A 72,089-nucleotide genomic window follows, 5' to 3' on the forward strand; every position below is an offset into this window, starting at 1 on the left:
ATTTCAAGGCGCAAAACAAAAAGAATCCCACCACCAACCTTGAGGAAACACAATATGTACTATTCTCCAAAAAAATGTATTAGGTCCGACTGTGCATCATGACCATTGGCTTCTTGCTAAAGTTAGGTTGAATGAAGAAGTTATGAGGCACTATAGTTTAGCTGGTCACAGTGGTTATATTGAACTTGTTGAGAAAATCATCAATTACATAGACCACATAAAGGTTGCATTTGATCCTTATAATGCGTTTCGAACATACATATATCAAGCCATCCAATGTGCATAGCAACAAGGATTGCTAGTATCATGTTAATGTTATCATTTTTTTTTTTTGGCATGAACTAATTTTATCTTCTCAATTTGTAGCTGTGATTGTGAAATTTATGTCTACTTATATGTATGAGCTATACTACTTGGATGTGATACATTGCATGTTACTCCTATTGAGGACTCAGCGTAGGTTGTACGTGCTAGGCTTGTGGCAGAATTTGTAGCATGAGTAATAATTAAAAAAACATGGACAAAATCAGCGGAAAGGGGCACTAGACAAGGATAATCCTGAATATGTTCCGAGAAGTGATAAAGGGAGAAAGGGAAATAAAATGTAGATTGAAATAACTTATATTCAACTATGTTTGTGACTCTTGTGTATTTATGTCTACATGTTGTTGATCAACATTTGGATCATTTGTATTTATGTCTACATGCGGATCATCAAGATTTGGATCTTTTGTATTTATTGTTAGCCTTCTTGTTTTGATGATGTTTAACAAACAATTTACCACTAATGTTGTTTGTCTAGTATTTGTGTTTTCTTATTTATTATAGACAAACAACGTAATTAGAGGATGGATGGATTGCGCTATAACGATCATATCCAAAGGAGGTTGGCGGAATGTCGGTGAAGCCTTGCAATTCAAAGTTAAAGATCAAGTTCAAGCTTCATCTGGGAGATTACCAAGAAGAGCTTATTGTAGATCAAGATCTAGCTTCGGTAATCTAGTTTAGGTTTTATATGTGTGCTAAGTACGTTAAGCTCAATATCTATACACACATTTATTGGTTTCTTCGTATATATATATATATTCATATATATATATATAAGTTTTGGTTTCTATGCATATATATAGTTATATATATAACATGCATGGTATTGGGTTTTCATGTTTATAATATGGAATCACATATTTCATATTTATTATTGTGATTTGGTTTAACTACTTAGATATGAAACAAATATATTTTCATATACATACTCCTATGTTTCATTCTCTAATGTATTTGTGAAATATCATATTCTTAGTTTTTGGACTTAATAATAATCATATACATATTTTATTAAGTCTACAAAATTTATTGTGCAGAGTTTCAAAACATGGTTTAGCCTAAATGTCAAAATTCATATGTTTATATTTTCGTGTTTTGGACTTATTTGTAAAATAATGATATTTTTCATTTGGGAAGTCCTTTTGATAACCAGTCATTATAGCATGTTTATTATCATGTCTACAATCATTCCCCAAAGTTTTACATTTTTTGGAATTTATTTGATATTTAAACAGGGTTTTAAAATCAGAAAATCAGTTTTCAAAATCAGATTTTTATATATCGGTTCTCTATCTCTCCACAGCGCGACCGCCGGTCGCACGGACCTATATTATTTAGTCACGTGCGGCAGTAGAGAGTTTGTCGGTCGACCGATGCGGTCGACCGAGAGCTCGATTTTTCTGTCGGTCGACCGCACCGGTCGACCGATGAAGTCTCTGTTTGTTTTTTCTCGTTTTCGATCTGGATCGCGGTCGACCAGAAATTTCGTCGGTCGACCGAATAATTTCGTCGGTCGACCGAAAATTTCGTCGGTCGACCACCGCTTAGTCAGGTCTGTTTCCAACGGCTATTTTTGTTACCGTTGTTGGGGTTGTTTCTGTCATTTGGTTTGGGGTTTTTGGCTGAGGTTCTTGGAGGCTATAAATACCCCATTGATCTCAGTTCTCATTAACCCAAGAGAATGTTTTGACAAGTTTTAAACGAGTTTAAGTTTGTTTAGTTTGTTTTTGAGGTTTGCTGTTACAAAGAGGAGTTTGCATCATCTGTTGAGGAATTCATCTTTAATATCCTTTCATCCTCTCTTTGTGTTTATAGAGAAGTTTCCTTAACTCTATTTCCTAGCATTTCTACTATTGTATTTCATATCAATTTTATTGCTAGTTCTTATTGAGTTAAGTTTTTATTGAATCTCTTTGTTACACATACCCACTTGAGCTTATTGTATTTGCATACATAGTATATTAGGGTTGTGAGAGATTGTAACATTGAGTTGTGCTTAATTGAGTTCTCATCTATTATAGAGAACAAATTTATATTTGTTACATTGTGAGATTGTAAGGTTTTCGGTGAGCTAGAAAACCGAGTGTGTTGTGAAGTTTTCGATGAACTAAAAAACCGAGTGTGAGGAGTGAACGTTGTTCGGTGAGCGTTGAAAACCGACACAGTGTGGTTGTAAACGTTATTCGGGTGAACGTAGAAAACCCGGTTGTGATAGTGAATTTCTCCCCGGAAGTGGGGAGCGGAGACGTAGGACGGAAGGTCCGAACTCCGTGATTATATCTTGTGTTTATATTTCTTGTCGCCATTATCATTAGCTCATTATTTATATGATCCACTATCTAGTTCATATTGTTTACCCCTTGTGTTAGTTTTATATCCTTGCATATACATATATCATATTGTATATCTCTTTGATAGGATATATCATCTTGTGTTAGTTTAAATATCCTTGCATATATATATTCATCATATAGGATATATCTCATTGTTCATATTGCTTATCCTAGCTTATATATCTTGTTGTATTTCATACTTGTTAGGATAACTTGTTAATTAGTTTTAATTGGTATTTAATCGGATTAGATTAGCATAAGACCCTAATAACCCCCCCTAGGGTCTAACATTTATGTCTACAAGTTGATGATTCTACTATGCCCATATCAATTATATTTTGTTTGGGGTTACATTCACATGATTTACTTGCTTTAATATTAACAGGCCATACTATACAGTTAATACATATGTCATAAATTTATTATCCTAGCTTAAACATTAATAGGTAAAAGTGTATACTTCACACATACCCTATAGCTTTAACATCTAAGATGTAAATATTAACAGGTAAAAGCGTATACTTCACATATACCCTATAACTTTAATAGTCAATCTGTAAAAATTAATAGGCAATGTCAGACAGTAAAAACATATGGAATAACCTTAATAGTCAATTCTTAGCAATAACAAGCAATGCTGAAAGTTAATACATAGTCTGCAAAATACAAGCAAAACACTTAACATCAAACAAAACACATCTAAAAGTTTGGTAATAATAAGATTGGTCCATCAATCAGCATAGGTTCCTTGCATGTTGTGTGGTTAAGACCTTTCATATGGCATCGAGAGCATTTAATTGGATGTGTATAAATAGTTCTATTGTCGATTCATCTAGTTTTATTTCTCCATTATATTTTCATTCTAACCAGTGGTAATATCTGGATCTGATCTCGTAGTGCATTATGATTCTTATAACCAGGGATGGGGTAAATGATTGGCTCATAACTTTTTTAAATGCTTCAACGACATAAATCAATAGCAGAATTGATAAATGTCTCTCTTCATAAACATAATAGATGCACAAACATGTTTATAGGGGATATGAGTTACGTCCCACACACGGCACGTGCATCTGTTGTTCTCCAAATCCACTTGGCAAGTTTTATGGGATTGTACTTCAAATAATCTTTTATGGTATTGAAGTACATCTAAGCTTATTTTTTATATTTTCTTTAAGGACCATCGGTTTAGAATAAAGAAATCCATTCTATTTTTCAACCATTTCTCATCGATCATTCATGCGAACCATAATTTGCTTCCATATGTGCTCCACCAATTGTAGTATTTGTAGCAATCGAACTTCTCATATCCAATTATTGAATGATGCAGTGACATTATATATAATGTGATCATATCTGAAACATACTATAAGATGGAAGGTAAATACTCTTCAAAAAGATCGCAACTTTATAGCATACAAAATAATATTAACAAGCAACGACATATCCATAATATGAAATGACTTAATCTTAACACGAAATGACTTAACCTTAATAGGAAATATATTATTCTTAATAAGAAATGACTTAACCATAATAGGAAATGACTTAACCCTAACCGAAAATAAAATTACCTTAATAGGAAGATCATGAAAGCAAATACTTCACCTAATTTCAGGAAAAAAATACATTTCCCCAGTTCTTTGAAGTATAGTTGATAACAATATTATATGCTCTTTCATTTATCAGTTTAATATTATCCATTGATGCGTCATAATTATGTACCAAAATTGCAAGTTCATAATTGATCAAGTTATAGTATAAAAAGTTATCGATCCCAGGAGGAAGGTCATTTTAAGAGATTATTAGAATTGGTTCTTATGTTTTGTGCGTGACAAAAATAGGATTAAAGAATAAGTGTGATTATGAAAAGAGATATGATGAGTGATGGTTTTGAATATATGCAAGTGATAATAAATTGAATTTTAGAGGAGAGAAGAAAGAATCAAAGAATAAAATAAAAGCAAGAATAAAAAGAAAAAAATCAAGAAAATAAAAGAAGGAGGATTCAATTAAAGATATGAGAAATCTAGAATTGAATCCACTAGCTAATCTCAATTATAAAATACAAACTATTCTCTTTTTATCATATTTTTACTTAGATTAATTAAGCATGAACTATCAAACCATTTAAGAAAAGCATAACCTATCAAATTATCATCTAAGTCAAAATTACTATTCATGATAAGAACAACAACAAGATAGTAATCCTAGAATTCATAAGCATAACCTACCAAACCATTTAAGATAAGTATAGATTATCAAATTCTTCTTCTACCAATTAGTTTTCTAGTTGATTATCCTAAACATGAACATTTTAAGTGTAAGAGAATAATCCATACAATATAAAGGAAATTAAACTAGTTTCATACAATTCTAAGATTCCTACAAGAATTAATTTCATATCTTAAGAAATAAAAGCAAGAAGAAAAAAACTAATTATAAAATAAAAAGAAAAGAAAATTCTAAACTATGAACAAGAAATAAATCTAACTACAAATAATTAAATTCTAAATTACAAAATAAATTGCAAAAATTAAATGCAAAAAAATAAATCTACTCTACAAATTAAAGTGCAAAAAGAAATAGAAAGATAAGAAAATAAATCTACACTACAAACATGAATGTAAATCTAACTAATAAGTAATAATAAAGAAATTACTAAAAAGAAATAAAAGAGAGAAATAAAAGAAAAGCAAACCTTCAAACTTTTTTCATCTCCATCATCATCATCCAACAAAGAGAAGAAGATTTGAAGTGGAGAAAAAATTATTTTTATTAATTGTAACAAAAGTTACAAATTTGGAAGGCCTTCTCAATTAAGAATAGCCCTTCTCTCCAAATAGAGTTATAAAATTTTTCACACCTCTAACCCCTCACTCTCTATCCCTATTTATAGTAAATATCAGTGAATGAGAGCCTATAAATTTCAGCCATAGATCTGTAAAAGAATGACGGAGGTATCGATACCAGTATCGATAGGGGTATCGATGCTAGCATCGATACGGGCATCGATGCTGGCATCGATGCCCTCATCGATGCTGGCATTGATGTCAAGTTGTCCCTGGTTGTTGTCCGTAGATTTCTCTTGGGTTTGCTCTTGGGCTTGGGCCTTGGACAATTTCTTGGCAATTTTGGGCTTTAACACTTTATTAATTATTGAATGATTTTATTTGGCTTCATAGGCTTCATGGCTTGATTCTTTTTCTTTTGACTTCAACTCTAAAATCATTTTCCTCTTTGAACTTTTGCTGATGTTTTTCATTAATTCGTGGGCTTTATTGAGAGAAGAGATATTGAGCTTTTATTCTTGATTAACCTGTAATTAAAGATAAAAGCAATTATTAGTGGCATATTTATTCATATAAAATAGATAATGAGGGTATAAAATTATAATAAAATATGATTATCAAATACCCCCACACCTAAACTTTTGCTAGTCCTCTAGCAAAGAATAAAAAGAACATCCTAACTCACTTTCGCAGGAATCGCGGTTGTATTTAGCGCATACAACAAGCCTTTAAACCCCTAGGTTACCCTAGTGGACGAGTTGTAGTCTCGTGAGGGTTTGCAGTGAATATACCCACAAAATTCGGTCAACTTGCCAAATTAAAGAAGTCAGTAAATAACTAAATTCACTTGATAACTTTTAGATAATCTAATTGGAGCCAGTTATCACTCAAGAAAACATTTTTATATATAACTCTAAGGTATATTTTTAAGAAAATCTTCTCATTGTAGCAATACAAAACCAAGCCAAACTTAGAAATTTAATTTAAAAGTTTTGAAAAGAACATGCTAACTCTTTGTTTTAAATAATTTTCAAGTTGTTTATAAGGTTAGTTTTTTAATATATATATATGTGTGTAAGTATATATAGTCTAAAAAAATGTGTAAATCAAGATAACTTGAAAAAAAATATTTTCAACTCTAAGTTAAGCATGCAAAAATTTTATTATTTTTAATTAAAAATCTAAGGTAAGACTTAAGTAAAGTATACTAGTTGATAAATCATTTCTTAAGAATTTTATTTGGAGTTATCATAAAAGGTGAACTTGAATATATCACTAACTAGGAATTAGAAAATTTAAAGTCTATCAATTAGATCAATTATTACTTAACTCTATTAATTTGGCAAGTGACAATATTTTTATATTTTTTTATAACAAAAACTATGTCCAAAATGCAACAAAATGATAAAATAAAGAGGAAAATATGTACTTCTCACCCCCACACCTAAATTTTACATTGTCCTCAATGCAAATTTGCTGATGCACAAAGTAAAGCAGATAAGAATGGAAGAACTTACATTTATTCGGTCGACCTAGAACAATGATGATAATGATCTGTAATTACTATTAGTATGAGGATAAAGAAATCAAATAAGAGAGAAAAATTGAATTTTTTTAATTATTTTTTTAATTGTTTTTTTTACAGATAATGAGGTTCATGAAGAACTAATAACTCTTCCTCTCCAAGTGTAGAAAATTCTAAAAATTGTTTTAAACATTAATCATTTATTTTAAAAATATTATCATTTTTAGGATTTTCTATCTCGACAGCCCCATGCGAAAAAACTTGTTTGCCAAAAATGGACCTGTCCATCTTGTTCTTAATTTTTAGGAAAAAAATACAATTTTAAACTTTACAATAAAACTTTCTGTCCTGGAGAGAAATTTTTTCGTAAAATTGATTTGTCATAAAAATCTTGGTTTTCTCTTTGTAAATTTTTTAGTTTATGTATGCATCATTTTGAATTTCTTCCAACTCATTTATTTGGAGTAATATGTTCTTGCCCGCTGAGTCTGAGTCAAAAATCAACCGTTTTATCGCCCATATTGCTCGATGTTCTAACTCCACTGGTAGGTGATAAGCTTTTCCAAACACTAGTCTGTATGGTGACATCCCCAATTTTGCCTTGAAAATTGTTCTATATGCCCACAGAGCATCACATAATTTTACAGATCAATCTTTTCTGTTATGATTAACTAATTTTTTCTAAGATTTGTTTGATATGCATGTTTGTGACATCTACTTATCCACTGGTTTGGGGGTGATAAGGAGTTGACAATTTGTGTGTGATTGAATATTTCCTCATTAAAGCCTTAAAAGAACGATTACAGAAATGTGTACCGTTATCACTGATGATCGCTCGGGGTACTTCAAACCGTGCAAAAATGTTCTCTTTTAAAAACTTGACAACGACCTTGTTGTCATTAGTTTTGCAAGCTACCGCCTCAACCCATTTTGACATGTATTCAACGGCAACTAGAATGTAAACATTTCCAAAGGAATTTGGAAATGGTCCCATGAAATCGATACCCCACATATCAAAAAGTTCAACAGATAAGATGGGTTATAAAGGTATCATATTTCTTCTAGTGACTTTTCCTAAAAGCTGACAGCGGGTACAAGTTTTGCAAAACTCGTATGAATCCTTAAAAAGAGTGGGCCAGTATAGCCCAGATTGGAGAATCGTATGAATCCTTAAAAAGAGTGGGCCAGTATAGCCCAGATTGGAGAATTTTTTTAGCTATTTTTCTTGAGCCAAAGTGGACCCCACATGCTTGCTCATGACAAAAGAAAAGAACACTCCTAGTTTCTTTAGTGGGAACACACCTCCTAAAGATCTGATCAGGATAGTATTTGAACAGATATGGATCATCCCAGTAAAAGTATTTTATTTGGGAGAAAAAACGGGATCCATCCTGTTTGGACTAATGAGAAGGGATCTGGTTCATGACTATGTAGTTCACAATGTCGGCGAACCATGGTAATGAGAAGGGATCTGGTTCATGACTATGTAGTTCACAATGTCGGCGAACCATGGAACAGATTGGATTCTTAGGAGTTGTTCATCTGGAAAATGTTCATTGATCGGGACGGTTGATGTTGGTGCATTTGGGAGTCAAGAGAGGTGATCTGCTACAGGGTTCTCTGTTCCCCTTCTGTCAAGAATTTGAATGTCAAACTCTTGAAGTAGGAGAATCCATCTAGTGAGCCTTGCTTTAGCATCCTTTTTGGTCAAAAGATACTTTAGTGCGGCATGATATGTGAAAACTTTGGTTAAGGAACCGATGAGGTAGGACCTAAATTTTTCTAAGGCAAAGACTACAACTAAAAACTCTTTTTCTGTGACAGAGTAATTTTTTTGGGCATCATTCAGAGTCCTACTGGCATAGTAGATCACATGCGGTTTTCCATCAAACCGTTGTCCTAAAACAGCACCAATCGCAGAATCAGATGCATCACACATCAGTTCGAAAGGTAAGGTCCAATCTGGTGCATGAATGATAGGAGCTGTGGTTAGCTCCTTTTTCAGATATTCAAAAGCTTTGAGGCAATCGGGAGAGAAGACAAATGATGTATCCTTAGCTAAGAGATTGGTCAATGGTCTAGCCATTTTGCTAAAATCCTTGATGAAACATCGGTAAAAACTAGCATGACCAAGAAATAATCTGACATCTTTGACTGTTTTGGGAGGAGGAAGATTGGAAATGAGATCTACCTTAGCTTTGTCCACTTCGATTCCCCTATTGGAAACTACATATCCTAAGATAATGTCTTGTTTGACCATAAAATGATATTTCTCCCAATTGAGAGTCAGGTTTTTCTCCCTATATCGTTCTAGGACCAGTTTAAGATGATGCAAACATTGGGATTTATGTCACCAAAAATAGAAAAATCGTCCATAAAAATTTTGAGAAATCGCTCTACCATGTCAGAAAAAATACGGATCATGCAACGTTGGAATGTGGCCGGTGAGTTTCACAAGCCAAAAGGCATGTGTCGATATGCAAATGTTCCATACGGACAAGTGAAGGTGGTTTTCTCCTGATCTTCTGGAGCGATAGGGATTTGATTGTAACCTGAATATCCATCCAGGAAACAATAGAACTCATGTCCTGCTAAGCGCTCTAACATTTATCCATCCAGGAAACAATAGAACTCATGTCCTGCTAAGCGCTCTAACATTTGGTCAATGAATGGAAGACGGAAGTGATCTTTCCGAGTGGCTAAGTTAAGTTTTCGGTAGTCAATACAAACTCGCCATCCAGTTTGGATCCGAGTGTGAATCAACTCATTAGCCTCATTTTGGATCACGGTGATCCCAGATTTCTTTAGAACAACTTGGACCGAACTCACCATGAACTATCAGAAATAGGATAAATGATCTCATGATCGAGACATTTCAGAATGTCTTTCCTAACAGCTTCTTTCATCACTGGGTTTAACCTACATTAAGGATCTCTAGTAGGTTTGGCGTCATCTATCAAATGGATTCGGTGTTGAATAATGGTTGGACTAATCCCTTTGATATCAGCCATGGTCCATCTAATGGCTTCCCTATTCTCTCTTAAAACATCTAAGAGAGCTTCCTTTGGACTGGTAGTTAAGTCAGAAGAAATAATGACTAGTAAAGACTCGTTCTCCCCTAAGTAGGCATACTCTAGATTTTCAGGTAGAGGTTTGAGCTCTAACTTAGGGGTTCCTCTACAGATGGGCGAAGCTGGATTCGTGATTCTATCTCCAAAAGTTCTCGTTGCCAGCCAACAGTAAAAACATGATTGACCAGCGGATCTAACTCTAGTTCATCATCAAAAGACTCCACAAATATTAAGTCAGATGCACTTGAATCTAACTCACACTCTCCCTCTTGTTGCTCACTAGATATTCCCTGAATGAAATTTACTTCCATGGGTTGATCAGATGGATCACTAGGTTGTCTCCCTAAGTTGAAAATATTAAGGTCAACAGTCATGTTCCATGGGTTGATCAGATGGATCACTAGGTTGTCTCCCTAAGTTGAAAATATTAAGGTCAACAGTCATGTTTCCAAAAGATAGTTTTATTTGACCAGTTCTACAATTGATCAAAGCATTTGAGGTGGCTAAGAACGGTCTTCCTAGAATGACGGGGATTTGACTTTTGAGATTGGAAACGGGTTGCGTTTCCATGATAATAAAATCAATAGGAAAAATAAACTCTCCAACCTTGATCAGAACATCCTCTAACTCTCCTTTGGGAATTTTCACGGATCTATCAGCTACTTGTAGAGTGCATCTTGTCAGTTTTAGTTCTCCTACACCTAGCTGTTGATAGACTAAATAAGAAAGGAGGTTGACACTGGCTCCCAAGTCTAGAAGCGCCTTATCAATATGAGTGTTACCTATGACGCATAAAATTGTGGGACAACCAGGGTCCTTATATTTTAATGGCATGGGTTTCAAAAAAAAATTCACTGAGGTTGGCAGCTAAGAACACTTTCTTGGGGACATTGGTGGTTCTTTTCTTAGTGCATAAGTCCTTCAAGAACTTTACATAAGAGGGGATTTGTTCGATTGCATCTAGGAGAGGGATGTTGATCTTGACCTGTTTAAACGTTTCTAGGATTTTCTCGACCTGCGGGGAGTTTTTCCTAGGTTAGAGTCTATCTGGAAAGGGGGCAACGGGCCTAAACCTATCTAGATCAGGCTCAATCTCATGTTCAGTATTTTGGTCATCGAATGGAATTGCTTCATCGGAAGGAGTGTGTCAGATATGAGAAGGGGTTTGATCCGGTGGCATTCTAACCTGATTGTCTATTTGTTTCCCTGATCTTAGTGTGTGAACTACATTCACATGAGCTGGATGGGTTGAACTGGATCCATTGTCTTTAGGGTTTGTAACAGGTTGACTTGGGAATTTTCCTTTTTCTCTCTCACTCACTGCAGTGGCTAGTTGCCCAAGTTGGGTTTCTAACCGGGCTATGTCTTGAGTGTTCGAGTTGAGCACTTGGCTGGTGGTTTGCATGAAGGAATTTAGAGTGGTGGATGACTGGGTCAACATGCTGGTAGTTTGTGTAGAAGCTTTGATCATAGCTTCTAAACCCTTTTCTAAGACACTCAGACGTTTGTCATGATCAGAATTTAAAGGATTTGTAGGCTGGTAAGGATGAGGATGTTGGGTTAGAAAAACTGGGTTAGCTTGTTGAAAATTGTTTGGTGCGTTGAATGGAAGTGTATTTCCCCTAGGGAATTGTTAGTTCGACGTGGGAATGAAGTTTTGATTTCCGGGAGGATTTCTTTGATTCCATGCAAAGTTAGGATGATTTCTCCAACCTGGATTGTAGATTGAAAAAAATAGATCATTTCTAGGACGCTGAAATACAACGTTCATCTGTTCTAATGCATGGTTGTTTCCTAGGAGAGGGCATTCCTCTGAAACGTGGGTAGAAGACTGACAGTTATGACATCCTGGGGCAAAAACATGATTGATTTGAGCTGGAGATCGTTCCATAACTTCTAAGGCTTCTAACCTCCGCAGAATTGTTGTCATCTTTGCTTCAGAAGTAATGTTTGACTCCAGGGAAAGACCACTAGACTTAGATTAGGGAACTGATGAAACCCTGTCATCATAGTGTTCCTACTGCATTGTTTTCTCGGATAAACTCTCTAGAAATTCCCAAGCTTCGTCAGCGTTTTTCCTCATAAAATCTCTCTGGCACATCAATTCTAAAGATGTTTTTGAAGAATAGTCTAATCCTTCATATATGACTTGGCATAATCGCCATTTCTCTAGACCATGATGAGGATATTAGATTAGAAGATCTTTGAATTGATCAAAATATTTCCAAAATGGCTCACTGAGATAATTTTAAAGTTTTGAATATTGTTCCTAAGCTTTACCGTTTTATGAATAGAGAAATTTTTTTTGAGAAAAACGGTGACAAATTCCTCCCAAGTTGAGATGGAATTTATCGGTAAGCTGTACAGCTATTTATTAGCTTTGTCCTTAAGAGCAAATGGAATAAATCTGAGGTTAATCGCATCTTGGGTTAATTCTCTCATTTTAATCATAATACACAATTTCTCAAATTCCGAGATAAAAATATATGCATCTTCTGTTTAATTTCCTAGGAATTTAGGAAGCATGTTTATGTAATACAGTCTAAGCTCGAAATTTGCTCCATTTTCTTCGGAGAGCCTTATGCAAGATGGAATTGCATTTCTGGTAGGTAACACATATCCTAGAGAACGGGTTGATTTGCCATTTCTTGGATTGGTTCAACACGGATTAAACGATAAGAATTATCTCTAACCCAAGTTTGCATACACCAAAATAACTTTTTTTAAGGAAAGAAATAAAATTAGTTTTTTTATGAGAAAAAAAATCCTAACTAAAACAAATCAAATCAATCACTTTTCAATCACTCTAATTCTAGGGTTTAGCCTAACTCAACTAGACCAGCTTCTAACCAAAAACTCCTAAAGTGAAAAGGTTAAAGTTTTACTCAGGTAGTTAGCAAGGTAAGGATAGTATTAAAGGGTGATCAGAGATCAATTATGTATGTTGTTCCTTGCGGAGCACTTTACGCAACCCCTAAACCTTGTCTTAGACACCAACTAATCTGAGAAAACTTGAACCAGTTCACTTAAAGATTTCTTGTTCCTTATTGAGCTCGAGTCCTTAGGGGCCAACGTCTAATGAGTTTTAAAAGGCTTGGGTTTGTGAAATGAGGAATTAGTGATTTGTGGGCTAAGAAAATGGTGATAAAATCTCTTACCTTATCTTGATTAGGGGTTTTGCCCTTAAGAATGTTTTAAGTATGTGCCAAATCAAGTGCTACAATCGCTTTGGTGAATTCCTACTAACTATATGAAATGCAACCCTAGAAATTAAAAGCGACTAAAAAGGATGGAAAAAAAATCTTTTTTTTATTTATGGTCAACAACAATCAAATGTGATAAGAGAGCTCTTGTTTGAATTTATTATCTTGTTAGCTAATGTCCAAGTGAAAGGTGAATTTTATTATGGTCAACAAAAATAAAATCTTTTTTTTAATCCTAATTGTCTCTAATTATGAAGCTAACTAAAAAGGGTGGAATTAAAAACTAGAAAGAAGAGTTACCTAAAAGCAATTCTCCAAGTTTTTTATCTTCAATCCAAGATTTTCAAGCTCCAAGCGGTTCCTTCACAAGAAAAACACACAAGTTAAAAAACTAAAATAATAAAATCCTATTTAGCACCGTTCCATGGCAACGGCGCCAAAAACTTGATGCGTCATAATTATGTACCAAAATTGTAAGTGCACAATTGATCAAGTTATAGTATAAAAAGTTATCGATCCCACGAGAAAGGTGATTTTAAGAGATTATTAGAATTGATTCTTATGTTTTGTGTGTGACAAAAATAAGATTAAAGAATAAGTGTGATTATGAAAAGAGATATGATGAGTGATGGTTTTGAATATATGCAAGTGACAATAAATAGAATTTTAGAGGAGAGAAGAAAGAATCAAAGAATAAAATAAAAGCAAGAATAAAAAGAGAAAAATCAAGAAAACAAAAGAAGGAGGATTCAATTAAAGATATGAGAAATCTAGAATTGAATCCACTAGCTAATATCAATTATAAAATACAAACTATTCTCTTTTTATCATATTTTAACTTAGATATATTAAGCATAGACTATCAAACCATTTAAGGAAAGTATAACCTATCAAATTACCATCTAAGTCAAAATTACTATTCATGATAAGAACAATAACAAGATAATAATCCTAGAATTCATTCATAAGCATAACCTATCAAACCATTTAAGATAAGCATAGATTATCAAATTCTTCTTCTACCAATTAGTTTTCTAGTTGATTATTCTAAACATGAACATTTTAAGTGTAAGAGAATAATCCATACAATATAAAGAAAATTAAACTAGTTTCATACAATTCTAAGATTCCTACAAGAACATCTTAAGAAATAAAAGCAAGAAGAAAAAGAACTAATTACAAAAATAAAAAGAAAAGAAAAATCTGAACTATGAACAAGAAATAAATATAACTACAAAGAATTAAAATCTAAACTACAAAATAAATTATAAAAATTAAATGCAAAAAATAAATCTATTCTACAAATTAAAGTGCAAAAAGAAATAAAAAGATAAGAAAATAAATCTACACTACAAGTATGAATGTAAATCTAACTAATAAGCAATAATAAAGAAATTACTAAAAAGAAATAAAAGAGAGAAATAAAAGAAAAGCAAATCTTCAAACTTTTCTTCATCTCCATCATCATCATCCAACAAAGAGAAGAAGATTTGAAGTGGAGAAAAAATTATTTTTATTAATTGTAACAAAAGTTACAAATTTAGAAGGCCTTCTCAATTAAGAGTAGCCCTCCTCTCCAAATGGAGTTACAAAATTTTTTACAACTCTAACCTCTTACTCTCTACCCCTATTTATAGTAAACATCAGTGAATGAGAGCCATTGGATTAAAATCTTATCCAAAATAAGCAAATTTTAGTCATAGATCTGTAACAGAATGACGGAGGTATCGATACCAGCATCGATAGGGGTATCGATGCTGGTATCGATACCCAGTCCTCTCCTGTTGCTGTCCGTAGATTCCTCTTGGGTTTGCTCTTAGGCTTGGGCCTTGGACAATTTCTTGGCAATTTTGGGCTTTAACACTTCATTAATTATTGAATGATTTTATTTGGCTTCATGGGCTTCATGGCTTGATTCTTTTTCTTTTTACTTCAACTCTAAAATCATTTTCCTCTTTGAACTTTTGCTGATGTTTTTCATTAATTCGTGGGCTTTATTGAGAGAAGAGATATTGGGCTTTATTCTTGATTAACCTGCAATTAAAGATAAAAGCAATTATTAGTGGCATATTTATTCATATAAAATAGATAATAAGGGTATAAAATTATAATAAAATGTGATTATCATCCATATAATCATCCTATTCTGCTTTAGTATATGTGTAACAAGCTGATTGCAATAACTTCTATAAAACTTGTGTGTCTTTCGACTTCAGTTCCAAATCCTTCAACTTTAATACAAAATTCTCGACGAGATGTAGAGCTCATCTGGAGTGGAGAACATCTAGAAAAATTCTCTAATAGCTACCCCCCAACTCCCTTATTCACATCAGAAAGTATAACTAGCTGATGTGGAGAATTGCATGGTTCTCGGCCTTTCATGGAGTACAGACCACAAGCCTTGTAAGAACCGCTTCCAGTTAATATTATTTTCCTGATCGCATATGCAATAGGCTAGTAGAAATATCTCCTAATTTTCTTCATATGCTGTAGCACTGAATAGTATACATTTGAATCGATCTTTTAAAACAGTCTCATCCAAAAATATAAGGAGGTTACATCCACTCAAGAAACCATTTATACAAGTGGTATAGCAAATAAAGAGACTTGTAAATATTTCCTCACTTCGTTCAATGCAACTATAGATGCCTCGATTTGTCTCCCTAACCTTGTCCTCCTATCTATAATATTTATAATATAAATGTTAAAATTAACAAGCAATGAAAATACTTAACTTATACTATTTAAATGTAACAATAATGATCATATGCCTCATAGACATCACCATATAGCTGCTCTTGTGCTCACTCTTTACCCCCACCATATCTTATTGTACTCGATCATTAGTTTGTACTTTTTGAGAAACTCTTTGTCCACATCAATAGGGAAGATGTCCGGCTAAATATTTAACATGGGTTGTAATTGGGTCGCAATGAATTTTCGAGAGGCCTTTGAATGGCTAGCATTGTTATCATGCTGACCACAAGTGTGATTCTTCACGAACTTCTTTATAGCAAGTCTAGTTTTATTTCTAGGAGGAGAAGAAAACGACATCCAGAGGCAACTTTTGGTTTCCTTAAATTGGCAAAAAATCAATGACACTTTGGTTCATTCTTTTCAATCTCTGTACTCAAACTTTTTGGCTATTGAATAATATTGCAAAGCTAATCTTAACTCTTTCACACTGTCAAATAGTTGTCCTTCACTTAAAGCAGTGTTCCACCATACAGGAATCCTATCTGTATTGCTGATTATGTCACCAATCATCATAACGTGATCCCCAAATGGGTTATCATTAGGAATCATATCTGAACTACATGTAGACGTGGGAGCACTATCTTTACATTGCGAGTTCAACATAAGGCAATGTTGCTCATATTTAGAAAATATTCAGAATAAATAATAAATAATAAATAAAAACATATAACTTATTCAAAGAAATAGTTTATAATTCATATGCTTAACACATGTTTCTGAAACATAACAACTATCTCATATGCTTAACATCTAACTCATAAAGTTAACACATGATTTTAATATTTAACATGTATTGCTCATAGTTAACAGCTACAAGTGTCATTGACACGTATCTGGTAAACTTTTCATGATTCCACCACTTGTTTAAAAGAAATCACAAATTATTTTTAAAAAAAATAAAGGATGACTTATAGGTCTTGCTGATTTTTTGGGTGTTATGGGAAGTCAAAACCTCTGCATTTTGAATAGCTTGCTAACCATTAAATTTTATTATATTTTTATATCATCATTATCTATTTTATCTTGAACAAATATTTACTAACAAAGTGTTGTTATCTTAATTTGCAGGTTAATGAAGAATTAATGGATAAGAGCCTAAAAGAACCAAACTCTCTAAGTTTTCGACCAATTATTGAAGCCCAAAATCAAGCCAAGAGTAGGCCCACAAAAATCCAAGTAATTAAAAAAAATCTAGTCAATAAGTCAATAAAGAAATTAAATATATTAGAAACTAATCAGTTAACCAACCAATTGACCAACCGATTAGTTCGTAACAAATATAGTAAATGGCTGAGATTTATTTTTGGTGCTCAAGACTAATCCAATAGTCCTTGTTTATTACAGTGGGATATAAATAAGAGTAGAGGGTGAGGGGCTTGAATGTTAAAAATTTTTTAAACTCCTTTTGAAAAAAGAGGACCTTTAATAATAGCGAAGAGAATCACAAGCTCTAGCTGGTCCGCTCTAGCTCTAGCTCGTTGCTTGTTTGAGTGTCGACGAGAGGAGGAGCGTGTTGAGAAGAACAGGTATTGGCGATGGACTTGGTTGCATGATACCATCAACTCCTCTCAAGATTATGTTGATGATGTTGCATGATACCATCAACTCCTCTCAAGATTATGTTGATGATGAAGATGATTACGAGGTTCCTTATGCTCAAAAAAGATTACGAGGTTCTTGAGATTTATGATTGAGGGGAGGGAGAGGGAGGGAGCTTGTGTTTTACTGATTTTGCTATTCTTGGTTTTTATGTTCTGTAATTATTGCAGTCGCTATTGCTTTAACTGGGTAAGGACATATGTTTATGGATTAGTTGACTCAGTGGCTGTCTTGCAATTTTTCATGTAGAAAATCTATGTTAAACCAAGGGTGAAGCATCTAGCCTCTTTTCACTTGGTTGTCTGATTGTGCCCAAAAACATCAAGATCATAAACACACAGAGAGATCATAGTTCATATAACATATAAGCCCTAGAACAACCACAAACAAAAGTAACGCATTTTTTTATTAATAATCAGAGAAAAGCATCAAAGTCAACAGCAAGGTAAGGTCTTTCCAACTTTAACGTTAACGAACTAGATAACGAGCACTCTATAGTTGTAGAGCAACAAAATGCCTAGAAGCTAACGTCAATCAAGTAACATGCTATTCGACAATCATGCGCAAAATTAAGCTTTAGCATGATTCCAGGCTCTAGAGACAAACCGGAACCTAGCATGGCAATCATTCAGCTTGCCTTTATCAACCATCCTAGAGTTAGATTGAAATTTCAAGACACCGCGATATATCAAAAAGAGAAGAGAAAAGAAAAACATATCATGCAAGAATTTCAAACTTCTGATATAAGTTGAGTGGCTGCAACTTGGGATTAGAATCAGATTTCAAAACCCACAACAACAAAAAGAGGAGAAAAAAGAAAACCCATCACATACACGAGTTTTTAACACTTCAAAGTTGCCAGATAATCTACTGCCAATTGAGACTAGAGTTATCAAAACCTGCAGACGACGAAGAGGGGATATAGCTTGGCACAGGATCTTCACACAACTCAAATATGAAAAAGAGGGCAGACAGTAGATTCATTGTTGAACTTTGCAGACTAATCATCCTTCAGCCACATCATTTGAGAAGAGATCTCGCCAAGTGTTCTCGTGCTGTGGCTAATGCTTGAGATATAGTCTGTGAAAAGAGGGAGGAAACCCCCGATTGGAGAGTACAAAATTGAGGAAACAAAACGCATATAAAAATTCTACTACCTCGTATAAGTTTTCAAGGAAAAAAAAGATACCTGCTCAGAAAATGAGGTTGCCCCATCCAAACCCCCCGAACTTGCAACCTTCCCAGCAATGACACTTGCTTCTGTTTCCAGAACGATCCTGCAACCCCAGCAGAAAAGATCTGAGACATCTGAAGTCAGACCCAAACAAGCTTTTTGCTCAAATCACCAGTCTAAGACTCTAAATAGCTGAATCAAAATAGTTATAATTGTTTCCACTTTGATTTAGAGCAACTTCAGTTGTCGGTTAGTTATTTATGCAAGAAACAAAATCAACATCCGCAAAAGGCACATAAAATAATACTTGCGATATGACTCTGAATTACATAAGATCGATAAAATCACATAAGAGAACTTCCACTAGAAATAACATGCAGCACACTGTAAAAAGAATGAGAACATAAGCACAGTGCACCAAGACTTAGCTTCATACTTCCAGGTCCTGCTTTTCACCAATAAGAAACATTCAAGTCTGTGTGTAAGTAGGGTGGAGGAGCTATTGACAGAAGCAATGGAAGATTAAGCAGATAGTAGGAATTTGATCTGGTCACTTTTCGTATTCGAGGAGGTAATCAAATTGAGAGATTGGTCAGTTGGCAGTCAAGAAAATAAGGTGGGCAAGTATGTCAAAGAAAGTCATACAGGATCCAGGGTTAGCTATCAGTCCTGGTTTTCTACTGCAGATAATATATCGACAGAAAATGACCTTGCTATGTTATGTCCCCTTCTATGATAAAACAGCTAATTGTTAGGGAGGTATATGATAGACTAAGGGTTTTTCTAAAGGCATTTGGCATTTTTGCTTCAACTTGGGTAAGTCCTACACAAGACAAGAGGTTTTCCTTCTATTTTCAGTTTTACTTTTTGCTGAAAACCCATAAGCCTGAACGCCAACCTGAGACTTCCCGCTGCCCAACCCCGTTCTTTTGATACACAATCATGGACAAAATCTTCATCAGGGGTCTGCCTATAAGACTAGATATTCCAAGTTACCATACAACTGACAGTTTCCAAAATCCAACTGAACAAGTGAATGATAGGTTATGAACAAGTGAATGATAGATTATGAACATACCCTCCATCAACAATCTCATCAATGCATAAGAGGATCAAATCCAGGTTTTCAAGTGCAGTCCTCTTGTCGACATTATTCCTGAAGCAGGAAACAAGTGTGAGAATGTAGACAACCAGCTGATAACCGTAGAAACCAGAATAAGGAAAAGTAAAAAATAATTGTCAGACCTGAGAAGAAGTCCAACAGCATCAAAGAATCCCTGAAGTACTGTAGCTAACATTAGCTCATTTTCATTATCCCCCCCAGTAACAAAAAAGTGAAGGTCCTGAACGAACTTGTAGACGACCACACAATTGTCAAACGTAATTATCTCCGCTGCAAATGACAAGAATGAATCTTTATGAACGGAAGGAATTATGTTTTTAACCACATAAGAAATGGAACAAGTGATAATGATTACAACGTAATATTAGAAAGGAGCAAAGAGAAAAGAAATGTCAACAGCCACACGCAAGATAAGCCGGCTGCTGTGATAATGAAATTAGAAATGCCCTGGACATTCCCAATCAAATCAAATATGAAAAAGAAACGTATCAGCCTTTTAACAATGTCATTAAATAAAAAGAAGAAAACTGAATCAACTACAAAGGTTTAAAGCGCTGGCCTTAGTAGCACATACATAGCAAAACTAAACAACCATCCTAAGTACAGCACCAGAGTGATCACAATTTATCACTGTAGAGCATGACTACATGGGTTGAACCCTTTCGCTATACAAAGGACTTGATTCCATCAGACTCCAAGTTTTAAAAAACAAATTTTAAAGAAGCTGGTGCATTATTTTCAAAATTCTTTTCATGCATAACCTGTTGCGTTAATGATATATTTATTGTTATCATCATCCCACCACCCTGTAGGCACCATCGTAACTAAAAGCTGCACCCACTACTTTCCACCAGAAGTATTAAAGCTAGTGATGAGAACAGCTTTAAATGACTTGGAAAAAAAAAAGACTAGCATTGTTTGCGGTAGCAATTAACTTGAAGGCAACCCAGGGAGAGATTCCGGTGTTGAAACAAATAGTAGTTACATTTTTGTTTCTCTCTAAGATCCAAAATTACCCTGGAAACAAGATCTTGTCGCTAACCGCGTCTACTAATTGGTCATGAAAGTGGAGCCAGATCAATCTCTTAGCTACTCTGCCAAGTCTTCATACCTCATTACAAGTATATGCTCTACATTAGTTTCACTACCAATTCCACTCACCTTGTTGTTATCACTTATTCACATACACCAAGCTGTATATGGTGCTTGCCTCTCAGAGATGTTTGGGAATGTTCTAACTAGCTATCTACCAGAGTTCAATGCAAGTATCTATAAAAAATATATCATCTTTTTCGCTTCATTTGAACATTTATGCTAGTAGAATTTTGGAGACCGATACCCGGCTGCACGAGCTCAAGTTTTATGACAAATTAGGCGGTTTACTATAACTAAATGATTCTTTGACCTATGTCCAGCCCCTCCCTTGTCATAATTTCCTTAGAAAGGAATTGGCAACAATTTGAGGGTTGACAACCAGTTGACCATAGCAAGGAATTGGCAACAGTTTTAAGGGCTGACAAACAGTTGAAAATGATATCAAATCAGTGATGAGCCTTCTCACTTCTGCTCCAAAGCCAATCCTATTTTAGCATATGCTAGCACAAGACACAAGGTTCGGACATACGTTACCTTCACTTCGAGCATTTGCCTTCTGAGTCTTGGTAAACACAGATTTCTCAAATGCTAGCTTCGCAGCATTAGTTGGCCAATCATCTGTACAGTACTTAGCAGCAACACGTTTTCCTTCAGAATCGAGGAGGAGAATGTTTTTGATTGAAGGGCAAAACTCCTGCATGCACAAGCATAAAGGATTAAAAATTATAAAACACCAAACACAATTAAATTCTAGCAGACAAATTTGGATTAGATGCGGTGAAAACCTATGGTAAACATCAATTCATGAAACTATTTTATGGTTTCACTTTTTCCTAATTTTTCAAAGATACAGTGTCATCTACTTATCTGCATTGTCATCTTGAATAACAGGCTTCGCTCACAGAATATTTTCTTTAATTTACACAATTACATGCCATTACTAGATCCAGCAGTGTCAAATTACAGAGCAGAAGCTTGAGCATGGCCATGCGGACCAAAGTGCTGATTTTTTCTAGTCACCTGATATACCACATCTTAGAAGAAAATTGCCGTAGTACATGATAAATGCAAAGAAATATCAGGTAGGTAGGTTAGATGCACCTCTCGCCCAAGCCAAATACAATAAATAAACGAACATGTCTCCTTAATATATAACAAAAATTGTGCATAAAAAACACATCCATGTATGACCAAAGAAGAAAAAGGGAAGAGGGAATTACGAGAAAAATATATAAGTAGAGAGGAGGATAACAAGAAGACCTTACTGTTCAGGAAGGCAAGCTTCATCTCCCAACACTGACAATCTTTTTCCATCTGATGAGAAAAGATTAATGATAATTTGAGTTATTGTTTCAATTCCCTATCTTCTAACCTTCTCCTGCTTTGCTTCATTGTTCATATCTAGAGAACAGTTAAAAGTCCTTAAAAAATATTCTAGTCCTTTACTCTTCCACTGTTCCATTACAAGCAACTTGTGGACAGAAAGCAACCTCTTAAATTATTTGTTTGAGCCCAAAGTAACCACCTTTTTATTGTTTTCTATATCATATTCAAGGAACAAACAAACGCCTTAAAAATCTAAGGTTACATTAATTCAAATATTTCAAATCATCCTGAACCATCCTTTCCTATAAATCCAGCCTTCTTTCAGGCTAATACATGATAAAACATGATTACTCATATTCATAACTGATCATGAATAAAAATGACAAAACTATGAGCTTTTTGGATAAACGAACTAAACACATGATCTAATACCCTCTAATAGGGAATAAATTTTCAAAAAATTAAATTCTGCTTCACTTAGATACACATAAAATCTAAGCTGCATCAACAAGTAATTATAATAAAATAAGCGGTCGGACTTACAGAAAGCGAAGAACCAAAATCAACGGTTGTGGAAATCTAAGCAAGGAGCCTGAGTGGTAATGAAGTCGCTAATTACTGAAATGTCCACAATTGGAAGGCACAAGTACAGTGTTGCAAAACATTTAGCATTGCCTTAAGCATGAGGATGGTCGATCCAATTCAACTTAAAAAAACAGAATTCAGTAAGACAGCTCTCTCCCTCACTGTGTCTGTCTTCCTCTACCTATGTACATACACACACAAGGCTTGCTATTTTTGGAAGGAATCGGAAGTAGATCATTGAAGGAGTGGAAGGAGATCATTCAATTCAAATATATACTATCTCCATAAAAACTTGTACTCAACTCTTTTCCATCACATTTCCCTTCTCTGGTATGAAGACATGACTTTGCAGTGGAACGTTTACCTTTCCTTTCTCTGGTATGAAGACATGACTTTGCAGTGGAACGTTTACCTTTCCTCAGTGCAATAGAAGGTCATTATCAGGAATAACAATGGGAGAAGTTGTGGTATAGCAACCTACATCAGAGGACGGAGGATTGAAGGGACCATCTTGGCTAGGCTGATTTTTCTTCTTCCGCCTGGAGTAAAACTTTAAATTCTTGTCTGAGGGATTGACTGTAGAAGAAATAGAAGGAGATGTTGGAACAAGATCCTCAACCGGAATAGCAAGTGGCAAGGAATATGGGCATCATCTGGCGTAGAACTAGAAGAAGGAACACTCTTAAAGAAGGTGACATCAGCCAAAACATAATATTCTCGGTTGACTGGATCAAAACAATGATAACCTTTTTGAGTGCGAGAGTAACCAACAAACGTACATCTGATGGAGGAGAGAGCTTGTCCAGATTGGGACAAGTATCATGGACAAAACACACAACCCAAGACCTTCGGAGGGAACAATTTCTTTTGAGGAAATAGAAAACAATGGGGAACCTGACTATGAACAGAAGAATGCATTCTATTGATGAGATGGCAAGCAGTAAGTACAACATCAGCCCACAAAGTCTTAGGAACGTTCATCTGCATCATGATTGTCCAGGTAACATGCAACAGATGACAATGTTTATGCTCAACAACACCGTTCTGTAGGGAGGTTCGAGGATAAGAGGTTTGATGAAGAATGCTCTGGGATCCACAAAGAAGGGAGACATCACGGTGCACATACTCAAGAGCATTATCAGTACGAAAGACACGTAATAGCTCAGAAAATTGAGTTTCCATTTCATTGAAAAAAAACCTTTATTACATTAGCTACTTGAGTTCTGTCTTTGATAAGATAGACCAACTCATACAAAAGAAGTCATCTATAAAGGCCCACAAAATAACTAAAACCCAAGACAGACTCGACACGACATGAACCCCAGACATCTGAATGAACTAACTCCATGGTAGCAGCACTATGATTCTCTTGAGATGGAGAATAAGAAGACCTTGTGTGTTTCCCAAGTTGACATGATTCACAATTAAAAGGACTAAAAGACGACGACATAGAAAGAATACTCTTAAGCTTTGCAATAGACGGGTGCCCCAAACGACAATGCCATAAATAGGAAAAATCCATAAACATGGAGGTATAAGCCGAGCCATTAGACTATTGGGCACTGCGGAGATGGTACAAGCCACACCTTTTAGGTCTTGAACCAATCCATCTCCCAGTTCGCAAATCCTGCATAAGAACATAGGAAGAAAAAGTTACGGCACATTGAAGATCTTTTGTAATTTGACTAACAGAAAGAAGATTGATAGGGAAATTTGGAACATAAAGAACATCGTGAAGAGTTAGTGTATTTCGAAGAGGCGCCACACCCTAACCAACCACACGAGATTGAGTTTCATTAGCAACACTAACAGAAGGAATGGAAGTAGAAGACGATAAAGAAGAAAAGACTCGTTTTGTACCAGACATATGCTTTGACGCTCCTGAATCAACAACCTAGTCCTCAGCAAGAGATGTATAGTCGGCATGCATACTTGATGGAGCAGCATGGTAGCAACGAGAGCTGCGGCTTTAGCAGATTGAACCAATTTGTCATACTCAGCCTGAAAGATAGTCACAGAGTCTATCACTTCAAGTTGTTCTTGTGATGGATCAGTAGATACAGCAGCTTGTTGAGCCCACTCTGATTTGCCAAATTTATCCCAACACTTTTCAAAGATATGGTAGGTGCGGCCACATCACACTCACTTCTGATTCTCACGACCAACACCACGTCCTCCCCCCGAGTCACAACTGCAGCCACATCCACGGCCACATCCACGTCCATAAATGACCAAGGTAGACTAGTCGGTGTGTGGAGAAGAAGCGTCGGTGGAGATCCATATAACACGAGAAAAGGCCGTCAACAATGATGGTATAGTGTCACCTCTAAGGATCTATCCACATATCTAAGAGACGATGTCGGGCTTGAGTGCAGACAGGAATTTTGCCACCGCAAGTTCTTCACAACACTCCCTCATCTTGGCGATGTCAGCAACAAACGGTTAGTAGACCTCCAACTCATCTAGTAGTGCCCGAAGAGAGGTATAAAGGTCTTGAACTGATTGGTCTCCTTGCTGTAAAGTGAATAATTGTTCATTGTCATGTTCCGGGCCCATGGGCCCGTTGGCGCATGCAAGCCGTTGGACCCACCGAAAACAACTCGATATTGACTAAAGTCCACTGTCAAAATACTAGCACTAGTCATTTTTGGGTCTTGGGCTTTTCTCTATTTAAATCACTAATATTTCTTCATACTAGTCCATGTGGGACTAAAGTGGGGATGTCACAATCACTCCATCTTACAAAGATGACGTCCCCGTCGTTACGATATGATAATTGGCACATCTCAGTGTCACTGTCAGGTGATGTGAACTCTAGAGGTAGCTCCTACGGGCTCTAGAGGTGGCTCACACCGCATCCACACAGTGTAACACATAGCCCCGTATAGCACTTAGCTTCACACTTTTGGCTGGTAACTGTTCCGATATCATTTTGTCACGCAACGGGCCTACGGGCCTATTGGCGCGTGCAAGTCGTGGGACCCACCGAGAGCAATTCAATGTTGACTAAAGTTCACTGCCAAAATACTAGCACTAGTTGTTCTTGGGCTTTGGATTTTTTTATTTAAACCACTAATATTTCTTCACACTAGTTCATGTGAGACTAAAGTAAGGGTGTCACAATTCATAGAGTTCACATACACGTGAGATGTTTTTCTCATTGTCATAGGTACTCTTCAGTGTATCCCAAATCTTCTTTGTCGGCTTGAGCATCATCACATTATAAGAAATATTTTCCTTCATACTGCTCATAAGCCAGGAAATCACCCCACAGTCATTAGCAAACCAGCATTCGTAGGTGACATCTTACGCATCAGGTGGATCTTGAGTAATGTGCTTGATCTTCCGATGAGCACCGAGAAACACTTTAAATGCTTAGGCCCACAAAAGATAGTTCTTTCCATTCAACTTGATGGATGTACCGCTGAGATTCCTCAACCACGCATCATAGAAGGTATTGGAGGAAGAGACCATGAAGGGTAGGCAGCAGACAGGGACACACTAATAGGCACGGACAGTCACGAGGGGGTCATGCACACCATAGAAGACCCCAGAGTAGCAAGAAGAAGGATTTTAGGGGGCTAATTGGCCTAAACCAAGGCCTCAAACCAGGTAGCCAAGGTGCTCAGGACATTGGTTCTGGTCTGGTTGGCCGACAATGAAAATGGGGGTGGTCGGAGGGTGGTGGGAAGGCGGTAGAAAGGGCCAGAGAGAGGAGGAGAGGTGGCAGAGATGGCCTGGTTGGAAGGAATGTGGATGGCGGCTGCTCTAGGTTTTTTTTAACTTGATACCATGTTAGGAGAAAGAAGCTTAACCATTGATTAGAGAGGGATTACATATATATAGAGCTTGTAACATCCACACTAAACGGATATCCAATAACCCACATATCCACATATTACATAACTCATGACATCTAACAAAGACCATAGTATTGTATTTGATTAAGAAGATGTCATTATCTTTGGTACAAACAGTGGAGATTGGAGCTTGAGGAAATTCTTAGGATACCAAAGAACCAAAAGACATGAGAAAATCATTGCAGTTATTAGGAAGCTTGTTTTATTCATTCCGGTGCATAGATGAAATCCACTCATTCATGAGAACTAGAGTGGAAACCCATTTTTGCTAGTGGATCAGGTGCATGACACCAAGTCAACTAAGAGATAGGGGTGTCAAGGGGATACCTAAACCAAACCCAAAAAGCAGGTTTGTTTCACAACTTTTTCGACCCAAATGAGTTTGAATGAACAATTTTACATTTCTAGGCCCAAGTATTGACCAGACTGACTAGGGCTGAGCATGGTTCGATCCAAACCGAAAAAACCCGACCGAACCAACCCGAACCGACCCGAAAAAATCGGTTTTATGAGTAGGACAGTTTGGGTCGGTTTGAAAACTTTTCAACCCGAACCGACCCGAACCGACCGAATATAGTACAATACTATCCATTCTGATCTCAAACCCTACCCGACCCGTCCCCAAAGAATCAAAGACTCAAACCCTAAACCCATTTTCTGAATCATTATGGGTTAAAAATAATATTATTATATCAGTGTCTAATATTTTATAATCTCCTACTTTGTTGATATTTTTTTTTCTTTAACATAGTTTGTTGTTTGATAAGAAGTTTGATGAAGTTAGAACCGAACCGAACCACACCGAACCGACTTGCAACAGTTCGGTTCGGTTTTGAATTATAGACGGTTCGGTTCGGTTGTTCAAATTTTGGTAAAAACCGAACCGAACCGACCGTTGCACACCCCTAAGACTGACTTATGTGACTCAATCCACACCTAACTTCCACAAGGGATTTTACACAAGCCTGATTATTGTATGTACACGAGCATTAACACACACACAAAAGAGAAAGAATTTTTTATTCAAACCATTCTTTTCCAAAATAAAGGGCTACTGGGATTATGTTCCTTGGGCTCTTATTCTTGTTATCTGTTTGTGAATTATAATAGGGTTTAACGGTGGATAGATTCCCTTACTATCACCAAATTGAAGTTAGTACTCCAGCAGTTCTATTGCTGCAGATAGACCCCCTCAATGAAAATCTACTGTTTCAGATAGACCAACGAAAAGGGTCAAAAAAAATTCACTGAGAGGTCTATCTGCAACAATAGAACAACAAGGGTAATAAGTTCAATTTGGCGATAGTATAGGGGTATATCCGCAATTAACCAACTACAGTATCATGAAGTTCTAATATGCTCCAGCTTAACGATCAATTATACTTGCTTATTAAGTTACGTAAGTTGCGTGCTTGTGTTTGCCTCCTAGTATGAAGTATGTACATGAAATCAGTATTATATTACTGTTTTAGACTTGTAATATTCTGTAGACCCATATTCATTCCCCCAGTCTAATTTTAATAGAAGATCGAAAGATCCGACTGTTGCCGTCAGACTCATTCCTGATTAACTGGCCACCATATTCAGATCCATCAAATCTGTCCAATACAACCTGAACAAGTTAGAAGAATTTTTGATAAAGAAGTTTCCTTACCTATAGGGTTTCAAGCAACATAGGAGATTTATACACGAGCAATGAAAATTGGACTCAAACCTGCGCAACCCGACCCCTACTAGAAGGGAGATCGTGTTGACTATGCAAAAGGATATGTAGATATTACAGCTGACAGTGTCAGTAAAAGGTCAGCTTTGATAGAGTAGACTGGTATGACTGCTTTGGAAAGCCAGGGTGGACCTACACTGATCAAACCATCCATGAAAGTAAGGATATCATCAATATTTGGTACTACCAAGAGAAATCCATACAAAAGGATTTGAACTGGTCATGCCATCAATTTACCAGTCAAAAATTTTAGTTCGCTCAGCTCAATCACACAATCGATACCTCTCCATATATGAGGAGGATGGTTGCACTTCGAGCATTGTCGTAGAAGTAGCATCCAGGAAGTAGCTATTTGACTAGATACCCACTAAGGTGCTTCAAAAAACTACAGAAATCCTACATTCACTAAGCAAGGAAATAAAGGAAGTAACACAAACAAACCTACTGGTATCATATTTCTGCAGATGTATTCAATCAATATAACAATGCTCAAATCGACGAAAATTTAAAGCAGTTAACGTCATGCAACAAAAAAAAAGGATACTAATTCTTGTCCAAATTACACTAATCCGAAGCCCAAATTGATGAATAGGACAACAAATCGACACATTCAAACCAAATTCTAGAACTAATTTAACACGTTGGCCACTCAATAAATTAAGAAGAGTTTCCAGAACAATCAAACAACAAAGCACATCAAACTAATTTCGAGTCCAAGACCACAGATCTCGCTCTACAACGCATGTATCCAAAGAATTCGAAACCCTAGAAACAAAAGGGAAAATACCAAGAGCCAAGGCTTTGAAGAGTCCGTACCATTTTTTTTTTTGGGGGGAGCGACGATCGGCGATGCAAAGGGGGAAGTTCAGAATTAAAACGTGTAGGTATAAATTCAACAGTAGCAGAAAAACTCCTAAAACCCCCGTGCCATCGACGCCGCAGTGTTTTGCAGGGAAGTCCCCCATCATAATAGATTTACGAAAAAATAACGACAATATCACAAAACACAAAACCCCCCCTGAACTTCAGCGTACCTCACCTAATAACCCTGCGTCCGTAATTTGCAAATAACTAATATAGTCTTGAGAATTAAAAACTCAAAGCTTTGGGGAATGAATATGGTGCCTACGTTTGGGAGTTTTTCACTCAAATGTTTTAGTTATTTGTAAATTATTGGCAGAGGATTATACGAGGTAAATTAAAGTTCGGGGGTTTTGTGAGACACCTAATAGTTCAATGGGGTAATGTGAGATAAACAAAGTTCAATGGGTCATGTTCAACACCACCCAACGTTCAGAAGGGTTTTGTGAAACTAAACCTTTTTTAATTTCACAAAAAATATGAAACCTCGTAATCCCCTTTTTTCCCCCACGAGATATCCCCACACCTTGTTATGGATGGGACTAATCTCTACTCGCACTTCATGGCTAGTAGTGGCCCGAGAGTTTTCTTACTTGCTAGGAAATTCAGAAACGAGACTAGCCAGCTATGGATCGTCTACCAACAAGATCGCAGCGAGGCCTTCCTCTGCTGTGCTAACCCTGCCGGTTAAAACCTCCTAATATTTCAAACTTCGTGTGTGTTCAAAAGAAACATCATAAATTAATTAAAGCATCACTCCTAATTTAGAAAATCGATTTTAGTTTATGGAAAATTCCTTGCAAAGCCTAAGCCCAAAATCTCTCTTTTTCGTAAGGATCTCTATCAAATTTAAGTGTTTCTCATATGAAATTATATTTTTTTTGTATTGCTAAAGTGAATTTCTACAAAACAAGTAAGTTTTTGGAAGGTTTCCTAAAAAAAAGGTTCCTTATATATAAACATTCAAGAGTTTTCTTTTCTTTTTCTTTTCTTTTTCTTTTTTTTTTTTTTTGCAAAAAGAATCATATATAATAATAAGCCACATGTACTTTGGAAAATTTGCACCCATTCTAATATTTCTAACTTTATTTATTGCAGAAGAAATTTCCAATAGAGATCAAAGCCAATGCCATCTTGTCTTGGCCAGGGGAAGTGGTCATCAAGCTCTCCTTCATTTCTTGTACTACTTCACCGAAGAAATTCACCTTTTTGTAGGAAATCAGATACCCAATGACAATGTAACTTGTTAACCGTACATTAAAAATATAAAATACAACTATAATATTTCCTTTCGCATCACTGTTTTATGCTTTTTACTTCTCGTATGTATAAAGTAGGAGAAATAAATTATGTGTTATTTGGCAACTTAAGGAGGGGGAAGCACTCAAACCCTCTCATGACCTTTTTTAGATTGATTTCGGTGGGTGGAAGATACTACAACAACCGAGTTTAGGAATATCTTTAGGCTGTGTTTGGGAACATGGATTTGGGCCCTGGATTTTAAATTCAAGGTATTTCAAATCCAAATCCCTAGTTTGGGCTACAAAATTGAGCTAGAATTTCAAATCAAATTATTTTAAAAAGAGAATTTGAAAGCCCAAAAACCCGTATTTAAAATCCTACCCTACCCCTTGTCATTTACCAAATCCCGATCCCAAACTCCTCTCTCGTTTCTCAGCTCCGACGATCCCCGACTCCTCTCTCTCGTTTCTCAGCTCCGACCGATCCCGACTCCTCCTCTCTCTCGTTTCTCAGCTCCGACCGATCTCGAATCTCTCTCTCTCTCAACGCAGCAACGCAGGTATCTCTACTCCCCTTCTCCTCTCTCATTGAAACCCTAGATCTGATCTAGGGTTTCGGTCTCCCCCTTACTCCTCTCTCTCCCCCTTCCATCGAAACCCTAGTTCTGACTTGGATTTTCTCTTTTGTAGCTTGTTTCCTCTCTTTCAGTTGGTCTCCTAGATCTAGAGTTAGTTTTGGGTTTCGTCTGATTTTTTTTTTTTTTTTGGGATTTACAGGCTACTGTCAGCGACTTGCAGGAGGAGATTCATACTAGAAGTAAGCGATTCATGTTTATGTGATTTTTTACTGTTCTTGGGAGGTTTATGTGATTTTGACAAATATTGGAGTTTTATTGCAAAATGCTGAAAGTTCATACCGGTTTAGTGAAATTTACCCATTATTATTCTTAGTTTATCATTTGTTAAAGCCCAAACCGAGCAGAATGAGGAGGTTATATGTCTGCAGCATGGGTATTTGTTCTTAATCAGTCTATGAGGCACCATCTTTTAGTTACCAACAACCAAATGAGCTTGTTAAAGTGGGAAATAGAAGTCTGCAGCATGGGTATTGATTTTGATAGCATCTATGTTGGCTTAGGATCCTAACTTAGTGACAAAGAGATGTGATCCTGGGTATCAAACCTTGATATCTGGATATAAAACTATGTTATTAAACTGGTATCTGGATTAATCCTAGCCCGTTTAAGTTGAATCGCCAAACAGACCCCTAGAATACACATGAAATCCGAGAATTAATATGAAGTTGCCAATACTGCAGGATATTCACCAACATCGATCACATCCTTTGAGAATACATTTGAGAATTAATATGAAGTTGCCAATACTGCAGGTATGCAATGAAATTGATGGAAAATGAATTCATATACTGATTCAAAGAAATAAAGTTCATATACTGATTCAAAGAATGTAAGTTCCTATGCCTTTTGCTTTTACCCTATGCAATGAAATTGATGGAAAATGAATTCATATAAGTATCGATGCAGGCTCCTTACTGGCTTAAGGCTCTTGAGTCTTGCCTATGCCACCTTTTTTATCACTGAATAGAATTGGATTCACAATTTTTGTGTAGATTATAGTTCGCACTTTTGAGGATTGATGGATGCAGGAATATAATTTCACATTTTTAACGATGACTCCTGGTATGATTTTGAGTGAGCAATATTTATTGAGAAGAATGAGCTTGTACAAGTGTTACTCTTGTTGGCATCTGCATTGATTTAACACATTCAGCTAGTCTCACCTACGTTGTTGAAAATGAGTTCCTGTTTGTCGTTTCTATTACAGTATTACTCTTATACAGTCATTTGCTTGGTAATGAGGTGACTCATTTCCATCCACTCATTCAAATGGCCCCCACTTGAAAATAATCACCTTTTAATTAGCAATTACCATGATGCATGACATTATAGTTCTTTTTGTTTCCATACTTCTCTTGTTGGTTTTCTTGTTCTGTACTGATGGTACTTTATCAAATCTAGGGTTTCGTTTAGGTGATTAATCATTTGTATTTGATCTGTTCTTTGTGCCTGCATTCAGCTAATGAGTTTACCAACACTTTTCTCCTGTTTGTGTTCCCTCTTTCAGTTTACCAACACTTTTCTCCTGAATATGTACTGAATGACATATTCAGGCTGAACTACGCCTGATGGCGGTTGGTTTGTGTGTGTGTGTGTTGGGTGGGGGGTTGGAATTGTTTGAAGATTTGTTTGCTTTGTTTGGCTGTTTCATATTTCTTTTGTTGGGATGGAGTGATAAAAGGATTGAATGTTATAGACTTTTTTCCGCTGGAATGAATGAACCTGTAAACATATCTATCGTTGTTCTGACTTTTGTCAAAGATGGAAGTTATTCTTGGGTGGATGCTTTTGCTGCTGTAGAAACATTTTACATCTTTACTCTTATCCTTAAACTTAGACTCTATGTACGTTGAAGCGTCGTTAACTGTGTTGGGGTGCGTGTGTAGGTTCTCATTTTGTGGCTGGATGCCTTGATTCCAGTGGCAGAAGATGAGTCAGCTCTATCATATATTTACATTTATTCATGTAAATCTGATAGTAATTTTGGCATAGATTGGCATAGATTTTATAAGGTATCAAGTGATTTAAAATTTCATTGTGCCAGGAAGCAAACTTATAGTTGTGACTTTTGGAGTGAGTGATGCTATCTTTATTCGACTGGTTTTATTAATTTTAAAATTGATCCCTAAATTTTGAGTACTATGGCTGGGATTTGCTCCCTGACTCTTTTAGACATGGGTTGTGAAACTGAAGGCTGATACTTTGGGCCCTGATGATGATAAACTCACATTTTTAAGTGTTTATGCATGGATTAGTTTATGTGAAACTTAATCGAAATCACAAGCAGATATGCTTTGTTGATGTCATGCCTAGAAGTAGATGATGTAATAATAACATGATATTACTTGTTTGTACTTGCTATATTCATTTTTTTATACTTGTCGGATTTATTTTTGTATAAGTTTTATATACTAGCATCTCCATCAGAATACAGAATGTATACAATCCTGTACTTGTTTTTTTTTAAGTTCGATTTTTGTGACGTGGACTAATTGATGCTAAATTGTGTAATGTAGGACTCAAATTCTTCGAGACATGAAGTTGGGCGCATTGGAGAGAAAAGAGGAGAAGACGTGAAGGATAAATAGAGGATTCTAGATATGTTTTATTTTAATAGTTTATGTTGTCGTAATTTGGCTTGTTGTAGCAACTCATGGTTACTTCTTATAGCAAATCATGGTTATCAACTACCTATGGTATGTTGTGTTTTAAATGAAGGATTATTGTGGAGTGTAGAGCTTCTTATGAGGAGTGTTTGCTAAACTCTTTTGACTCGTCGAGTCTTTTATCATGGCTAGTTATTGGAGTAGTACTCTTGTTCTTTGGAGATTGAAGGTTGATGTAGTATTGGATGAAGCCATGAAAAAATGGCGTAATAATAAATATTTTGGACATTATTATTATTTTTTGTATTCTCTCATACCGATTCATGAAGGACAAGATGTTTGCATGTATATTTATAATTGCTAATGAAGAGATCAAACTTCTGAGGGGGTCGTGAAATTTACCCTAACTTTTTCCTCAATATAAACCATAATGTCCGCATTTGATTTAATTATTAAGGAGTTAAGAGAGAGCATAATTTTTTTTTAAAACACCAATTTTAAATCCAAATTCATGTATAATAAAGTGCATCCAAACATCAGATTTTAAATCTGTGATTTCAAATCCTTGCATTTAGTGATGACATCCAAACAAAAGATTTTATCAAATCATGGATTTCAAATTCTAGATTTGAAATCCCATGATTTTAAATCAACCTTTCAAATCCAAATATTAGTTCCCAAACGCAACCTAAACTTTTTAAGATTTTCTGATAGAAGAAAATGGTTAGGTTGGGGTGGGCACAAAACCAAAGAGATCAATGGGGAAAGAATACCGAAGAGAAATCAAGCCATTCAACGCCTTCAATAATTGAAAAAAATATCAGTATTTACTCATCTTTGACTTTGACTAATAATTATCATATTACACCACTTTTTTTCTTGTGAAACTCCAATTAAAAGATAAATGAAATATTACTAGTCCCGTCCAATTCAAATTCTAAGGACTAACCAAAAGACAAAGATAGAAAAGTTCAAATGCAATCAGGCTCCTAAGTTATGAAACATAATACTTGATAGTAATTAAAAGACGATGCTTATTAAAAGATAAACTTGAATAAGCAATTCATTTTAAATTGATTAATGTATGTGGAGAAATCAAGAAAAAATCAGTTTTTCTGTCATAAGTCGACTCATGCACAGGCATAAGTCGACTTATGATAAGTCGACTTGTGTCTGTGCATGAGTCGACTTACATTCTGCTCTGGAGTTGTGATTTTTTCGCTCTGTCAAGTCGACTTGTGAAGCCTGTTAAGTCGACTTACGATCTGTCCTCCAGTTGTTGTTTTTCTCTCTGCCAAGTCGACTTGTGAACTTTGTTAAATCGACTTACGACAGATTTTTTGTACAGTTTGGTTTCATGTTTGGATTCTGTTTGGATATAAATAGGGACACGATTTTCTAGGGTTTAAGAAGAGAGATATCAGAGACTTTGAGAGGCAATTGAGAATTATAAGAGGGAGATATTATGAGCAAGTTGAGAGCTTTGGTTGAGGGTTAGTTTGAGTGATTTTGTGTGATTGTAACCCTTTTGTACTCTCCTTGATTTAGTGGAATCTCCTCATCCTCTCCCCATGGACGTAGGCAAATTGCCGAACCACGTATATCTCTGTGTTTGGTTGGATTTGTCGTATTTGGATTGGATAGTGTTTGTGTGTGGTTCTCTTCTTCTCCGTGATCACAGATTCGTTCGGTGTGCGTGCACGCTTCCGCATAGGCGCGGGACAAGTGGTATCAGAGCTCAGATTTTAGATCTAAGGTTTTGGATTAGGTGGAGGAAGATTCAGTGGGAAACTTGGTTCTTGGAGTTCTAGGCTTTGGTGGAGTTAGAGTTTGAAGTTGTCGTTGAATATCTTGCTTTGCTCATGTGGTTAGGAGTTCTATTTGGAATCCAATCTAGGGTTCAGTTTGGTAACTTCTAAATTCTATAAAGTTTGAATCTTTCTTTGTAATTTAGAATTTGTGATTATGGGTGAAGAAGTTAGTAAAAGTAGCAAGATGGCGGGTACAGTTCAAGTTGGTTTTTAGAACACTAAGATTAGTGTGATGAAATATGATGGCAAAATCAATTTTAGTTTGTGGATTAGAGACGCACAGGATATGCTCAATGCTCAAAATTTGGAGGAGACCATCATGGTCGATGAGAGACCACCTAAATATGAAGAGGCTATATGGGAAAAGATGAATAGGAATGCTTGTGGGATGATCAGGTCTTGTTTGGAACAGGAGCTGAAATATGATATGATTGGGGTGACGTCTACAATAAAGATGTGGAAAATTCTCAACAATAAGTACCTTACGAAGAGTGTTAAGAACCATTTGTACTTGCTGTGAAAATTATTCAGATTTCAGATGTCCAGAGGCGCCTCACTTGCGGCTCATGTGAACAACTACACTAAGTTGTTGTCGGACTTGGCGAACGTGGATGAGAAGATCACGGATGAGTACAAGGGTATTATTCTTTTGGGCTCCTTACCGGATGAGGAGTATGATACATTCGCTTACTTTGTTGAACGAGAGATCTTCTATCACTTATAGTGAAGTGTCTAATGCATTGACGAACTATAATTTGAGGAGGAAGGATAAGGAGACTTCTCATGCTAGTACTTCAGGAGAGGCCATGTTGACGAGAGATAGAAGCCCATATCCGAAAGGTGAAAATAGAAGAAGGTCAAAGTCAAGAGGTCATCACCAGTTAGGAAAGAATCAATGTGCATTTTGCAAGGAACAAGGATATTGGAAAAGAGATTGTCCAAAGGTCAAAAAGAAGGAGAATAGCAAGAAAAAGGGCCCGAAGGCTAATGAGGTGAATGTTGCGAAAAGTGATGATTCCGATGATTCGAACTTTTCTCTTTTGATTACTCCGGAGGTGAACCATTTGGATGCATTTGATTGGATGCTTCATTCTGGTGCTACTTATCATGTGCCCCTAGGCGAGATTGGTTTGCATCATTTAAGAGACTTGATGGGGGTGTTGTTATCATGAGAAATGATTAATTCTGTAGTATTTGTGGGATAGCTACCGTGCAGATTCGGATGCAGATGGAGTAGTCCGTGAATTGAAGGAGGTGAGATTCGTTCCTCAGCTGAAGAAGAATCTTATTTCTGTTTGAGCTTTGGAGGCGAAGGGATTCAAGGTGACCTTTGAGGATGCTATAGCAAAGGTTACTACAGGATCTTTAGTGGTGATGAAGGGAGTCCGTAGTCGGAACTTATATTATCTGAAGGGGAACACCGAGGTTGGCCAGGTTGCTTCAGCTATTTTAGAGGCGGACATGAGCAAACTTTGACACTACAGGTTAGGACACACAGGAGAGAAGTCACTGCAGGCTTTGTGCAAGCAGGGGCTATTGAAAGGAGCCAAGAGTGGAAAAGTAGATTTCTGTGGTAAGAAAATGAAGGTGAAGTTCGGGACTGCTATTCATAGGACGAGGGGCATCCTGTACTACGTGTACACAGATGATTGGGGTCCCACCAAGACGGCATCACTTGGTGGTCGATATTGGTTTGTCACGTTTGTTGATGACTATTCTAGGCGTTATTGGGTGTACAGCATGAAGCATAAGAATGAAGTCCTAGATTTGTTTGTGGAGTGGAAGAAGAGATTAGAACTACAGACTGAGAGAAAGATCAAGACGTTACGATCCAACAACGGCGACGAGTACATTTCAGATCCCTTTCAGTAGCTATGTCGAGACAAGGGTATAGAGAGGCACTTCACAGTTAGTCATACACCATAGCAGAATAGGTTGATAGAGAGGCTGAATCGGTCTTTACTGGAGAAGGTCTGATGCTTATTGACACTTAGTAGTTTGGAGAAGATCTTTTGGGCTGAGGCACTTTCATATGTAAGCCACCTCATTAATAAGTTGCCTTCATCTATGATTGAGGAGAAAACCCATATGGAGATGTGGTCGGGAGAGATAGCACATGACTAAGACCAGCTCAAGGTATTTGGTTGTCCTGCATATTATCATGTTAGAACTGATAAGTTGGAACCTCGAGCTAGGAATGCCATATTTGTAGGATTCAAACGTGGTGTCAATGCATACAAGCTTTAGGATCCAGTTGATAAGAAGATTGTGATGATTAGGGAGGTCACGTTCGATGAAGCTTCTATCTTGAAGCTTTCCAGCTCTCATCAGGTGGAGAGCGACCCGACAGAGGAGACATCGTAGGTGGTAGAGATCGATGCAGCTCCACAGTGTCCAAAATGGTGCAGTATCCATTAGAGTGTCGACTGAGGTGACGCCAGGTGAGCACAAAGATGACACAGAGGATACGAGTACTGATGTGCAGGATCAGGGACCGATGGCTCAGGTTCAGGATTCTATTACAGTTCAGAGACAGAGAAGAGACATACGGGTGCCAGCACGGTATGCCGACACAGTTACGTATGCACTTCCGGTAGAGAGTATCGATGAGATGGTGCCTACTATATTCAGAGAGGCCGAGCAGAGTTCAGAGGCTGATTCGTGGCAGGTAGCTATGCAGGAGGAGATGGAGTCTCTTTATAAGACGATACATGGGAGCTTGTTGAGCTTCCAAAGGGCAAAAAGCGATTGGTTGTAAGTGTATATACACGAAGAAGGAGGGCATTGAGGGCACTCCATTGAGGTTCAAAGCTAGGTTGGTTATGAAGGGCTATGCACAGGAGGAATGTATTGACTATAATAAGGTTTTCTCTCCAGTGGTGAATCACTCTTCGATTCAGATTTTGCTAACTTTGGTGGCACAGTATGGATTAGAGTTAGATCAGTTGGATGTGAAGACCGTATTTCTTCATGGTGATATTGATGAAGAAATATATATGACTCAGCCATTGGGATTCCGAGCTGCAGGGAAAGATAAGTTGGTTTGCAGATTAAAGAAATCGCTATACGGTTTGAAGCAGTCTCCTCAACAGTGGTATAGGCGATTTGATGGTTTTATGCTTGGACATTCGTACACTCGGAGCTAGTTTGATCATTGCGTGTATTTTTGCAAGTTGAGAGGAGGTACGTATATTTATTTGTTGCTTTATGTCGATGACATGTTGGTTGCCTCTACTTCCAGGTCGGCTATAGATGAGTTAAAAGTTCAGCTTTCAAATGAGTTTGAGATGAAGGACTTCGGTGAGGCCAAACGCATTTTAGGAATGGAGATTAGCAGAGACAAGAAGAAGGGTAGAATTTATTTGACACGGATGGCTTATTTGAAGAAGGTTTTACAGCGATTTCGTACTAGCATAGATACGAAGCCAGTTAGTGTACCATTATGAGCCCATTTTAAGCTTTCAGTTGGTCCTTCACCGAAGTCAGTTGAAGATCGAGAGTTGGTGTAGAAGACTCCATATGCGAACGTGGTTAGGAGCTTGATGTACACGATGGAATGTACGAGGCCGGATTTTTCATAGGCGGTGAGCATGGTTTTGAGATACATGCACGATCCAGGATTGGGTCATTGGGACACCGTGAGATGAATTTTGAGGTACATTAGAGGTACGCTCAATGTTGGTTTAGTTTATGAGCGGGACACTATAGGTGGGCAGCTATGCATTGGCTATGTTGACTCGGATTATGCTGAGGATTTGGATAAGCGTCGGTCTACGATGGGGTATGTGTTCACTTTGATCCGTACGCTGATGTGTTGGAGATGCACCTTACAATCGATGGTGGCTTTGTGTACGATGGAGGCAGAGTATATGGCGATTATAGAGGCTGTAAAGGAGGTTATTTGGTTTTGAGGACTTTTGGAGGAATTTGGTACATCGCAGCGGTCCGTCACCATTTATTGTGATAGCATGAGTGCTATCTATTTGGTGAAGAATCAGGTTTTTCATGCGAGGACGAAGCACATTGACGTTCGTTATCACTTCGTTCAGGATGTTCTTGAAGATGGTGATGTGAAAGTTATGAAAGTCCACACAAAGGATAATCCGGCGGATATACTCACTAAGGTGGTTCCGAGCAACAAGTTTGATCATTGCAGAAACCTATTGCATATTCGAAATTGTTGAGGCCGTTGGCGGCCATTTGGATGAACTACGAATAGCTTGATCCCTTGGGAGAGGGGGTACGTAGGTAACCATTTTTGTGCAGCCGTGTTTGGAGAAATGACGCATTGGTGCTCTTTGTTTGGCGTCGGCTCAGTTTTGGGCAAATTTTGCCGAGATGGAGAATAGTGGAGAAATCAGGAAAAAATTAGTTTTTCTGTCATAAGTCGACTCATGCACATGCATAAGTCGACTTATGGTAAGTCGACTTGTGTCTGTGCATGAGTCATCTTACGTTCTGCTCTAGAGTTGTGATTTTTTCGCTCTGTCAAGCCGACTTGTGAAGCCTGTTAAGTCGACTTACGATCTGTCCTCCAGTTGCTATTTTTCTCTCTGCCAAGTCGACTTGTAAACTCTGTTAAGTCGACTTACGACGGGTTTTTTGCACAGTTTGGTTTCCTGTTTGGATTCTGTTTGGATTTCTGTTTGGATATAAATAGGGACACGGTTTTCTAGGGTTTAAGAAGAGAGATATCAGAGACTATGAGAGGCAATTGAGAATTGTGAGAGGGAGATATTATGAGCAAGTTGAGAGCTTTGGTTGAGGGTTAGTTTGAGTGATTTTGTGTGATTGTAACCCTTTTGTACTCTCCTTGATTTAGTGGAATCTCCCCATCCTCTCCCGAGTGATTTTGTGTGATTGTAACCCTTTTGTACTCTCCTTGATTTAGTGGAATCTCCCCATCCTCTCCCCATGGACGTAGGCAAATTGCTGAACCACGTATATCTCTGTGTTTGGTTGGATTTGTCGTATTTAGATTGGATTGTGCTTGTGTGTGGTTCTCTTCTTCTCTGTGATCACAGATTCGTTCGGTGTGTGTACACGCTTCTGCATAGGCCCGCGACAATGTAAATGAGGTAAACGAATTAGATTATGCTTGGAGAAATGGGCTTTCTACATATATATCTTCTGCAATTAAAATTAAGGAATACAATTTTGTACAAAGCCCTATTTATTAGTGTTGTTGCTCCTTATTTTATGTAACAAGGTAGAACAAACTTCTTAACCAGGATAAATTGTAATTCTAATTTAATAGAAAACAGATATCCTAAACCAAAAATGAGAAATTTATATATATACACACACTAAAGTTAAAGGGTTTTGTTGTGCGCGGAAGCCAATTGTTTTGCTTCGAGGAACAAACCAAACTCCGAGAGAGAAGGCCAAACAAACCAAAATAATAGAACAAACACAAATAACCAATTTTACGTGGTTCGGCAAGTTGTCTACGTCCACGGGGCAAGAAGGGGATGAGTTTTTACTAATAGAGAAGGAGAGTACAAAGTGAGATTACAAATCACTCAAAACAAACCAACTAACCTCACCAACAAAGCTCTCAATCTCTCAAATAAAAATCCTAACTAATATCTGAGAAAGATCTCTCTTTTCTGTGCTCTAATAACCCCAAAAGAATCCCAAAGAAATCCTAAAACGTGTGTTTGAATTTATATCAAACACCAATCCCAAACAGAATAAGAAACAACAATCTAGGCCTGACCCGATATGCGATCGACTGCCACGATCGACCGCGACAAATGACAGAACCCAACAACCGATTATAGGATTTGGCGGTCGACCATGATAGTCAACCGTACTAACGACAAAGCCTAGAATCAATTACAGGGTTTGGGTGATCGATCGCGATGGTCAACCGCACCAAGCCCAGAATCAAACTCTGGGTCTGTGCACGAATTCAGTCGACCGGCCTTGCACCACGGTCGGCCACACACTGCCAAAAAATAACTCCCTGCTTCCAAAACCTATTCTTCACCAAATCCTTCGCCAAATCTACAATTCTCCACACCGGTGAAGTTTTCCCAAACTGAGCCGATACTAATACCAACCAAACATCTCACTTGTTGCGTCTAGGAAGAAGTAGAACAAAACCATGACAACGGACTTAATCCACAACAAGTCGGGAACCCAAATAAGAATAGGAACAATCTCCAAATATCGGTATCAACTCACCAAATCGGTTGCATCATAAAATAACTACCTAAGTATCCCCTTGCCCAAGGAATCAAGCATTCACGTAGTTTCCCAAATGGCCTCCAAAGGCCCTCAATCAACTGAAGAGTTCTCAACCATTCACCAACATCACCAACAAATCTGCAACTGATAGCTCTCCCAATGACCCCAAAGTGAAATGATACAAACACCTCCATCTGAGGTGAACCAACAGCCATATCAAAATTCAAACTATGTCCACCAGTTGCACTCGAATCAACCAACTCATCATCTGCATCCATATCAATATGATCCCCAATCTGTGTCACCTCAGCTGGAATCCTAAATAATACAGTATGATCTGGAGTATATGGGTAATCTCCACCCAATGTGGAGTAGCATTACCCTCCACCCACTGCGATATCCCAACAATCTGAACAACATTCTCCACCTTCCGAGAGTCAAATGTGACATACCTGCTCAGAACAAAATCAGAGTCCCTCACCTAATAACCAAACGAGCCTCTGAATTCTAAATGTGCACTCCGATCAAATCTCACATCCTCGATGTGACCATATGATGGGCGACCAAACATCCGAAGCAACCCAATATCTAAAGCAGCTCCACCAGATCCAAAATCTCTAAATACAACAGTCGGCAACCTATGACTAAGATGACCCAAATATGTCGAACCTCGAACACTAAAACCAATGCTCGACATCAAACGTCGATCCTCCTCCAGTATGGAACGACCCATCAAAACTGTCATCTCATCTCGTCGCCCCAATGTTTCCTTTCCAATGAAGTGTCTCAAACTGCTATGTGCTCGACACAAATGTAGAAAAGAATCCCTACCAAAAACAGAACGTCATGTTACCTTTCCGCCAATACACTTCCTCCATTTGTTATTGACTTCTAGGACTTTATACTAACGGGACTTGGTTGCAACCTACAAATGCCTAGAATAGTTCCCAACGTAGGAAACCAAATACCGCTTACCTCCCAATGATGCCTCCATGGAAGGCCCCCAAATACCTGAATGAATACCACCTAGAAGACCCCTCGATTGATGGATAGAAGTGTCAAACTCCACCTCGGTCTCCTTTCTCATACCAATGTTCTCACAGGACTTCAATCTACAGGTCAAAGCACTCCTTAATAATCCATGCACGACACCAATAATCGAATAACCTAGCCTCAACAAATGCCATAGTCTAGCCAAATCCAAAGAAGTCGTCAGCTCTCTACCAATCACTGTGCTTCCAATCAAATTATACAAATTCTTCCTCCTGACGTCCTTCATCACAATCATGGATCCAAATGTAACCTTCAGAGATGCATCCTCTAAGGTCACCCTATAGACTGCTACCTCCAAAACTCTAAGTGAAATGATGTTCTTCTTCAACTGAGGAACGAACCTCACTTCATCCAACTCCTAAATCACTCCGTCACACATCCTAATACGAACGGTAGTGATACCATCAATAGGGAATTCATGATCATTACCCATGAGTATGACATTCCCTCTTTCCAACTCCTCAAAGCTGGAGAACCAATCCCTCCTAGGGCAAATATGGTAAGAAACACCCGAATCCAACATTCACTCTGTAGAGTCGGCAACACAAATTGATGGTAGTGCATGGCACGAATAGTCCAAAGAATCTGAATCTGAATTATCGCCACTAACCTTGGCAACATTCACCTCTGAAGCTTGAATAGCTTTCCGCTTATTCTTCCCAGCTCGATCAACCAACTTTGGGCATTCGGCTTTCCAATGCCTATTCTCTTTACAAAAGGCACACTGATTCCTACGGACTCTAGGATGTGTCCCTCTAGACTGCGACCTCCTATTTTGGTTTGGACTCTTTGCTCTTGCGACCAATGCCCTCGCTACCGGCTCAATTGAAGTCTCCTTATCCTTCTTCCGAAGCTGATAATTCACAAGTGTAGCGGTAACCTTATTATACGAAAGAGATGTTTTTCTATTAATCAGAGTAAGGACGAAGGTCTCATATTTCTCGTCAGATAAGGAACTCAACAACAGCAACACTTTGTACTCATCTTCAACCATAACATCTACATTCGCTAAATCCGTAAGAAGCTTCATGTAGTGGTTCATGTGATCACCAATGGAGGTTCATTTCTTCAATTGGAAGCGATAAAGCTTTCTCTTCAAATGCAAGTGATTTTCCCCACTCTTGGTCAAATACTTGCTCTCAAGGATCTCCCAAATCTTCTTTGCTGAAGTCTCATTGATCACATCATATTTCAAATCTTGAGTTAAACAAAATTTAATCACACCACACGCCGTTCGATTTATTTTCTTCCAAACCTTTTCCTCAATGTCGTCCAGTTTACCGTCTAACTCTAATGTATCTTCCAAATTTTACGCGTTGAGCGCATCCAAGACTTCACATCTCCAAAGACCAAAATTGTTAGTGCCATTAAACTTCTCCACATCTATCTTCATAGAGTGGATATTCAAACTTTGGATGATCTTCATGTCAGAAGTACACTCCACAACTCCTTCTTTCTCGGTCATCTTTCTCAAAACACTAACAAACCAATACAAAACAAATGAAGAATAGATTCAAACTAAAAAAGAGAGATTTTTACCTCCAACTAAAACCCTAACAAGGGCCTCCAAAAGATCTTACCCCCACATGATGGTAGACAAGATCCGTAATAGTAAAAATCCCATATTTATCACCAACTGAAGTCCTAGACGAACTTCCAAAGTGATCTACTCCTCTAATTAGCCCAAGCGTAGCCTGAGCTCTGATATCACTTGTTGTGCGCAGAAGCCAATTGTTGTGCTTCGAGGAACCAAACTAAATGCCGAGAGAGAAGACCAAACAAACCAAAATAATGACACAAACAAAAACTAATTTTACATGGTTCGGCAAGTTGCCTACGTCCACAGGGCAAGAATGGGATGGGTTTTCACTAATAGAGAAGGAGAGTACAAACTGAGATTATAAATCACTCAAAACAAACCAACTAATCTCACCAACAAAGCTCTTAATCTCTCAAACAATAACCTTAACCAATAGCTCAGAAAGATCTCTCTTTTCTGTGCTCCAATAACCCCAAAACAATCCCAAAGAAACCCTAAAACATGTGTTTAAATTTATATCAAACACCAATCCTAAACAGAACAAGAAACAACAATCTGGGCCTGACCAGATATGTGGTCGACTGCCACGGTCGACTGCGACAAACGACAGAACCCAGTAAACGATTATAAGGTCTGGCGGTCGACCGCGACAGTCGACCGCACCAACGACAGACCCCAGAATCAAATACATGGTTTGGGCGGTCGACCGCACCAAGCCCAGAATCAAACCCTGGGTCTGTGCACGGATTCGGTCGACCGGCCTTGCACCGCGGTCGACCGCACACCGCCAAAAACAACTTCCTGCTTCCAAAACCTGTTCTTCACAAAATCCTTCACCAAATCTATAGGTTTACCACTGTAGAATGTCTTTTCATAGCTCTAGTGAGACTTATATTATTATTATATTTTGTATTTATAAAAATTCATTAGTTAAATTGGTTGGATCACTTAAACTTTATAGTGGAGGTTCTGGGTTCAAAGCTTGCCTACCATAAAATATTTTTTACATAATAAAAAATAGGTGAATTACAATAGAGCCAAATAACTATCATTTTGCAGTTTTTAAGCAAAAAAACCACAATATCTTTTGGGTAAATTACACTAAACCCTCAGTAACTTACCAAATGTCTTTTATGTTTTTTGGCCCCAAATTAAGTGGGTCATTGCTTCTAATTTATGGGTGGGGTTTTTTGCAAAAACTATTATGGCTTTAGTGAGATTTTAAAAATTATTAGGATTAGATTGCAAAATACTAAAAGACATGTATGTATTATGAATAAAATATCATTTTTTTAGAGCTGCACACACCTCAATAAATAGCATTTTGCACATAAACAAATTTATAAATCAATTATAAAATAACTTGTAATATAACAATAAGATGAACTTTAATGGGATAATATAGTAAGACAATAAGACAATACTTCGTGGACTTTAATTAATAAGATAATATAATATGGGGATGAGGTATAATATAAACATCTTTTGCTTATAAACCCAATATTTAGCCTAATTAGCTTTAAATTCACCATTCCTCTCTAATAAACTAAAACTCTCAAAAAACCTCCCCCTCCCCCCACCCCATATAACCCCATATATACTATATATATATATATATGAGAGAGAGAGAGGAGAGAAATATGGAGAACCTTGGTACCAATTGCTTAAAGCAACTTGGTAGTGATGTGGCCTAATCTTTCCCCTACATCACACCTCGAAGATAGAGCCTCAACCACCCTTCACCAACTCCAATGTAGATGTAGGGACAAGATTAGGCCACATCACTACCAAGTTGTTTGGGAGCAACTTGGTACCAAGTTTCTCCATTTTTCTCATATATATATGAAAATATATATATATATATATATATATATATTATATATATATATATATATATATATATATATATATATATATATATATATATATATATATATATATATATATATATATATATATATATATATATATATATATATATATATATATATATATATATATAATCACCTACATCAAAATCACTCTTAGACCAAAAATACTTCAACCGACGATTCATATATTTAAAACCTACTTGCTTCCATAAAGAGCTTTTTCCCCCTATAAATACAAACTTCTACCCCTATTTATTTTTGAACCCACTCATTCCCAAAATCATTCTACACCCAAAACACTCACAAAGTTATTTTAAATTTAGTTGGTTGTTTGGAGAGAAAGTTGATGTCTTCATTGATATATTCATTACAACTTCAGTCGTTACAATAAAAACGAAAAAGATAGTCTTTTTTATAAGACTCTTACACAATGAAAATAAAAAGATACAACTCTCGTCAAAACAAACACAACGGACGTTTATCCTCCGCTGCTTGCGTGGGATCTTGGCCTGTAACGGGGATATTGATATCTGTGGACTACCAAACGATCAGATCAGATCCGGAGCTTTGTTGATTCGCGAAGGAATCAATAAACCGAAGCAATTATCTCAGCAACAGCGAGATCATCACTCTTCTCGAGATCACCGTAACGGGGCAATCTCAAGGGATGGACCTAGGAACTATGGATCTGACGAGCTCCTCTTCTTTATGCTGACGAACTCGATCCGATCTCCTCCTCCTTTCTGAAATTCGTGCTCCTTCAGTCTTTAATTTAGCAGGGCTTCGCCAACGCTCGAGAATTCCAGATCTGAAAAAATAAAGGTCCTGGGGCTGTATTTATAGGCTCTGGGACCTCTGTTTTCGGATAAGAACAATAGATTCACTCTTATCTTTAGTTGTAACCACTTAACCACGTTCTTGGATGATATTTTATCAGTTAAAATAAATCTAGATGGTTAACGATCAAAAAACAGATCAAAACAGGCAAAAACAGGTTTTTGGGGCTGCGGACGCCCGCGGTGTCTCGGCAGGGGGGGGGGCACCTGTGGGTGTCTCGGCTTGGCCAAGATACCTCTGGGTGTCTCGGGTATTTTGGCTCTAATTTTCTCATATGATCTCCAAATAACATGATTCAAGATGAGTTGGAAAGATGACGAAGATATCTACAACTTTTGTCTTTTGAGTTTCTTTGTATTTGAATCGTATCATAGCCAAAATCTCCATTCTTCTCCAAGATATCCACACTGTCTCAGAATTCCGAGGCAGTTTGTATTGTCTTTGGTGTTTTAACTTTACCTCTCTCATCTGATATCAGAATGAATTAACCTAAGATGTGTTAGAAAGCTAACAAAGAGATGTACAATTTTTGTCTTTTAAGATTCTTCAGATTCAAAGCGAATCATAGTCAAAACAGCTGTACAATGTCTGAGATAGTTGGAGTGTCTCGGCCATGCCCAACACACTTGCAGTGTCTCTCCGCTGTTTTGACTTTAACTCTCTCATCCGACCTCAGAATAAGGTGATCTAGGATGCGTTGGAAAGCTGCGGGATATATATACAACTTTGATCTTCTGATATTCTTCATATTCTAAGCAAGTTATGGACAAAATATCTATTCTTCTCCAATACACCCTTTGTGTCTCGTTGGTGTAAAATGGCCTGAACAGTCTCGGGTATTTTGGCTCTAACTTCCTCGTCCGAACTCGAAATTGTACGATTCAAAGTGCGTAGAAAATCTGACAAGGAGATCTACAATCTTCCATGGTTGAATCATATGTGGAGTAGACGGGACATAAGAAGCGCTTTGTCTTTTGTAAGCGACGCATAGCTCCCGATCAGTTTGTGTTTTCATTATTCTGAAGTTCCGTTACTTCACACGGTTCGTCGACTCACTTCATGCTCTTGTCAATGTCAAATAAGCTTCTATGAATCGGATAGTGACATTCATTATTATCTCTTTGTCTCGAGCCACGTGTGGGAACCTATAGGTATTTTTAGACGCCTACAGATACCCTCTCCAAAGTGTTTCAGTCTCATTTCTTTTATAGAGGAGGCTAAAATACTTTGGATGTGATCGGTCCAACCTTCAGTCGGTGTAAAGGACCCGTAGTTAGTTTTGATTCTTGACTCCTTCGATTTTCAGTCTATTCAATATTTTAACGAAATAGCTAAAAAAAATTCGGCGCTACGTTTATTGTCTGTCCGTCGTTGAAGTCTCGAATCAAAAATTGGTGAGTTGATTTTGTCTCGTGTTATTGAGTTGACTTTGAACTAATTATCTCCGTCATAATGCATTGACCGACGTTGACTCAGAGCTACGCGTTGACTAGCGTTGACTTTTCTTGTAACGTGTTGACTGGTATTGACCTAGGGCTACGCATTGACTGGTATTGACCTAGGACTACGCGTTGACCGGCGTTGACCTTTGGGTTTAGCTTCAATTTGCGTTGACTTTCATTGCAACGCATTAACTGGCGTTGACCTAGGGCTACGCGTTGACCTTAGGGTTTCGCATCGATCGCCGTTGACACAATTTATACTCGTACGTTTGCTGGAGTATACACAGTTTAAGCTCTTAAGGTATTGGAGCATGGTGATCCCAAATGATGAGGCTGCAGGACTAACTGTTAAAACTGATTCATCTGCATGTATGGATCTTATCTTGAAATTATCAGATTCTTAAGTCACAGGACTAACTAATAGAGCTGGTGCGTCAATGACTCTCATATTTATAGGATTTTTGGCAAACCCTCAGCCATTAACGGGTTTGATGAGCCTTTACCGACTACCGTTTGAGTCGGGCTAGCATGCAGATTATTTAAGTCTGTTCTGCATGTAACGTTGTGCCAAAAGAGTTAACTCTTTCAATGCTACGATATTGAATACATAGACTTCGTCTTTCTTATGGGAATAGACTACCGATGCCGTGTGTTAGACGTAGACTTAGGATTTTTGGTCAATCCTCAGCCATCAACGGATTTGACGTACCTTTACCGACTACCATTTGAGTCGGGCTAGCATGTGAATTATGTGACGTTGTGCTAAGAGAGCTAATTCTCTTAGACTTGGTGCTATGATTTTAAATACATAGACTTTGTCTTTGTTGTTGGCCTTCTTGTTTTGATGATGTTTAACAAACAATTTACCACAATGTTGTTTGTCTAGTATTTATGTTTTCTTATTTATTATAGACAAACAACGAGTTGGAGGATGGATGGATTGCGCCATAACGATCATATCCAATGGAGGTTGGTGGAATTATGGAGTGAAGCATCGTACAATTCAAGTTCAAAATCCAAGTTTAGATTCATCCGCAACGTGTACCAAGTCGAGCTTATTGAAGATCAAGATCTAGCTTGGGTAATCTAGTTTAGATTTTATATTATGTGTGTTAGATACTCTAAGCTCAATATCATATACACACATTTATTGGTTTCTTCGTATATATATATATAGTTATATATATATATACATAAGTTTTGGTTTCTATGCATATATATAGTTATATATATACATATATGTGTTTTTGAGTTTTTATGTTTATAAATATGAAATCACATGTTTCATATTTATTATTGTGTTTTAGTATATATTGCATAGAATATGCAATTTTATGAAAATATTATTTTCTTAGTTTTTGGACTTAACAATAATCATATACATATTTTATTAAGTCTATATAATCATTGTGCAAAGTTTCAAAACATGGTTTAGCCTAAATGTCAAAATTCACATGTTTACATTTTCATGTTTTGGACTATTTTTGCAAAATGATGATTTTTCACAAATGAGAAATGAAATTTGGAAATTCTTTTTGTAACATGTTTATATACATTTCCTAAAGTTTCATAATTTTTGGACTTCATTTGTTATTTTTAACAATTTTCCAAAAGTCAAAAAATATGTTTTCAAACCTGTTTTTTCTGTAGTGTCAGTTCGCGGTCGACCGCCATGATCGACCACCAAGAGTTCAGAACTCATAATATGTTTTTATGGCTCGCGGTCGACCGTGGCGGTCGACCGTCGCAAGTCCAGAGAGTTTCGTGGTCGTCACGGTCGACTGTCGCTTGTCCAGAGCCGTAGTTTGATTTTTTTGTTGCTCGCGGTCGACCGCCGCACTGTCAACTCAGTTCCAACGGCTATTTTTAGAGTCGTTGCAGAGTAGTTTTTTGGTCTTTTTCTTGGCTTTCTCTTACCTTAGGGGTTTCATATATATACCCCCTTACCTCAGTTCTTACATATAACAAGAGAATGTTTTCCAAATAGTTTAACAAGGGTTTAAACTTGTTTAGTGTTTGTTTAAGTTTGTTTTAAGAAGCTTTTAAGCATTTGAGTGTTTCGGGTTTTGTGAATCAATTCCACAAGAGCTTGAGGAGATTATCTATTGAAGTTTGAGCTTCCAACTATCCTCCATCCATCTCTTGCTATCAATTGAGAAGTTTTCTAAACTCAAACTCTAGCTTTACATTTATATACTTGTTTAATTATCATTGCTCTTAAGCTAGATTTTATATTTGAGTTTAGTTGATTTGATTTTATTTACTCATTGTTGCACACACCCACTTGAGCTTATTGTATTTGCATACATATTATATTAGGGTTGTGAGAGATTATAACATTGAGTTGTGCTTAATTGAGTTCTCATCTATTATAGAGAACAAATTTATATTTGTTACATTGTGAGTGTTGTAAGGTTTTCGGTGAGCTAGAAAACCGAGTGTGTTGTGAAGTTTTCGGTAAACTAGAAAATCGATTGTGAGGAGTGACGTTGATCGGTGAGCGTTGAAAACCGACACTGTGAGGTGTAAACGTTATTCAGGTGAGCGTAGAAAACCCGGTTGTGATAGTGGATTTCTCCCCGGGAGTGGGGAGCGGAGACGTAGGACGGAAGGTCCGAACTCCATGATCATTTGATTGTGTTTGAGTGTGCTTTGGCGTTCATTTATATTTATGTTCATATCTTATATCGCCATTGTGCATTGCTCATTATTATATCATCCACTATCTTGTTTAGATTATTTATCCTTATATTGTTTATATATCCTTGCACATACATTGTCTATATCTCATTATTAGGATATATCTTGTTGTTCATATTGCTTATCCTAGCTCATATATATTGTTGTATTTCACACTTGCTAGGATAACTTGTTAATTAAATTTAATTGGCATTTTAATCAGATTAGATTAGCATAAGACCCTAATCATCCCCCCCCCCCTCTAGGGTCTAACAATTGGTATTAGAGCTTGGTGCTCCTTGATTTAAGGTCTAACCACCTTGAGTTAAAGATCCAAGTTAGCTTATTGTGCTAATCTAATTTTGAGCTTTATTTGTATCTTGCTTGCATATATACATTATGGATATGAATGATGTATCTTGTTTAGGTTATGCCATCAATATTGCTCCAAGATTAGATAATTTCTCATATGTCCAATGGTGTGTTAGATTTAAACTTTTTGTTCAATCTAAACACTTTGATTTATGAGAAATTATAGATGATGCTTATATTGTGCCCACTATGGAGAAATCCAAATGGAATAAAAATGATCATCGTATGTTTATAATGAATAATATTTTGTTAGAATATTTGCTAAATGCTCTTGATTCATCTATGCCTAACAAATTTATTCATTTTGATAGTGCTTACACCTTATGAAAATTTATTGAAGCACATCAAGGGGACTTGGAGGCGATCCGACAAGCTTTGGAGGATCCGGCTTCAAGTTCATACAGAGCTTCATGCACACGAGCACTAGGCGATAGCCCTAGTGAGGTTTGCGAGTTCGAACCTGATAATGATTTATATAGTGATGAACTTGCTTGTGCTAGTGATAAATTATTGCATGCCTACAAGAAATTGCGAAATGATTTCATTAATTTACGAAGTAAGCATGAAAATTTGAAATCCGATCATGAGTATTTAACTTCTAAGTTTGATATTATTTATAATGAAAATATGATCCTTAAAGAAAACAATGAAAAATTAAAATCGGATCATGATTCTTTGCTTTCAAACTTTGCCAAGTTAACTCATGAAAAAGATAATGCCATGTTAGAAGTAAAGAACATACAAAAGTTAACTCATGAAAAAGATAATGCCATGTTAGAAGTAAAGAACATACAAAATGATACTGCTTCTTTTACAAATAACTATTTATGTTCTACTTCTAAAAGTGCATATGTGCCTAAAAATGAAGACTTGGATCTTATGAAAAAAATGCATTTCTTCTTTAGATTCAACTTTAAAAATATGCTTTGATAATCATAAGAGGCTTATGGATATGTGTACCAAGTCTAAGTCATCATCTACTCATCATGCACACATATATAGCAAAGTTTATAAGTGTTCAATTTGCGACCGTAAAGGCCATCTAGCTAAATTTTGCTATGATGAACACAAACATAAGAATTCTAATGCTCATTGTGCATCTCATGTAGCTTCTTCATCTTGTACACTTACACATTCACATGCTCATTCTCACAAAGTTCATCATAAGCATGCTAGTGTGTTCAAGTGTGATCATTATGGTCGTTTTGGTCATTTGGCCAAATATTGTTTTGATTTGAAAAGAAAATCTCATTTGACAAATGTTTCCAATAGACCACATGTTTTTAAATGTGATGTTTGTGGTAGATATGGCCACTTAGGAAAGTTTTGTTTTGATAATGTTTCACATTTGTAAAATAATCTTAAAAGATCATCTATGTTTGCAAATGATTCCCGTGCACGAGCTAATGGTCCACAAAAACAAATGGATCTCTTTCATTGCACAAATTGCAATCGGAAAGGTCATTTGAGTGAATATTGCTTTGACCGTATTAGTACACCATATGTGCCCAAGATGGTTCATAACCCTAGGGCTTTGAGCTTTAATGATAGGGGTCATGTCCCTAAATCTCTTGGTATCAAGAATTCTTGGGTACCAAAACAAATTTAATTTTTAAAACCAAGTACTTTAGTGTTTTTCTTTTTCCTTTTCTTGGTTTTGAAAATTATATCTTAAAATCTTTTGATTATAAAAACAAATTTTTAATTGATCAAATCTTTTGTTTTCATGATTATCTGTTTTGATTTTGATAAGAGGTTTGTGTTTATATAACCCTCTGGGTTATCTCTAAGAACACAACATATAACATTCTTACGAGAACTTCCCGTTACATCCACCCCCAGCTTTCTTTGTGAAACTGGGTCTAACATTGTACTCAGCTGAATGATCGGGTTATCCTTAAGAATATCACATACGATATTCTTCCAGGAACTTCCCGTTAAAATTAAGAAATAGTTTAGACTCGTATACTTATTGGAGTATTGAGAAGCAATTTATACTCGTATATTCTTGGAAGTGTCGGAAGGAGCAGTTTATACTCTTATACTTATCAGAGTATTCATTCGGCTTAATTTAGCGTTATGACGCCAGCTTCAACCAGGGTTTGGATGCTATTCTTGAGAGCGAAGCAAGCCTTGGTAGGATGAATGATCCTCCTGTGGTACGCACAGTATTTTGGATCCGTAGTATTGTCAGCTTCCTCCTAATTTGCGATAGGTGGTAGCTTGATCTTGTTGTTTTTAAGGAGGGATTCGAAAATAGCTGGAACGTCTTCGTCCTTGAAGGAGTACTCTTTTTGGAGTCTCAGACCTAAAGTCTTTTGCTGCCCCCCGGGATTGCTGTTGTGATGTCTGATTAGCATCAACAACAACTGTAGGGGCCTTCCCTTTACCACAGGAGATGAAGCTTGAATTTGGAGGGTTAGCCATCGGTTGGCTTCTCTCGGCTTTCTTCCTTCTGAGGAAGCGCTCGGCCTGCTCTCCGCGCACTTTTAACTCTTTCCAGATGTCAGAAGGTGCTACCCCCATAATTTCCAACACGTCCAAAGAGAGGTTATTGTGACAGGTTTGGAGGATGAAGTCCTCTGTGATCGGATCTTGGTAGTTCATCGCCTTATTCCGAAAGCGCTTGACGAAGTTGTCGACTGTCTAGTCGTCTTCTTGCTTCTCATCAAAGAGTATCTTGATTGACATCTCAGCGTCATCATCAAAGAAGTGAGCAAGGAATAGGCTCTCCATGTCTTTCCAGCTATTGATACTTCTGGGTTTGAGACGGCGGTACCAATCGAAGGTAGGTCCGCGAAGGATGCCAACGAATGACCGAACCATCAAGGCTTCATTACTGGAGATCATGCCCAAGTGGGATTTGCAGTACATCAGATGCTGAGTGGGCGAGCCCTTCCCATCGAACGGTATGAAGTTGATTAGGTTGAACTTAGCCAGATATGGAATTGATTCCCACTCTTTTGGATAATGACACGGAATACTGATCTTCTTCACCTCTCGAGCAGACATCAGAGCATTGATTTTGCTCTCGAGGTCTTTTATCTTCTCATCCTCGCTCGTATCCTTCCTTGGTCGATTTTGAGGAGGAACAATGGGGCCACCCCCAGTATTGTCATTATTAGTGGGACTACCCCTAGTGTTTTGGTTAATGGGAGGGTCATCAACATTGATGTATTCATCCATATCTGAATCGCTAGCTGTTTTGCTAACATTGTTGTGACGACTGGATTCACCTAGCTGATTCGACAAAGCTGGGATTTGTTGGTCGTGCATTTGTCTCATCTCCTGCATAGCCATTTCCATTTTTATTTTGAATACTTCTTTCTGCTTGGCTAGAGCATCCTCAACCATTTTGGCTACTTCCTTAGTGTTAACCATAAACACTTCGCGGGATTGTCCTGGACTGGATACCATTTTGTCAGAAGCGACTGCAGAGTTCGCATCTGATGTTTTTCATCCTCCGAGGATAATCCTCTATTCATCCTCTGATAGTCCCTACGTTTAGTAGTTCCCGTGCGTAACCGAGTTATACGTTGGGATACGTCCGAAAAATAACGGGGACTGAAACTTCATGTTGACTTCCCTTTATCGACCATATTGATAGTGACTTCTGGGAGTTCATCATCTTGTGCACCTGATCTTTTTCTATGAAAACGCCTTGACTTAGTTTTCAACGCTTCAGAGGAAAGCCTTTGGAATACCGAGATCCTCTGTGGAGTAGTCTTGGGGTAGCTACATGTTGATAATACTACCCTGATGAGTTTGACGCACGAAAAATGAAAGTCCGTCTCTCAGGTATCTCTCTTTCGAGATCTGTTTGTACCCCCAGCCTGATAGTATAACTCATCGGCATGATGACTGAAGCAATCTATCGTGTGTTGGCATGACTTCTTAGGTATAACGTTGTTGTCCGACGAACACGTTTCCTTCTGAGGATTTGTCGCCTTGTTAGCACTCTCAAGAGTCACATGTTTTGAGCTACGCCTTCGTGAGCGTGGGACCTCAACGGGCACTTTGACTTCAACACGCAGTCTGAGGCGGTCAGTTATAGGAGTTTTCTCCTTATGAGAAGGCTCAGACTTGTTGCAAGGGCGAGTATGACCCCCAGCTCGATGAGTTGCTCAGGGTTCATTCACCATGCCCAAGCGTTCTTTGACCATAAATCTGTTTCGATTTTCATGTAGAGGATCCAGGCGATCCTTCAACAGAATTCTGGATTTGGAGAGATCTACGCTGTTGTAGGGCTTCACCGGAGGTGCGGGAGCAATAGGAGCGGGATCTGAAGTTGACGAAGGCTGGGGAATAGCCTCGGATCTGGAATCAAGCGAGAGACATGAATGGTGTTTCTTGTCGGGTAGAGGTGCTGTTTTGGCCTTCAGCACCCAAACCTGCTTAGATTTTGGTGGTTTCTTGACCACCTCCTCCTGCTGCAATTTCTATGCTTCTTGTGCAAGAATCCGTGCATGCGCAAGTAGTGCACGACGTTTCTGGATACGCTCCTCGAGAGTAGAACGGGTTCATTTGACATGAACCCATTTTTTAGTTTACGGTTGGGAGGAGGACCCTGATGCTTGTTGTGACAACGGTTTAGCTACTTGGCGCTTTCTGAACTCTTGATCCACTTGGTAGCGGAGTCCGTCTACTTGCTCTAAAGCCTTAGCCAATTGGCGGGCGAGACGTTGGCGGCGCCTCTGATGATCCCTCTTTGATAAGATGTTCGGATCTGCGGCTTTAGCTTCATTAGATGCCGACGGATCGTTACGAGGTGCAACTACGGCAGCGGTAGCGAGGAGATCGCCTTCTTGAGTATTCAGATCTGAAGACCAGCAGATTTTCTGGGAGGTGGAGGCCTTCCTGTACTTGCGAAGAGAGGCAGATCTGGAGGAGGAGGAGGAGACGTACTCTTTGAACTTCTGCTGGTCGAATTCGTATTCAACCTCTTTGTTCACCGGGATCTTGATCATTGGCTGCGGCACGACAGCCTTGGCAGTTAAGCTGTTGGCTCTCACTATGGTCGTCAGCTTTTTTGGAGAGAAAGTTGATGTCTTAATTGATGTATTCATTATAACTTCAGTCGTTACAATGAAAACGAAAAAGTTAGTCTTTTTATAAGACTCTTACACAATAAAAACGAAAAAGATACAACTCTCGTCAAAACAAACGCAACAGATGTTTATCCTCCACTGCTTGCGTGGGATCTTGGCCTGTGACGGGGATGTTGATATCCGTGGATTACCAAACGATCAGATCAGATCCGGAACTTCGTTGATTCGCGAAGGAATCAAGAAACCGAAGTAATTATCTTGGCAACAGCGAGATAATCACTCTTCTCAAGATCACCACAACGGGGCAATCTCAAGGGAAGGAACCGGGAACTATGGATCTGACGAGCTCCTCTTCTTTATGCTGATGAACTCGATCCGATCTCCTCCTCCCTTCTAAAATTTGTGCTCCTTCATCAGCAGGGCTTCGCCAACGCTCGATAATTCCAGATCTGAAAAAGTGAATGCCCTGAGGTTATATTTATAGGCTTTGGGACATTTGTTTTCGGATAAGAACGATCGATTCACTCTTATCATCAGTTGTAACCACTTAACCACGTTCTTGGACGATATTTTATCAGTTGAAATAAATCTAGGTGGTTAACGATAAAAAAACAGCTCAAAACAGCCAAAAACAGGTTTTGTGGGCTGTGGACGCCCGCGGTGTCTCGGCAGTGGCCGAGACACCTCTGGGTGTCTTGGGTAATTTGGCTCTAACTTCCTCATATGACGTCTAAATAATATGATTCAAGATGCGTTGGAAAGATGACGAAGATATATACAACTTTTATTATTTAAGATTCTTCATATTTGAATCGTATCATAGCCAAAATCTCCATTCTTCTTCAAGACACCCACATTGTCTCAGAATTTCGATGCAGTTTGTACTGTCTTTGGTGTTTTAGCTTTATCTCTCTCATCTAATCTCAGAATGAATTAACCCAAGATGTATTAGAAAGATAACAAAGATTTCTATAACTTTTATCTTTTGAGATTCTTCAGATTCAAAGCGAATCATAGTCAAAACAGCTCTACAAGGTCCGAGACAGTTGGAGTGTCTCGGCCATAGCCGAGACACTTGCAGTGTCTCTCTGTTGTTTTGACTTTAACTCTCTCATCCGACCTCAGAATAAGGTGATCTAGGATGAGTTGGAAAGATGGAGGATATATCTACAACGTTTATCTTCTGAGATTTTTCATATTCTAAGCAAGTCATGGCCAAAATCTCTATTCTTCTCTGAGACACCCTTTGTGTCTCGTTGGTGTAAAATGGCCTGAACGGTCTCGGGTATTTTTGGCTCTAACTTCCTCGTCCGAACTCGAAATTGTGTGATTCAAAGTGCGTAGAAAATTTGATGAGGAGATCTAAAAGCTCCCATGGTTGAATAATATGTGGAGTAGACGGGACATGAGGGGCGCTTCGTCTTTCGTAAGCGACGCGTAGCTCCTGATCAGTTCGTGTTTTCGTTATTCTGAAGTTCCGTTGCTTCACACGATTCGTCGACTCACTTCATGCGCTTGTTAATGTCAAATAAGCTTCTGTGACTCAAATAGTGATATTCATCATCATCTCTCTGTCTCGAGCCGCGTGCGGAAACCTATAGGTATTTTTAGACGCCTACACTAGTATTCTAGCACTTTATTAGATATTGTGAGTTTTGATATTTTGTTATGACTTACTAACTAAGTATATAGCTATACATTGTATTTTTCAAAATAAATATTAAACTATTTTCCATTTTTTTACACTAATGTCGCGTCATCAAAATTTTAAATAAATTTTGTACCTACCCCTTGTGAAATTTTGTTATGACTGCTACCTAAGTAGTTAGGCATACATTGTACTTTTTAAACCAAATGTTAAAATGTTCTTTTTTATCACATTAATGTTGTGTCATCAAATTTTGACTAAAATTTTTACCTATAAATCGAAAGTTTTTTTTAAACTCACAATAGTCTAGAAATGATTTTTGGCTTATAAACCCAAAAGTTTTACCTACATTTATTTTTAAAAACTCACTCACTTCTAAAAAACACACTTAGATCTATAATACTCCTTTAATTGTTTTTAAACACCTTTTGTATCAACACTTCGGTACACGGTGTAAGTTGTTATATTATCATGTAGCTATCTATACTTTTCTACAAGTTGCTATGTGTGTGTTCTATATTTTGAACCAAATAGTTGAATTTCTTTAGGTCTTTTCCTACACAAATTTTGTGGCATTATAGATGAGTTTTTAACCAATACAATTAAAGTTCTATCCCTATTTAAAAGTATGATCATCTACCTGCCAAATAATTTTTTATCTATAAACTCAAAGGTTTACACTCATTTACTATTAAACTCATCCACTTCCAAAATCACTCTTACTCATAAAATACTCAACTGATGTGTTTTTAAATCGCTGTGTATTGCAACAACTTGATATACAGTGTCAATTGCTATATATTGTTTATTTTTGCTATAGTTTTTTCTAAGTAATGTTCAAACAAATTCTTTCATTGATTTTCACCTGCAGCAATGCGCGGATCAATTTTGCTCGTTTTACCCTACATATTTTGTTTTAATACTATATAACTCTGTCTTCGTATTACTGTAGAACTCTAACCCAATAAATAACGATGTTACATGCTTATCTTATTGTACTTTGAGCCATTTTGATTTTGTTAGGACAATCCTACATTTTTATTAAAAACACAACTCTATTACGAAGGTAATTACCGTCAAGTATGTTCATTTTCATTTTTATAACCCTTATCAGGCTTCTTTTTCCTTAATTTTTTATTTTTCTCTTCCCGGGCCGTTCATCAATAATCCTAATCTCGGTTTCTTTTTGAAATTAGCTATAGGTATTGGCCAATTAATTTCACAGAGGAAATGGAGAAATCCAACACTTTTAAGGTCAACAGTTTTGCCATTAATTGGCTAATGGTGCAGTCTTAATTATAATCAAATGATTCATGTAATTTCAGATGTTCAGGGCTTCACCAAACGTGAAATGTCTCCCTCAACGATCTTTACTGGTTATTTACTCATGGGTAAGCATCTAATTAAGAAACGTACACAAAACACTGAAACACTACTCACATCGCGAAAAAGATGTCGTTATCTACATCTGGCATATGTTTTTGGCATATGTTGAACATGATGAATCTTCAGAACAGTCAAATGAAGATCCATGGGCTTCCTAGGTGACTTCATGCAGCATATAGGATCTTATAAAGGATATAGATGTTGGGAATTTAACGCCTAAATCCCTAAGCAACAGAAACGCAGAATAGAAAAAGTACACCAGGTTTTAACGAGGTTCGGCAACTGCCTACGTCCTCGGGAGCCACACAGTAAATTTCTTATTAGTCAAACAAGAAATTACAATTCAGAACGAATCTCAAACTGAGATTCCTCAATAAATTTAATCTTTACTGTAGCTACAGTAAGATTCCCTTCTCTCTTTAACTACCCCCTCTTTACTTCTTTCTCCCCTCTTTAATTTCTTCCTTAATGATTTCACTTTTGAAATCACGACACACAGAGAGAGAGCGCTGGAGAAGATCGCGAGAAAGGGGGAGGAGTTCCGCCGCCTCTGAGTTTGCACGGGAAGATGAGGAGAAGAAGCTCTCTTCTTAAATCCCCCACAACTACTGTTGAAGGCTGGGGATTGAAAATCGCTGCTGCGATTTTGGGATGAACGCTGCTGCGTTAAAGGGGATTCGCCGCCAAAAAATCGGAGGAGAGGCAGCTCAAACCCTAGGGCATCGGGGGGTTTTTAGCATTCAGCTCGACGCGAGGGTCGGATTCCTGGACGCGATGGTCGGGGCGCTCAACGCGAGGGTCGTGTTCGCTGAGGGTCGCGTTCTCCCGAGGGTCGCGTTTGCTTGTTCGAACTCACCTATGAGTTCACCTGCGCGTCTTCGACTTCGCCTGCGGACTTCTTCGAGCTCGAAATCGCCTTGAGCTCGCCTGCGGAGGTTTGAGTCTACACCGATCTCAACAATCTCCCACTTGGAGATCAAACCGCCGCCAGTAGGCTATCTCAACAAGCTCCTCCTCCTATGTGGCTCTGCCCTCATCATCTATGCATGAAGGCCAACTGAAGTTGCGCACAACTCCAGTTTCTAAACTGTCACCGTCTTTGTTAACATGTCAGCTGGATTCTTACTTCCTAGAATCTTTTCCAGTTTCAACACGTCATCTTCCAACAGGGATCTGATGAAGTGGTACCGAAGCGCAATATGCTTCGTTCTAGAATGAAATGCGGAATTCTTCGCCAAGTGTATCACACTCTGGCTGTTACTGTGCAAAACATTCTTCTCCTGTTTGAATCCCAGCTCTGTCAACAAACCCTGAAGCCATATCATCTCTTTACTGGCTTCAGTCACTGCAACATACTCAGCTTCTGTAGTGGATAGAGTAACGATCTTCTGTACCTGTGACATCCAACTAACAGCTGTAGTTTCAACGGTGAATACATAGCCGGTGGTGCTTCTTCGGTGATCAACTTCACCGCCGAAGTCTGCATCTTTACCAAAGTGCAAACACTTCTGTGTGGTGCCTCGTAGATATCTCAGAATCCACTTGACCGCTTCCCAATGAGCTTTTCCTGGATTCGACATAAACCGGCTGACCACTCCCACTGCATGGCCAATATCTGGTCGCGTACAGACCATTGCGTACATCAAACTTCCGATAGCTGAGGCGTAAGGAACCTGAGCCATACTCTCTTTCTCTTCTTCTGACTGAGGAGACTGATCCTTCGATAGACGAAAGTTGCTGGCCAAGGGTGTGCTTATAGGCTTGGAGTTGCCCATGTTAAATCTCTGCAAAACACGGTTGATGTACTCCGTCTGAGATAACTGCAAGAGACCTCTCTTCTTATCTCTCGTGATTTGCATTCCAAGGATCTTCTTCGCTGGACCCAAGTCCTTCATGTCAAACTCCTTTGACAGCTGCTGCTTCAAACTCTTGATATCTTTCATATCTGATCCTGCAACCAACATATCTTCAACATACAACAGTAGGATGATATATCTGGACTGATATCTTTTGAAGTAGCAACCGTGGTCGGCGTTGCACTTCTGGAAACCTTCCTTGTGCATAAAGCCGTCAAACTTTCTGTACCACTGTCTTGGGGCTTGTTTCAGGCCATACAAGCTCTTCTTGAGTCTGCACACCAGGTTCTTCTTCTTTTCTTCTGAGAAACCTTCTGGCTGGTGCATGTATATCTCCTCTTCTAGATCTCCGTGAAGAAACGCCATCTTCACGTCTAACTGCTCGAGATGAAGATCTTCAATTGCTACAATACTCATCACGGTCCTGATAGTATTTAGCTTTACCACGGGAGCAAAAATATCGGTGTAGTCAATTCCTTCCTTCTGCTGGAAACCTTTGACAACCAATTGGGCTTTATATCTCCTGGAACCATCATGCTCATCTTTCACCCAGTACACCCATTTGTTGTGGAGTGCCTTCTTACCCGTGGGCAACTCAGCTAGTTCCCACGTCTGGTTTAAGATGAGTGACTTCATCTCATCTTTCATGGCAAGCTCCCACTTGCTCGCATCTCCACACTGACAAGCTTCATCAAATCTTTCAGGCTCCCCACCATCTGTCAACAACAGATAGTTCATATATCTCCTGTTGGGTACAGGAGGACGAGAAGATCTTCTTAATATCGGAGCTGATGCGCCGGGCTCCTGCGCACCATCTTGTCCAACAGGCTCTTCTTACTGAGGACCCTCTACATTGGGTTCTTCCAAGAGGTTACTCGGGACATCATCTGTATCTACAAATATTGACTCGCTCTCTGAGTCATCTGTCTTGTGCATCATCTGTATCTACAAATATTGACTCGCTCTCTGAGTCATCTGTCTTGTGCATGTCCTTGTACATCACCCTCTCGTTGAATATCATATCTCTGCTCCTGATCACTTTCTTGTTTTCGTTGTCCCAAATGCGGTAGCCGAACTCATCTTCACCATAGCCGATGAAAGTGTATTTCTTTGACTTGGGATCAAGCTTATTCCTGCCTTGATCACTAATATGCACGTAAGCTACACAACCGAAAACTTTAAGATGTGAGAGTTTTACCTCCTTTCCGCACCATACCTCCTCTGGTATTCTGTGCTCCAATGGAACCGATGGACCTCAGTTGATCAAGTAAGCTGCTGTGTTGACCGCTTCTGCCCAGAACTACTTCGGTAGGCCTGACTGTACCCGAATGCTTCTGGCTCTCTCCGTCAACGTTCGGTTCATCCGCTGAGCTACACCATTTTGCTGAGGCGTGCCGGGCACGGTTCTCTCCATTCTGATCCTGTGCTCATAGCAGAACTTCTTGAATCCGGTGTCTTCATATTCACCGCCATTGTCGGTCCTGAGCTTCTTTATTCTCAGACCGGTCTCATTCTCGACCATAGCTTTTCATCTCCTGAAAGCCTCAAATACTTCTGACTTATGCTTCAGAAAGTAGACCCACACTTTCCGAGAGTGATCATCGATAAAAGTCACGAAGTAGTGTTTTCCACCAATGGACGCGGTGGTTGTTGGTCCCCACACATCTGAGTGAACGAGCTCTAGCTTCTGCTTCCTGGGGGTTCTGCCACTTGTCTGAAAGCTGACTCTCTTCTGCTTTCCAAGTATACATTCTTCACACATATCCATCTCCACTGACTGCAGTCCTGGGAGTTTTCCCTTTGTGTGCATGATTTTCATCCCCTTTTCACTCATATGACCGAGTCTCTGGTGCCACAGCTTTGAAGTCTCATTGCTTGCTGCAACTGAGATCGAACAACGTGCACCTGCTGTCATATATAGGGTACTAGTCTTCCTACCTCGGGTAATCGTCATTGCGCCCTTTGAGATCTTCCAATCATCTCCATGGAAGGTCGTGGTATATCCTTCGCCAGCCAACTGGCCTACGGATATTAAATTCTTTCTCAGGTCGAGAATATGCCTGACATCCTTCAGCTCCCATACAGACCCGTTCAACTTAATTTTCACCATGTCTTTGCCCACAATAGCACATGGTTGATCATCACCAAGATATACGTATCCAAGATTTCCGGGAGTATAATTCTCGAAGAATTCTTTCTGAGAGGTAGCATGGAACGACGCTCCTGAATCTAACACCCAAGATTCCTCCTTGCTCTCCAAGGAGCATATCAATGCGTCGTATCCTCCTGAGGTGGAAGTGACATTCACCTCTGCCTTCGTTTCCTTCTCCTTCTGTGCACTCTTGCACTGATTCTTGTAATGTCCGGTCTTTCCACAATTCCAACACTCGTTGATCTACCTCTGAAGTTTGATTTTTCTCGTCCGTTTCCTCTGGTTGAATTTCTACCTCTTGACTCTGTATGCAATACTGAAGAGGTTGTAGCTTCACCAGTCTCTCGCCGTCGGATCTCCTCACTGAGAACCAAATCACGAACGTCGCCGAACTTCAACTTTTTCTTTCCCGATGAGCTACTCACTGCCGTTACTGTAGCGTTCCAACTCTCTGGTAGGGAAGATAAAAGTATCAACGCCCGAACTTCATCATCAAACTCAATCTCAACTGAACTCAATTGGGTTGTAACTGTATTAAGTTCATTGAGGTGTTGTGCTACTGACGCGTCTTCCGACATTTTCAGATTGAATAACCACTGCATCAAATAAACTTTGTTCGCGGCTGATGGCTTCTCATACATGTTTGAGAGTGCTGCCATAAGACCTGTCGTGGTCTTCTCCTTCGCTATGTTGAACGCAACATTGCGAGTCAACGTCAATCTGATAACTCCGAGGGCTTGTCTATCTAGAAGGTTCCACTCTTCTTCCTTTATAGAATCCGGCTTCTTCCCCGATAGTGGTTGATACAGATTTTTCTGATACAGATAATCCTCTATCTGTATTTTCCAAAATCCGAAATCTGTTCCATCAAACTTCTCAAGTCTTATTTTCCCTTCATCTGCGGCCATGGCTTCCACTTGAATCTGACTTCCTCTAGATCGTTTCACGCTCTGATACCAGTTATTGGGAATTTAACGTCTAAATCCCTAATGCAACAGAAACGTAGAATAGAAAAAGTACACCAAGTTTTAACGAGGTTCGGCAACTGCCTACGTCCTCGGGAGTCACACAGTAAATTTCTTATTAGTCAAACAAGAAATTACAATTCAGAGCGAATATCAAACTGAGATTCCTCAATAAATTTAATCTTTACTGTAGCTACAGTAAGATTCCCTTCTCTCTTTAAATACCTCCTCTTTACTTCTTTCTCCCCTCTTTAATTTCTTCCTTAATGATTTCACTTTTGAAATCACGACACACAGAGAGAGAGCGCTGGAGAAGATCGCGAGAAAGGGGGAGCAGTTCCGCCGCCTCTGAGTTTGCACGAGAAGATGAGGAGAAGAAGCTCTCTTCTTAAATCCCTCACAACTACTGTTGTAGGCTGGGGATTGAAAATCGCTGCTGCGATTTTGGGATGAACGCTGCTGCGTTAAAGGGGATTCGCCGCCAAAAAATCGGAGGAGAGGCAGCTCAAACCCTAGGGCATCGGGGGGGTTTTATAGTCGAACGAGACAGGTTGGCGACAGCCTGTCGCCAGCCACGCGAGCATTCAGCTCGACGCGAGGGTCGGACCCCTGGACGTGATGGTCGGGGCGCTCAACGCGAGGGTCGCGTTCGCCGAGGGTCGCGTTCTCCCGAGGGTCGCGTTCGCCCGTTCGAACTCACCTATGAGTTCACCTGCGCGTCTTCGACTTCGCCTGCGGACTTCTTCGAGCTCGAAATCGCCTTGAGCTCGCCTGCGGAGGTTTGAGTCTACACCGATCTCAACAATAGCTCCCATGACACCGGCCTTCATCTAGTTCCTTAATTAACTTCTTACAATGAGTACGCTCATCTCACAAAGAGTACCGCTAGCTTTCAGATATCTCCAAATTCTTGGAATATTCTTGCATTTTGTGCTTTTAAAGACGGCCAATTGGACTACCCAATTCATTTTTTGATTGTTTAGATGTGTCGTTTGCTATTGTCAGGTTATGAGAAGTTGTGATTGTGGAGCCCACTCTACTCGGTTTGGACCAGTCACCGGAATAATCATAGACAGATGAGTATGATGAAGCAGCTGGAATATTCTCATGAACCGGACCCATCTATTTCTCGAATACTTTCTGCGTCGATGTTCTCCAAACCTTATCACTCTGCATTCTGTCAGCCTCTCTCAAGTCTCCAATATGGCAAATTCTCCCGTTCTCTTCATAACCGTACATTTAATCCTCCTGTTACCTACGTCCTCAGCCGAGGTGCATAACAATTGCACTGATCTCTCGGCACTCCTTGCCTTCAGGGCCAGTGTCGGTGACCCATATCAAATTTTGTCAACCGAGTGGACCACCAACACCTGTTTTTGCACCTGGACCGGCATCTCATGTGACCGCACGAGGCAAAGAGTCATTTCCCTTAACATCGTAAACTTACCTCTTAATTTATGGCACAACATCTCCGCATATCGCGAACCTCTCCTTTCTATATTACCTCGATCTCAGCAACAACAGTCTTAGAGGCCCTATACCTGACTCTCTTTCACAGTTGCCTCGTCTTGAAATCCTCGCACTTGGCGGGAATCAGCTTTCGGGTTCTATACCTCCTGAAATTTTCGACATGACTGTTCTAACTGAACTGCACCTTGTTGGCGGTATGCTTGTGGGGGCCACAAGCTTTGGAGAATTGCAAAGTCCAGCGGCTAAAGAGTTGTTCACGAACCCATGTGCTCTTGGATTCCGCGTGAAAGGCTGAGACGAGTGGGAAACCGCGTGGATTGGAAACCGTGTGGGATGCTTTTGTCCAGTGGCGAAAAGAAGGCCCACCCGAAGACACAATAGATGTTTATATAAACCCTTTCCTAGGGTTTTGTGCTCTTTGAGCGAAGGCAGGGGAAATGTGAGGAACTCTGATTTTTTTTTGGCGGCTGCGAATTAATTCTCAGACGTGGGCGTGCCAAGCAGAGAAGAAACAAAGGATTGTGTGTGCAGTCTGTTTTTCTTTCTTGGGCAGCGTGCAGAGCCGATTTGAGAGAGTTTTTTTTGTGCTTGTGAGAGAGATATTTGTGTGAGGAAGAGAGATTGTTTGAGGGTTTAGATTGAGTGATTGTAAACCCTAGTTGTATTCTCCTCCTCTAATAGTAGATCTCCCCCTCCTTGCCCCGTGGACGTAGGCAGTTTGCCGAACCATGTAAAATTGGTTGTTTGAGTTTGTGGGTTTGTGGCCATTGTAATAGTTTTTAGGATCCCTCGACGCGCAGTCCTAGAGCTGACGAGAGGAAGAGCAAATATCCCACTTTGATGGGATATTAGGCTTTCAGATTCTTGTTCCCTTTGAGAAACAAGAATTCTTATCGATCTTTCTCTCTTATTGTGCACCAGAAACTCTGCCGAAATTTCCGCTGCGCACAACAAGTGGTATCAGAGCCCAGATTCCAGATCTAGGGTTTGGTTGGAGGAGTAGATCAATTTGGAGGCTCGTTTAGGGCTTCGTTGGTGTGATAAAGGTGGGATCTTTTGGTAAAAACTCTATCTTTTTAGTTTTGGATCTATTCTTCGTTCGTTGGTGCGTAAGATGTCGGGGAAAGAAGGTGCTTCGGGTGTCGAGGGTGGTGCTTCTGGCGGGAAGACCATTCAGAGTTTGAATATCCACTCTATGAAGATAGATGTGAAGAAGTTTAATGGCACAAACAATTGGATTATGGAGATGCGAGGTTTTGGATGCGCTGAACGCGCAGAATTTGGAGGATACCTTGGAGTTAGATGGCAAGCCAGATGAGATTGAAGAGAAGGTTTGGAAAAAGATGAATCGAACGGCGTGTGGTGTGATTAGGTCTTGTTTGACTCAAGATCTAAAATATGATGTGATGAATGAGACTTCTGCGAAGAAGATTTGGGAGATTCTCGAAAGCAAGTATTTGACCAAGAGTGTGGAAAATCGCTTGCATTTGAAGAGGAGACTTTATCGTTTCCAGTTGAAGAAGGGAACCTCCATTAGAGATCACATGAACCACTACACAAAGCTTCTTGCGGATTTGGCGAATGTGGATGTCAAGATTGAAGATGAGGACAAGGCGTTGCTGTTGTTGAGTTCCTTGCCCGACGAGGAATATGAGACCTTCGTTCTTACTCTGATTAATGGGAAGGCATCACTTTCGTATAGTGAGGTCACTGCTGCATTGGTGAATTATCAGCTTCGGAAGAAGGATAAGGAGAATTCGACTGAGTCGGTAGCAGAGGCGTTAGTCGCAAGAGGGAGGAATTGGAAGTCACAGTCTAGAGTAGGGCATCCTACAATTGGAAAAGATCAGTGTGCTTGGTGCAAGGAGACTGGTCATTGGAAGAAAGACTGCCCAAAGCTCGACGAATGGATGAAGAATAAGCAGAAGGGAAAAGGGAAGCAACCATCATCAGAAGCAAACATCGTATCGGATGGTAATAATTCTGACTCTTCTATTTATTCGCTTTCTATCAGTCCTACAGATAGCTATTCGGAGGAATCTGAATGGATGTTGGATAGTGGTGCGACCTATCATGTGTGCCCTAGAAGGGAATGGTTCTCCAGTTTTGAGAAGCTGGTGGATAGTGGTGTGGTGTACATGGCTGATAACCGTGCATGCCAGATCCTTGGGATAGGAAGAATTCGCATAAAGATGTTTGATGGGACTGTTAGAGAGTTAAACGATGTGAGATATGTTCCTTCTTTGAGGAAGAACTTAATCTCGATTGGAGCTTTGGTTGGAGAGGGTCTGAAGGTTCTTGTTGAGGACATGGTTCTCGAGATCGTGGAAGACTCTCGGATTGTGATGAAGGGCGTCAGGAGGAATAACCTGTATTACTTGACTGGAGGTATAGTGACAGGTGAAGAGCTGACGACTTCTGTTGATTCGACTAGACTACAGCATTTGGGGCTTGGCCATTCCAGTATTGATTCCTCGCATAGATTGAAAGAGGGTGTGAAGACCTGCAGTTTGAAGTCCAGTGAACATGTTGATGTGAGCAAGAAGACCGAGGTGAAGTGTGGCACCTCTATTCACCGTGCTAAGGGTCGTTCTGGAGGAGTTCACGTGGATGTTTGGGGGCCTTCCAAGGGGGCATTATTGGGAGGTAATAGACGTTTGGTTTCCTTTGTTGGTGACTGTTCTAGGCATGTTTGGGTTGCAACCAAATCCCCATTGGAGAAAGTCCTAGTAGTCTCTAACAGATTGAAGAAGTGTGTAATAGACAGAAAGGTGAAGGTACTCCATTCTGGTGGGAGGTACAAGATGGACCTATTTCTGTATTGGAGCCGAGCTCACGGCATTTCGAGACACTTCGTTGGAAAGGAAATCTTGGGGCAACTAAATAGGGTGACAAATTTGGAGAACCGTGCCTTTCTGGAGGAGGATCGGTGTTTGGGGTCGAGCAATGGTTTGCAGAAGAGTTTCTGGACAGAGGCTTCGACATATTTGGGTCATCCTATTAAAGAGTTGTCAACTGCTGTGATTGGAGGTAAAACTCCATTGGAAGATAGGTCTGGTAGTGTCACTTTGGTTGAGGCTTCGATGAGGAAGCCAATTGACTCTCAGCAGGTGGAGAGTTTTGGACAGACCTTAGAGGTATCGCAGCGGGTGGAGACTGATGCTACTCCACATTGGGTGGGGATTTTCCCACATACTCCAGGTCATTCTGCATTGGTTGGGATTCCAGCTGAGGTGACACAACGTGGAAGTCATTTGGATTCGGATGCAGATGATGAGTTGGGTTTTGAATCGAGTGCAGCTGGCAGACATAGTTTGGATATGACCATTGGTTCGCCTCAGGTGGAGGTGTTTGAGACCATTGGAGGTGCTATCAGCCGCAGAGTTGATGATATTGGAGAAGGGTTGCGAACTCTTCTATTGGATTGAGGTCGTTCGCGGCCATTTGGGTGAACTGGCGGTATGCTTGTGGGGGCCACAAGCTTTGGAGAATTGCAAAGTCCAGCGGCTAAAGAGTTGTTCACGAACCCATGTGCTCTTGGATTCCGCGTGAAAGGCTGAGACGAGTGGGAAACCGCGTGGATTGGAAACCGTGTGGGATGCTTTTGTCCAGTGGCGAAAAGAAGGCCCACCTGAAGACACAATAGATGTTTATATAAACCCTTTCCTAGGGTTTTGTGCTCTTTGAGCGAAGGCAGGGGAAAGGTGAGGAACTCTGATTTTTTTTTTGGCGGCTGCGAATTAATTCTCAGACGTGGGCGTGCCAAGCAGAGAAGAAACAAAGGATTGTGTGTGCAGTCTGTTTTTCTTTCTTAGGCAGCGTGCAGAGCCGATTTGAGAGAGTTTTTTGTGTGCTTGTGAGAGAGATATTTGTGTGAGGAAGAGAGATTGTTTGAGGGTTTAGATTAAGTGATTGTAAACCCTAGTTGTATACTCCTCCTCTAATAGTAGATCTCCCCCTCCTTGCCCCGTGGACGTAGGCAGTTTGCCGAACCACTTAAAATTGGTTGTTTGAGTTTGTGGTCATTGTAATAGTTTTTAGGATCCCTCGACAGGTCAGTCCTAGAACTGATGAGAGGAAGAGCCGATATCTCACTTTGTTGAGATATCCGCTTCAGATTCTTGTTTCCTTGGTGAGACGAGAATTCTTATTGATCTTTCTCTCTTATTGTGCACCAGAAACTCTGCCGAAATTTCCGCTGCGCACAACACACCTTTTGCACAATAATCTTTCAGGATCTCTGCCCTCGAATATTAGCCTTAATTCGATGCTTCAGTTTCTATCAGTGTCAGATAATCGCCTTACTGGTGGCATTCCATCCTCTCTTTCTCACTTCCATCATCTCCAGGTACTCGCTCTGTCTGTTAATGGATTCAGTGGTAGGATACCTCCAGAGATTGGGAAATTGCAGCAGCTTAGACTTCTAGCTCTTGGAAAAAAACAATCTCACAGGTGCTATACCGAGCTCTTTAGGCAACCTTACACAGTTACAAACTTTAGATATCGGCGATAACACCATACATGGCATTATCCCTGAGGAGTTCGGTGGTCTGCCAAATCTCCATCTCTTACTTGCCGCTGGTAACTAAGGTTATAACTGGCCCTCTACCAATGTGGTCTTTCAAATATTTCAACAATTAAAGTCATAGATTTTACCAATAACCAACTCCCGGGTCCACTGCGGGTGCAATTTGAGAGCATGCCTGACCTTAAGACCTTGTTTTTAGGAGGGAACAAGCTAACATGAGGGATGGTGTTTCTCGCCTCACTGTCGAACTGTAAGGTTCTTGGTATAGTTGAATTTGAGGGAAATGAGTTGGGTGGCTTCCTTCCAAATACCATAGGCAATCTGTCGAAGAAATTAAATTATTTTACTATGAACTCAGCTTGTGGAGTCTAGATATGGGCAACAATGAGCTTGCAGGAATAATACCATCAGAAATCGGTATGCTCGAAAACCTTCAATCACTAATCCTGAACAACAACAGATTACACGGGTCCATCCCATGGGAACTTGGTGGGTTAAAAAGGTTGAGCAAGCTATCCCTTGAAGCGAACAGTCTTTCTGGATTCACACCTGATTCCTTGGGAAATATCAGCGGGTTGCAACATTTGCTATTGGGTGCAAATGAATTATCTGCCAGAATTCCCAAAACTATTTGGAGTCTGACTGGCCTTATTGAGTTAAATCTGTCAAGAAATATTCTTAACGGATCATTGCCGTTGAGGATGGGGAACATCAAGTCCTTAGACATTTTGGATATGTCAATGAATCAGCTATCAGGTAACATCCTGAGTGCTTTCAAGGAGCTTCAAATGCTTAGATATCTCGACCTATCAGATAATTCTTTCGATGGTCTCATTCCGCAATCATTAAGTGAGCTTATCAGTATCGAAGCTTTAAACCTTTCGCACAATAACCTCTCGGGCATTATACCAAACTCCTTGGTCAATCTCCAATATCTCAGAAGTATGGACCTGTCTTTCAACAAGCTGACAGGAAATGTCCCAGATGGAGGTGTATTTTCAAATCTCATTGTTGCGTCTGTGTTAGGGAATGCTGCATTGTGTGGAGCACCAAGAATTGGTTTTCCACCTTGTACGACAAATGATGTGAGTCCCAGCTCAGCAACAAGAGCCCTTTTGTTTAATTATGTCCTTCCTGCTGCTGCAATCACTGTAATCTCTTTTGCTTTCTGTTACATGGTCCTAATATTTTTCTTTCGGAGGCAAACCAATAATCAAGCTCCTAGCGACACACCATCTCTTGATAGTCACAGATCAATATCATGCCATCAGCTTGTTCGTGCCACTGAAAACTTCAGCGAGGCGAATTTACTAGGACGGGTAAGCTTTGGCTCTGTATACAAAGGATGTTTAGATGATGGGCTCATCATCGCAGTAAAGGTTTTGAATTTGGAAGTTCAG

The 72,089-nt window shown here is 38.7% G+C and overlaps 2 protein-coding genes across 5 annotated transcripts in view; one reads left to right on the forward strand and one right to left on the reverse strand.

Annotated features, from left to right (window-relative positions):
- LOC109824021 (coatomer subunit zeta-1-like) lies at positions 18,294-32,918 on the reverse strand. Of its 4 annotated transcripts, XM_020390553.1 has the most exons (7): positions 32,833-32,918; positions 29,310-29,328; positions 21,534-21,693; positions 20,027-20,174; positions 19,860-19,937; positions 18,797-18,884; positions 18,294-18,687 (listed from the first exon to the last, which is right to left on the reverse strand). In XM_020390553.1, the coding sequence occupies exons 2-7, from the start codon at positions 29,310-29,312 to the stop codon at positions 18,628-18,630; spliced, it is 537 nt and encodes a 178-aa protein (XP_020246142.1). In that variant the 5' UTR covers positions 29,313-29,328; positions 32,833-32,918; the 3' UTR covers positions 18,294-18,627. The 4 variants fall into 4 exon arrangements, with proteins under 4 accessions (XP_020246142.1, XP_020246135.1, XP_020246120.1 ...); XM_020390546.1 differs by lacking the exon at positions 32,833-32,918 and having other exon boundaries at positions 29,310-29,447; XM_020390531.1 differs by lacking the exons at positions 29,310-29,328; positions 32,833-32,918 and adding an exon at positions 22,260-22,328.
- Positions 70,429-72,089, forward strand: part of LOC109834177 (receptor kinase-like protein Xa21) — a 3,121-nt gene continuing 1,460 nt past the window's right edge. The window contains exons 1-3 of the mRNA XM_020402116.1: positions 70,429-70,613; positions 70,889-70,939; positions 71,048-72,089. The exon at positions 71,048-72,089 is cut by the window's right edge and continues 403 nt beyond it. Coding sequence (XP_020257705.1) covers positions 70,429-70,613; positions 70,889-70,939; positions 71,048-72,089 — 1,278 coding nt within the window. The remainder of the gene's footprint in view (positions 70,614-70,888; positions 70,940-71,047) is intronic.

The sequence above is a fragment of the Asparagus officinalis genome, chromosome 1 (assembly GCF_001876935.1).
Source record: "Asparagus officinalis chromosome 1, Aspof.V1, whole genome shotgun sequence".
Taxonomy (NCBI): domain Eukaryota; kingdom Viridiplantae; phylum Streptophyta; class Magnoliopsida; order Asparagales; family Asparagaceae; genus Asparagus; species Asparagus officinalis.

Bases quoted from the DNA above. Each gene is read 5' to 3' on its own strand.
- LOC109824021 (XM_020390531.1), bottom strand. From the start codon at position 22,313: ATGGAAAAAGATTGTCAGTGTTGGGAGATGAAGCTTGCCTTCCTGAAC. The intron at 21,694-22,259 runs GTCTTCTTGTTA...TTGTGCATGCAG, and splicing joins TTGCCTTCCTGAACAGTAAG to GAGTTTTGCCCTTCAATCAA. The intron at 19,938-20,026 runs GTCTGACAATTA...TTCCTGCTTCAG, and splicing joins GCTGTTGGACTTCTTCTCAG to GAATAATGTCGACAAGAGGA.